This window comes from Coffea arabica, chromosome 5c (genome assembly GCF_036785885.1).
Source record: "Coffea arabica cultivar ET-39 chromosome 5c, Coffea Arabica ET-39 HiFi, whole genome shotgun sequence".
NCBI classification, from domain to species: Eukaryota; Viridiplantae; Streptophyta; class Magnoliopsida; order Gentianales; family Rubiaceae; genus Coffea; species Coffea arabica.
The window spans coordinates 43,353,089-43,423,408 of NC_092319.1; the positions used below are offsets into that span (position 1 = coordinate 43,353,089).

Here is a 70,320-nt window from a genome sequence, read left to right on the forward strand (position 1 = left end):
CATTTTTCATAATTCTTGGTTGGCTATTGTGCAAACTTCTTCTTCAACAGACGTGATGACAAAATCAAGATTGTATCGAGCACAAAGCACAACAGCTGGAAAAAAAAGAGAAATTTTTACCAAGAATTAGTTTACTCCTCAACAGATATATTCATGTTTTAAAAACATAACGAGTTATAACTGGAGAATATAACTAAATTTGGTTCATAGGGCAACATAGTGATTATGATCTTTATTGAATTATTCTTTTTCTCTTAAATTCTCTTATCTAGCACTTTATTATTCCCGTTCATTTAAGGATAAATAAAAGTATGTGTCAATGTCACCAAAAAAAAAACCTATAAGTATTTCTTTATTAGTTTGGGAACACATGATTTTGTTAATTAAATTCCTCAAAAATTGCTTATTTTTCGAACTAATTCGAGCACTTATTCTAGCATATAAAATTTTTGGTATTTGCTTGTACAATTTAAGCATGCTAGGCACCTAAGAGGTGACCAATATTTATATTAAGACATAAACAATACACCCCAAATATTTGTTTTTGTGAAGTTAAACTCCAAAAAAAAAAAAAAAAAAAAAGGATCCGCCTTGGAGGGGTTAAGTTGAAAAACCACATATCTTCAAAGGGCCAAATTAAAGTTAACCAAGAAATGATAACAAGGAAAAGATCGATTTTTGTTGGTTTTTTGTTGGGTAATTAGCTCTCCGTTTATTGACTTCGTGGGCTATATAAACAATGGCCAAAGTCCATTTCCAAGTCTAATGGGTGCAAGTCTTCTGATCAGTCTTCTCATCATTTCCCTCTTTCACTTGGCCTATTCCTCTGCTTCTCCTCTACCATTGGGAGCTCATCCTCTAGGTCCTCATTCTCGCTTCTTCAACCTCTTGCATAATTTCTGTTGTTCATTTTGTTGATATCTTATCATTATTTTTAAGCTGAAGTCAAATTCCAAAATAAACACTTTTTAAAGTTTTTAACATGTTGGATATTTTACAGATGAGAAGTTTTATCAATCAGAGGTGATCAAATGCAAAGACGGGTCCAAATCCTTCACTAAAGACCAAATTAACGATAATTTCTGTGACTGCCCAGATGGCACTGATGAGCCAGGTACTCGTAATTTTTGTTTTCCAGCAATCCCTTTTGAGTTCTTTAAAGACTTTAATTTTTACTTGCAGTAAATGCTCGGAGCTAATTGATTATGGGGGTTTTTTGTAATGTTTGTTTGTTTGTTTTTTCCGTCGTTTTGACAAGTTTTGTACTTTTTGGCTAAACTCGTAATTTGGCAATATGATATTGGTCTTTATTGTGGTATTTGGCAATATGGATGTTGGATATGTGAAGATGCATCTATGAAGTTAAACATTTGATCACAAATGATTTTGGAGTAAGCCCTGCATTCCAAGTTTAATGCTTTATCATATCTTTCAATCTCAACATTGTTTTTCTTTTAAGATTCTATTATATCAAAACATGATTGACGAAAAAGATGGCGATTTTATGATTTTTTTGGGTGAAGGGGGGAGGGGACTAATGCGTGTGAAGGATTTAATGTTTTACTGAAACAAAATTTTTTCCTTGTCTGGTCTCGATAGTGAGCAACTTATTATAATGCTATCCTCTATTTTCAGTGGCTTGGCTCTTGACAAAAGCTGAAAGTGACGATTTCATGGCATTTCCAAATTAAGCGAATTAGTTCCTGGCAGTTACTAGAAAAAGATTCACAAAACTCTGTTGGATCCAAATCCAGACACTAGGACAAATATTAATGCTGCAGTACTCTTTGGCATTTTCTGGCTCTAGCTTGTGTTATCAATTATTAGGATAATTTGACGACACTAAAATTTCTTCTTCTTCCCTTTCTCTCCTCTTATTCTTACTCCTAGTGGAGATGACCTCAAGAAATCAGTTTTTCCTCTTCTTATACAGAGCAAGCATGTAATTTCATTTCAAGCCATATAAGTTGCTGTTTTTAATGTTTAGTTTACCATCCATTAGCTGTATAATAAGAGTACTTTAGTATTCTGTCCTTGTACTTAAGTCATTGAGCTTCTTCATTTACTGTGCAGGAACCTCAGCATGTCCTGCTGGAAAATTTTATTGCAAGAATGTAGGAAGCACGCCCAAGTTTTTGTTTCCTTCTCGGATAAATGATCAAATTTGTGGTACATACTTCAAGTAATTGTAGAATATTTTTAATTTGGCTGCTTACATCATCCAAGTGAGGGTTTTTTGTTATTTATGTTGTGTTTGCTTAACTTCTTATCTACTGTTTGAGAAACAATTTATTCTTGTTCCTTTTTTTTTTTCAAATATAGTTTGGGTAGAAGGGAAAAGTGATGAATGTGTCTGATAACTACTGTTGACCTTTATGGAATGACAATTTGGTAAAAAACTCCAGTTTCTTGACCAGAATAATTTTGATGGTGCTGTTTCTAGAATTTCTAAGGCACACTCCGTACTATGGTTTAATGCCATTTGGTTCTCGGATCCCAATGAGCAGCCAGTGATTTTAATACATGAAAGTCACCTAAATTTTCATCTCAAATACATCATTGTAATGATTAACATGGGCATGGCCAGTACATGAAAATTATTGTTTTCTTTCTCTGCCTGTGCATATTCAGTGTGTATCCATAATTACCAATACATTATTACCAACCCAATTAGTGCTTCTTTCACCACCAAGTCAAACATAAGGATTTTGAAAAATCTCTCGATGAAATCTGTGCTATTTTTGGTGCAAGAAAAAGTAGGAAGAGACCTACTTCCTTGAGGAAAAATTGGACAAATGATTATTTTAAGATCCTTTTTCAATGCAATGCAGTTGAACCGTTGGAAGATTATGTTAATAGGACATTCAAGTAGTTTGCTTTCCCATTCAAAGTAATATCTTGATGGATGCAGTATCCAATGTGATGAAAATAACATAATTCCTTGTCATTTAAGATTAGCTTTAGACAAGCATGCTTGTCAACATGATTGACCTGCAATGATGCTCCCCCTTCCAGCCTAATGCAGGGGCAACCCTCATGGGTGGCTTCCTTCTTAAAGATTCTATTTGTGTACTGATTTTTTGGAGTTTGCCTTTTGCTGGTTAAACCACCTCTAGATTGCTGTGACGGAAGTGACGAAAATGATGGAACTGTCATATGTCTCAATACTTGCATTATGGGTGGGACTGTTGCTTATGACTCGCTAAATTATCGCTCAACAATCAGGCACCAGAGTTCAGCTGGTGCAAGAAGGACGAAAGTCAACATAAATTCTGAAGACTCACTTGGGAAACTTAAAGGTATTTCACTTTGTTTGTTAGAGCAGTCTTACAATAAGTGGCAACCTGCTATGATAATAATTCCATTGGTGATTTCAGGTCTGAAGACATTAGCAACTCTACAGGTTGCTCTTATTATAATTGTTGTGGCAATTAGGAAGTTTCCTCGGCGTGTTAGGGCCAGAAGAAGGCATCCTCGTTGAACGATTCTCTCAAGCTCATGTTGCTGACGGTAGTACAATTGCCATAAGTGTTATTTGTTTTAGCTTTTTATTTTTTCTGAAAAAGTCAAAACTCCTAGTTGGTGCTTATCTCTTTCTCTGTCACCCATGATTGTACCAATAGATTAGCAGAGCCATCTATACTTATTTAACCAAGGTAGCAATTAGCTTATGTAAAGTCCATCCATTGCTTTATATCGATGATAACAATACAATATACTTGTTTAACTCTCATAGCAATTAACCTTGTAAAAGTTGTATAACTTAATAATCTGCTCCTAAAGAAGCTGCTATAGGATTGTTTGTGTAGAGCAATTGGTTTGCAAGAAATGGAAGTCCAAGCTACTAGCCTACTGGAGATGGATTTTTAGCGATGATGGCAATGACTGGATTTGACACTTTCACTTTTAACACTAATAAAATTGACACAAAAGATATCCAATAAGATATTTCCTTTGGCTCTTTGTTGGGTTTCTGGCTGGTTGATGTCTGATAAGACATAAGCTTAGTGTACATCGTGAGAGTAGAAATGAGATATAATGTCTGACATTTAGAACAATGTAAAGGGTGAATTGGACTTAAATTCTCGCAATTTAAACTCACAGCAAGACCTAGATAACTACCAAGCAACCTTGGTTTGTTGCCTTTGGTTTTCAGTATCCTTTTTTGTTTCTTTTTTTGGATTATGATACTTTCATAGGTATAGTTAAATAATGAATAGGTGATGTTGGAGAAATTGATTATCACTCACTTGTTCATAGTGACTGTAGCAACATAGATTTTCAGTTATTTTTGGTCAACATTATTTTCATCTCTTTTTTTTAATTGATCTAGAATGATTTAAGGCTCTACTGTCATTTGTTTTGGGTCTTGAAAGAAGAGAATTTTGACCTCAAATAGGATTCCAATGTGCAGCTAGATTTCGATAATATCGTACTGTAGTTCATGTTTGACTTTTAATGGAACCTTATGGTTAAGACATCTTGTAATTCCATTTCCGAGTCAGACTTATTTGAGTTCTTGTGGTAGAACTTTAGTACTTGGGCTAAATTAGCCAACCATGTTGAACAATATCTCTTGGTTTTACTTTAAAATGAGCTCCACTTAGATGGATCTTTTGTGGGGGCATTTTTAAACAAAATTTTACTGTAGCGACTTTATTGAAAAGAGCATATTTGAGATAAAAGGTGGTTGGACAATGTGTAAAAGTTTGTTAGAAATAATGCTTACAAACAGGTCCTAGATTTTGATTGTGAATTGAATTATGACTCTGCCTCTTTGTGCTTCTGCTTTTGCATTAGGAAATTCTAGGACTCCAAGAGACCCAGTGCTGACTAGCATTCTTGTGGTCCATCTTTTGGCAATGGACTCTGAAAATTTGGGATTTTACCCGCTGTGTGATTGAGGTGTTCTGCAGTGAAAGTAGAGTCATTATTCAATTAAAGAGTAAAGAAAAAAAAATGAACATCAGTTTCGTCTTTCTTTGTTTTCTTCGTGTGGGTGGATTTAGTCAGTTCTTGGCCTTATCAATTTGTGCTGAAGAATGTTGAATCTGGACCATATATGAATGGATGGTGTATACGACTAACAAGATGCATAAATTACTAGTATTAATATTTTAGTGTTTTCCAGTTGCAACTCATAGACAAGAAGAAGTGGAATATTCTTTGGTATTTGGAAAAGATCATTTGTTGTCTGGTACAGACACATGGTCTCTACTTGATTGATGTGATGCATATTCTCTGCCTAGTTAGTTTTCATCTATCTTTCCATTGGCTTAAATTTTGCCAAGCCTGTATGCACATCTCCTGCTCTACAAAAGCAATGTGTTAGAGCTTTCTGGTTTTGATTAGGCTTTTAGTTTTTACTAAAGTTCAGGGTTCCCTTACTTATGTACTACTGCTCCTTGATTTATAAATACAAATTGGTAAAAGACTTTGCTCAATTGTGCAGGATTTGTATTGTTTTGCGCTTGCTTGTCCATTCAAAATTGGTTTCTGAAGTGGCAGATATGGTAACAGTAGCAACAAGACTTTATTCATCTCCAAATCTGATTCGTCATTCTTTGCTAAGATTTTCCTCAGTTTCCAAGTTTTCTCCTCCAAATTATCTTGAGGAATCAATTAAAGCTGCAATTGAAGCCAAAAATTATGGAGAAATTCCCAACATTCTTGCTGCTTCAAAAGGATCTTGCCAGAATGCTAATCCCTTTTCATTCCTCTCTGCCTTTCCTGTAAAAACAAGAACAAATATTGTTGACGAAATTTTGCAATCTTTTAGTTCCCTTAGACCTCGTTCTCGTCCTGGGTTTGCATATTCTTGTCTCCTTTCCTACACTCTCCAAAGTCCGAATCCCCTGCCACTTGCCCTTGCTGTACTCCAACGCACACTTCGTTCTGGTTGTCTTCCTGTTCCCCAAACTCATGTCCTACTTTCTACTGCATGGCTTGAAAGCTGCTGCCATGCTAAGTTGGTCTCAAACATACTGTTGGAGATGCAGTCCATTGGGTATAATCCTGATTGTGGTATATGCAATTACCTTATTTTATCACTATGTAAGGTTGATCAGTTAAAAGAGGCAATCAAAGTTTTGAAAGGTATGAGTGGTGCTGGTTGCTTTCCAGATTTGGATAGTTATGGAACTATAATATGTGAAATGAGTGAGCTTGGAAGGACTGCTGATGCTGTTGGAATGATGAAGGAGATGGTGGCAACCTTCAACTTGAGCCCAAGGAAAGAAATATTGGTAAAGATTGCAGCAGCATTTCGAGCAAATAAAGAGACCTTGAGAGCTGTGGAGATGATTGAGTTTTTAGAAAGGAAAAATGTGGATGTTGGGTTTGATGTATATGATTTGGTGCTTGAGGGGTGCTTGGAGTGTCGACAATTTGTCCTGGCAGGAAAAGTTGTCATGAGAATGACTGGGAAGGGTTTCATACCATACATCAGTGTGAGGCAAAGGGTGGTTGCAGGCCTGGCCAGTGTTGATGAGTGGGAACTTGCTTCAGCTGTGAGACAGAGATTTTCAGACATGAATTCCTAGCTACTTTAACTGAAAATACTTGGTAGTGATGTCATTTTGTATGTAGGAAAGGAGCATGCCCTTCTGCAATTAATTGAACAGGATCACCTCAATAAAATAATCTACTAGGAATTTGTTGAAATCCTCTCGAGGTGCTGTATCACAATACTTCATCAACTGTGTTGTCAAATATCTATGGTGCTTGGTGTCCAATTCTGAAAAAGCTGAATTTTTAGCACTTATTATGTTTGATGATGTTATGAACTTCAAAAGAGGTGAAAAAGTGCATTCCATTTTCAACTTTTCAAATCCTCAAAAAGCGTCATCAAGTGCCTTTGCTTGATTAAGACTGTTTGGATGAGGATCCCCTCCTGAAAATACATTGCTGGTGAAAGCACTATGTCTTTAGTTAATTAGCGTATCAGGAAGCAATCCTTTGGTCGGATGCCAATGAGAATTGAATTTTTTGAAGTGTTTGTATTGGCTATATTCGTTTAAGTACCTAGGTTTGCTGCTAAAATTTCAATTAACAAGGTCCTTCTTGGGGCTCGAGAAGAGATATGCACGCACATACGTTCTGGGCTGGGGGCCGGGAGGTTCTTCTCGTGCAATGGACTCGTGACCATTGATAAAGTGATGCAATCATAGAATTACTCAACAGTTGAGTATGATGATATGTTTCTTCAGTTTGATGAGACTGGAGGAGTACCTTTTACTTGTTTGGATTTAGTTTGGCGATGCATGGACTTAAATTGCTGATAGACTTAAAAGGGCCTCACCAAGAGCTAAAATTATACCTGCATCTAACTGAAAGGAAAGAAACCAGGAGACTTGACACCCCACTGTAGGAAAAATAATCATGATTATTCGATAGATTTGAGTTTGAGTAGTTGGTTCTTTGTTTCTTCAAATGGCATTTGTGACTAGAATCCCTGTAAGGCAAAGCTTGCCCATTTATAACTAGAAGGATGTTAGTCAATCATTTAATACTAATACCTGCAGAAAATGACATTCAACTTTGCAACAAAGATATAGGTTTGTTCCTCGGTCGTGTGCATCAGGTCCTAGTTATACTGGTTCTATTCTTAATATGTCTCTTTCTTCTTTGGTTGTTATAACTTGAAATCAGAGATTGTTTTATGTTACAAAGCTGCAGGACCTGATTTTTATTGTAGAATTTCCTCAAGATTGCTTAACAGGGTAGCTAGCTTCCAAATTAATGCCACATAGACCATCCTTGTCTTTGGTTCCACGCTCCATCTTGATGTAACCAGCTTCACCCCATTCAGTGCCCCATGAATTCTTCACAAGCCAGTACTTTTTGCCACCTTCTTCTCCATAGCCAACTACAGCTACTCCGTGATTAAGGTTCTTGTCACAATAGCCAGAGTAGACTCCTTTAGAGTACAGTTGAAAGTTAAAGCCGCTAGCATCAATTGCAACTGATACTGGTTGCTTGGCAGCTGCAGTTTGAAGGGCAAGCTCATTACTTTTGGGTATTTTCCCATAGCCGGTGATTGTGACTGCATGATCTTTTTCTTTGGCTCTGTTGCATTTGTCCCTTTTTCCTTTATAAGGATAGTCACTTTCGGTAGTAATTCCACCATTTGTTTTAATGAACTCAAAAGCTTTATCCATGAACCCACCATTACAACCTTCATTATTCCTGTTGTAATCACAGTCCACAAGCTCCTGTTCTGACAGAGACACCAACTTTCCAGTTTTGATCTTGTTGATTCCTTCCACAGCAGCAATTGCAGAGAATGCCCAACAACTTCCTGGAGTGAAGAAATTTATGGTAACACGAGATTCTATTCTTCGACACAACCTTCAATTCTAAACAAGCTAAGTGGTTCAAAGTTGTACTAGTTGCTTTCTTGAGCTAATGTTCTGTTTTACTTTGGCCTGAGTGTTAATGCTGGGGTCTATGGTCAAACCAGCTTAGACAAACTTGGGTCAAATCAGCTTAGACAAACTTGGACATATTGACTTGTATGCTGATACTTTTCTTTGTTGTTTGTAATATTAGCCTTATAAGAATGAGAAATAGCAGAATAGAAATCGATGCACCATTCATTGAATAGTTTGCTCAAGAATAGTTTCAAAATGAAAAAAAAAATGCAGGTTTTGCCTACCACAAGCGCCTTGATCCTTGACTGGAGTCACAGCGCCCTGCTTTCTCCAGTCGACAGTGGCTGGTAACTTAACTGGGTCAGACGTAAAATTCTGTCCATCCCTTTGAAGACTGCGAGTTTTATAACCCAAGTAGGTAGATATGAACTCCTCATTGGTCATGTCTGCATATTGATTGTCAGTGAGTTGATAAGAAAGGTTCCGAGAATTGATATAGTCAATATATTGGACATTGGATTGGTATATCCCAAATCGCATCTCCCATTCATCTCCATTAGCGTAGGTTCGTCCATACTTTTTTAGCCACTCTTCGTACCTCTTAAACACAGGTCCCCGGTCATAAAGCTTCCTGCCTTCCCCAAAACTTGCACTTGGACACAAGAATAAAATGCAGAGAAGCACAAATGTCGTAGTTGTAGTAGTAGTAGTAGTGCTAGTGGTAGTGCAAGCATTTCTCAATGCAGAAAGCTTATTCATGTTACCTTCAGATGCATATGAAGAATGGGTTCGTGATATTTAAATCTTTCTGAACCAAGGTGTGCAAGAAAGCACGTTTCTACACTTTGCTTCTAGGGCTATAGTCTTCTTGTGTTCTTGGTATCTTCATTTTGCTGTCCATTTTAGCGTGTTGTAACCTTTTGCAATTCAGTTGGGATCATGCAATTTGTTCATGTTCTAAGCTCTAGTCTTTGAATGGGGCAAGACAGTTATGTAGTTGGGTAAAATTCACTTTTTGTTCCTAAACTTTGAGTTAGGTATACAGTTCATCCCCAAACTTTTAGACGTATTATCACATTTAGTATATGAATTAATTATTTTTTGCCACATTTAGTCCAAAAAGGGTAAATTACTTAATTTGGATGGAGAAAGTCACGTGTTTGGCACGTGGCCGTTAAATAAAAATAATTTCTTAGTCAAAATCAATGGTCACGTCAGCCTTCTCTGTCTAAATTAAATATTTTACTATTTTTGGACTAAACGTGGTTCAAAATAATTAATTCATGTACTAAATGTGGTGCGTCTAAAAGTTTGGAACGAAATGTTTCCTTAACTCAAAGCTTAAGGACGAAAAGTGAATTTTACCCTCATGTAGTTTGCTTTTAGTGTTTGCATGCAAGTGAAAACAGGATGCAGCAAGACAATGGACTAGATTGGAGTTAAGGTTGGTTTTGGTCACTGCAATGTTGCTGGTTTTTAGGACTTACAGTAGTTTGGGCTTGATGGTTTTCTCCAAGTGATAATAGATAAAACTAGGTGAAGGTGCCAAGGTTGCTAGGGCCATTTTTCCCATCTCCAGTCTTCTGTTGAGAACGAAATTAAGGCAGGCCGAATGGAAAAGGTGAACAGAGCGTTTCACAGATAAAGAAAACAGGAAGAAATTTCTCAAGGGAGACTTGTCGATCTTTCAATATTTAATAGATCCATGTGATGAAACAAAAGCAATTGATCAAGTCATATGAACTTGTCCATCCATCAAAACTTGTCAGCGAATTCATGGACGTTGTACTAAAAAGGGTTCCATTCTTTAAACTTGTTGAAAAGATATTCACTCATACAAGTGAATTTGCCAATGAAGAATTGAGTAGCTTACGATAAATGATAAATGCTTGAAGAAAATTACAGTGAAATGCATTGAACTCAAGTCACATGCAAGCATCTACGTTGGGTTACCATATTCTAAAACATTGCTTTAAAAGCTATTCCATCATTATAAAACTGTTCCCAGCAGCTACAGCTAGCAATTATGTCCTGTGGAAACTGGAAAGAATTAGGATCACATGCCATTCTCCACATGTTCATTTTGCCTGCCATTGCTGTGGAAATACTTTGGAACAGTGAATTAAAGGTTGGTGGTGGTGGTGGACACAGCAAAATAAATTCTGCTGTTCCTTTATGTGCTAGTATCAAGTTGTAGAACAGGGTCGGTGATCAGGAAAAGTTTTCAAAGGTAGAATATGTGGTTCAAGTTGGTAGAGAATTCAGAATCACGTATAGAACAACAATGGTCAGGGATTTCTTCTTTTTTTTTTTCAATCTTTTTGCAAGAATGAGGGTTTTCATGTTTTCTTTTAGGAATATTGAAACTATATATTTCTTTGAGCATATGCCACATTTCTGCATAATTTTGCTAAGCAAACCCAAAATTTTCTTGACAAACCATATATTTGTCAACAAGGCTAAATTACAGCATCCACAAGGATCAAAACCTAGTATATATTTGCCTGAAAGTTTATCATGATCATTAAGCTTTGATTTGCCAATGTATTGTTCCTTAACAGGTGAGAACTTGGTTTTTTGTGTTGGTAAGCTCTTAGCTTTGAAATGGTGTGAGCTTCCTATCCTAAACTATTTGCTTACCAACTAAAAATTAAGTTTTGAGTCTTCGACTATCCAATTTTACATGAAAAATTTCTTCCCCCAATTTCTACAAAAGCAGTAAATATCGAATTAGTTCGAACTAGTAAAAACAAGAATAGCCAAAAAAAAAAAAGTAATGTGTAATAAAAGTTGAGGCCTTCATCTTTTTATTTTAAAATTTCCCTTTTTTTAAAATTTTTCATCAGCAGCTGAGATAAAATATTGATGAACAAATCCAAGATGTTGGGCACACAATCATATCAAACTTATAATTGGTGGTTGATTTTGATGAATTGTGGTACAGTGACACATGCAAACTGTAACTTGGACACTGACATAGATACAGACATCCATTGATGATCAGTATCATCTTAATAATTGATCCAAAATTGGTGACTCTCATGTGCTCGATTGGGAAGGTAAATATAGCAGTGATCATATACAGATCAAAAGGTTGGACAAAAATATCCTGTTGGGATCGATGCATGTATCAATTGAGATTGTTTTTTTTTTTCCCCAGATTTTATGGTCCCAGAAGGCAAAATCGTATCTTGTTTCACAATTTGATTGAAATATACCCTTTTCATTGAAACATCTTGTGTGATGTAACTTCGACCTCTGCAACCAAAAGCTTCAGTCAAACATGTGAAATAGTTTGAATCATTTCTGCTAACTGAAGAATGATGGGAACATGTGGATGGAAAAAGAAAAAAAAAATTTTGGGGTGCTCTCACGGGATTTAGAGTAAAATGGGAACTTAATTGGATGGATAATAAACCTGTTATAAAACTAATAAAATAAACTATTATAATAGGAATTGAAATATTAGAGAAGGAAATAGAGAAGTAGAGAATGATATTCTTATTGTTCCAACTAATCAAAAGTATACTCAAGAGATGCTAAGGTACCTCTATACATAGGTACTACAAAATTAAAGGTACGTCAATTCTATTAAATTCTCATTACTACAAGAACATGAATAGCCATATGAAATGGTTCATCCAATACATGAATAGCTCTTATGGATTGAAACTGTTCATCCAATGTAATTCCTTTACATAATGTATAATGAATTATGAATTAATCCTCTTGAGAATACAAATGGACATTCACACTTTTAGTTATTTCATAACAAAACCTAATTTATCAGCAAATATTTGAACTCATTTTCTTCCCCTGCTGGTCCACATTAATCTCATCTTCTCATTCTATTCCCTACAAATATGCATCAAGACAAAAGAAATTTATTATGTGCGCATGTGGACTATGGAGCACATTTATGGGAAACAGTAAATTCGTAAAACTGATGTATCTTCTCAAGTGTACCACTATTGAAAGTTATCTCTAATTCTCATTTATGTCTTCTTCTGCATTGTTTTCACCAGTGAAGTGTTAGTCTAGCAGCAAAGAAAAGCCTAGAATTAAAATTTTAAGGTGCAATAAAATGTCTTGGGGGGTTAAAAAATCACTAAGATAAGAACTGTAATTGAGCTTTAAAGTTAGTTCATGTCTTTAGACAAAGGTTGCTTTTTTCCATCAAAAAAAAAAAAGGAGAAAGCCATCGATCTTATTCTCAATCAAGAAAGGACCTATCTGGCCTTACTTCTTAGCACTTTCTTAATCACATATTAACTTTGGAAATGAGTCAGTGACATGTTCCACGTAGCGGACTTTCCTCTAATCATAATCAATTAGTGCCTACCCGACAGTTAATTCCATTACTAAGATCCATAGTTATATTGCAAATTGTGTGGTTTTCGATGTAAGCTACATAGAAAAATATGAGCAAGAAAGAAAAGGGTCCTTGTGCATGCCCTAGAGGCTACATGTGGGCATAGTTTGGAGACAAAGTAAAGAAGCTTAGGGCGTGCAAACAATTCACATGGCACGACATTATCCCTCCCAAGCTTCCTCACTTTCCACAGCTCATCCTCCAAAATCCCACAACTCTAACAACGTATTATTCTCTTTTATCCTCCTGCCATTATAGCATTCCGAAATAGAATACACAGGCAACCTCCTCAAGTACCATTGTAGTACAGCACAAGGATTACATACCCATGGTCATGACTCTCAATTTTTATTTTTTTTTTGTTGATAAGGGAACCCGCAACCGCTATCTAAGAGTGTGTATTAGATAAACCCCACTCTGTCTAATAACTCGCCAATCACACAGAGAGATATAACGCACTAGGCAAGACCTGTGTGACGAACAGATATTCCAGAAGAGGTTCGAATGCGAATTGACAAGAAAACATGACACCAATTCTACCATTTCAACCAACTCAAGGTACATGATTCTCAAATTTATTTGGCAACACAAGTGACACTATTCAGCAGCAAAGGAAAAGCTACTCTCATTAAGCTTATGTGGACCATTATGGTCATCCCTACTCATATATTTTTGCCTTTCATGTTACAAGAATCGTGCGCTAAATAAGTTCAATGAAACTCGTAAAGTTGATATGGAAGAAAAAAATTCCATTATTATCTGCAATCTTTCAATGTATGATTATATTTTTGTTGTTCACTTTGCAAGAATCATGCACTAAATACATTCAACAAAATTCGTAAACTTGACATGAAAGAAATTCCATTATTACGCGGTTATATCTCTCTCTCGATGCATTATTAATACTACTTCAAGAACGAATTATGCCCACCAACTGATTTTTATCCGTGCAGATGAGTCAAAAATTGAATGCCACATTGATGAGGTTGCACATTACACACTTATTTGCTAGGTTCTTGATCACTGGCACAGCTCATGGGATCCATCAAGTGATCCAATTTGATCGAAGTTGTTTGATTAAGGCCACTTGATGAATCTAACGGTAGTAAGCATTGCATGCAAGACGACATCCATGAAGACAGACTACAGAGGAATGTTCTCTGGACGTAAATTATGAGACTATTATAAGCTTGGAGCTGAAGGGGATGGTCACAAGGGCACGTGGTTTCTGATTCCTCTTAATTATTAAACTACTGCTACTTTCCAGTAATACCGTTGGGGCTCAACCTCCCAACCAGCTGTAGATAGCTGTCCCAATCTCCCCATGTGACCCCACCATGCCACCATCGGAGAAAAGATTGCTAATTTTTAATCACTTCTTGATCAAAGTTTAGTAGAGCAGATTGTGATGATGATGATGTTGGACCTGTTCTTTTGGCTATGCTCTTTTCTAAGTCTGCATCAACTAGCATAAGTATATATAACACCAATTGCTGCATAGTTCCCAAGTTTTTGTTTGGTTTTCTCCTACTAGGATATAGTTATATATAGTCACTAGTGGCCATAATTCTTTGGATCATAGTTTTCAATATGGCACAATTGCCTCCAAAAGCACCAAATATGGCACCAAATTGGCCTGACTTTTCTCACCAAAAAATTCACACGCTGGATAACTTAGGAGGAGCAAATGCTGCTACTAACCATAACCCTTTGTGGGTTGATGAATTTCTCGACTTCTCGTCGGCAAAACGGGGTTTTCACCGGCGATCTATAAGCGACTCGATTGCGTTTCTTGAAGTCCCAATGGTGGAAGAGTGCAGAAGATCAACAATTATTCCTGGCTCTGGGGCTGCTAGTGAATTTGAGAAGTTTGATGATGAGCAGCTCATGTCTATGTTTACTGATGATATTCCAACTTCTATTGACCCCAAAATGTCCTGCTCGAATCCCTCGTCGCCTTCTGATCATAACAGCATTAATGAAGATAAGCTGAATCCTTCTGATCTGCAGCTGCAGCAGCTAAAGAGTGAGCCTGAGGAAGTGCAAAGCTCATGTAAATCTGATGGACAGTTGGCTGCTAATAATGAAACTATGGACAATTCCAGTGACAAAATTGTTGATCCAAAACGGATCAAAAGGTAAGAAAAAGCACCTTCACGCTTTTCCAATAATAATACTCATGAATTACACACATATTCTTGCATGAAGAACCCGCATTGCATTGTTATTCATTTTAGAGTTGGAAACAACTTCATTTTTTTGCATGAAACATGCAAAAGTTTTCCTAATTCAACCATGAATTTGTTTTTTAGAATCCATCTTATCATTTTATTACAAACTGATTTCATTGTAAAGATCTTAGCCATCAAAAAAAAAAAAAAAAAAATGCATGCATTATCCTAGATACAAGGACTTTTGTATCTAAATAATCATCTCAACGGAGAATCATTTAGTATCGCATTACATGATGTTTTTTTTTTAAATTTTGTGTTGATTAATATCAAAATAATTGATCAAGAATACAATTTTTTTTTTTGGTTTTTATAGAATCTTGGCCAACAGACAATCAGCTCAAAGATCTCGAGTGAGGAAACTGCAGTACATATCAGAGCTAGAAAGAAGTGTAACTTCCCTTCAGGTACATTATTGGTTTATTGAACTTGTTGCAGATTAATAAATGAAATTCTTTTTTTTGTTTAACTACTGCAGCTGGCAATTGAATTCTCACATGGGATCGTCTTCTTGTTCTTGTTTGTTTGGTTAATATTGTTAAGGCTGAAGTTTCAGTATTGTCGCCAAGGGTAGCTTTTCTGGACCACCAACGTTTGGTTCTGAATGTTGACAACAGTGTTCTCAAACAAAGAATCGCAGCTCTTGCCCAAGATAAGATTTTTAAAGATGGTAAGTCTCAAATGCTACTTCACAAAATTATAAACTTTCGGGCAACTTTACATTTTATTTGATGAACTTTATTTAGTTGCCATTTCATAATGTGCCGTGCCAGAAGATACAAGAATTGTTTATTCGGCAAGTGGATACAACGTTTAACATAATTTTGCGACATAAATGAAAGCAATAATTGTGCATTATAGGTTATGATCAAATGAATGACTAACATATATGGGAATAATCAGCTTTTGGCCTTGGATTGTATGTCCTAAACTGTCTCCTTAAACCTGTCACATCACAATTTAAGGTCATCCCACATGATATCGGTTGTACCTATTCAATCATTAAAAGGATTAGATGGTTCACTTATATCATCATCTTTAGGGGTAAAAGACTTGAGATGATACTTGCTAAGATGAGTTTTAACTTTCTAAGAAAAAGTGAAGTTCAGTAACAAATTAAGTATTTAGGCATAGGTGTCAATAAATGTAGGTGTCTAAAATTAAATGATAGTTTAGGTACAAATTATGTATCTCATTGAGTACTAATGAAGCATCGATTAGAAAAACCAATTCTTAAAGCAAATGCTAGAACCGTAGGCTACTAGTTCCTCAGGTGAATCTCTTAATTATGTCCTATAATCTTCATGGACCTCACAAAATCAATATGGCAACCAAGAAAGCAAGCTGGGTCATTTTCTAAATTTAGCTGGCATTCGAAACTTCTTTCTTGCGTAATTGCTTAGTGTTGACCCATTCAGACATCATGGCAGCATAGCACTAATTTGTGCCTTCTACCTCGATCCCACATGTCCAGCTTTATAGCTATCGTTTGAAGATTGATTTTCATTTAAGAGACAACGTAGTTAATTAATGCGAAACAAAACTAGGCACCAAGAAAGAGTGGCATTGATTTTTTATTCTTTCGACGCGTCCAGTAATTTATTTAGAACCATGACATTTCTTAGACTTAGGTCTATGACACTGTGGTTTATTCATCCTACTCAATTTGCTTGTTACCCAAAGAAAAATGATCTTGTTTTTATGTTTATCAGCTATATTTTCACCGATCTACATTGTCAAACCAAGCCCTAGCTACAAAACAATAACTGCTAAGTTCAGAATTCGAACTCTGAATTTGGCAGTAGAAAGAACTCTAAGACCCCTCTCATAATCATTAAATGTTTAGAATCTCACGTTTTGAGATTATTGTAAATATTCTAATTTGTTGTAGCTGTTGTCCTCTTTTTTTTATTCTTGAAAAGTTTCACGGTCCAGTTAATTTTGTTTTCTAATGAAATTGCAGCTCATCAAGAAGCCTTGAAAAGGGAAATTGAGAGGCTAAGGCAAGTCTTTTACCAGCAAAACTTGAAGAAGATGGAAAATGCTACACCACCAGAGCCAAAAAGACAACCTGCTACTGCTGGTAATGCCTCCGCAGAGAAGGAGCAACTTGTTAATTGAAGCGCGTTTCTCTTAATACGTGGAACATTGTTTTTCAGGTATGCTAATAACTTTAGATACTTGATAAAGACTTATACGATGTTTAAACAAAATATAAATGACATGAAATTAAGGGTCAATGAACCAATAGGTGCTTTGTGAGGGGAAATTAATTTGAGCTCTCCAAACCAATTTTTTAGATCGCTTGTTTTGAAAGTTAATGCGTATTAGACTCAGTTATTATACCTTAGTTTGAGTATTGATAATTTGTATTCAGTTTTTCAATGCCTTGCCAAAGAAGGAACTGAGAACGATCGACATGCATGCTTGAGAACCCCCAAACGCAAAAGGTTATACCAACGAGAAAAAGGAATTCAATTGATCAACAGGAATTTTCAAGTTAAAGATCTTTTTTTTTTTTTTTTGGCTGGTATAACTGTATAAGTTGAATAGATTTTCTTGAATGGTTATTAACTTCCCTTAATTACCATGCAGGAAAAAAATTCAGTGGATGGTAGTGTTGATGGACATTCACATGCTGTCTTGAACATGAAAATAGGGTCCACGGAAACTTCAATGTTGCAGAGGACAAGATGAGGCCAACTTGCATATCTTTGCAATGTAGGCCAAAGAATCAATATCATAATCAATTTGTTTCTTTTCTGCTCCCCAGGCATGGGTGTGGTTAGTTTCTGGTTAGCCAATCATCAATTTGATGATTTTTTTTTTCTCTGTAACATGGGGATGGGTGTGGTTAGATTTTTGTTAACCAATCATCAAATTTCTTTCTGTTTTTCATTCTTTTAACTTTTTCAATCTTTTTTTTATTTTGGAAAAAAAAAAGTTGTGTTTAGGCAAGTGTGTTTTAGTGTTAGTGGGATTTGTATTGGGATGTATGAAAGTAAAGAAGGGGATTGTCGGGTAGTTGTTTTGATGTCAGGCTGTGGCATCTTTTTTTTCCAATGTTTCTCTCGAATTTATTGCCTGGTGGCATTCTTTATTTGTAGTTCTTATTATCATCAATAAAAAAAAAATTGTAAATATCGTTATTTATCTTGGGTGTAAAGAATGAGTAGTGATGAATGAATGAGATTGCAATCTTGATTAATTTCTTTGACTAATTTGACTTAAAAGTAACAGAGCACAAGACTTCTAAATTACAGATTTGATGTCTAGGGTTCCTCCCAACCCTCTAATGGTCAGAGCAAGAAAGTTTCAGTTGGGAAGATGTCATGTTTTATTCAAGAAATAAAAACTTTAGTGCAAATATGTGGGAAGGATATAGTACAAATAAGCATTTATTTGAAGAAATCACATCAAGCAAGGTATGGGGTGGGGGGGGGGGGGGGTGGAGAAACCAATACAGCCAACAGGTAAAAAAAAATGGCTATTGGGAATCAATCCTTTTCCTTATTCACATGTGCATTGGCAGGGAACAAGTCTTTTTCCCCTACAAGGTGACAGCTTTGATCATATTCATATGTGATAATTTAAGTTTATTAGCACCAACTTTTACTTGCCAGTTGCACAAACCCCTTCTAATAATCACTAATCCCTTTTGAAAAATATTTATTATTAGCCCGGTCACATGCTCCGCAGTATCTGCATCAGTACTCAGCTCTCTTTCTCCCACTTTTGGTTTAGGGAATTAAACGTTCAACAGTCTACCTAACATTCATTCAATAGATCTGAGTCACTTGCCTGTTGGCTCAGTTAGATGTGTACTCAAGTCGAGTTAAGTTTGAGTATTAGACTACTTGAGCTCAGTTGATTTGAGGCAAAATAACTGAGCTCAACCTTGTCAAGCTTTTAGAAGTGAAGCTCTAACTCGAGCTTGAGTTCAACTTTAGTTTACCGTACTTAAAGTCGAGTTTAATTAAATCTAATCGAATCTAATCAAGTTTAATAAAGCTTATTCGAGTCTAATTGAACTTAATCAAACCTATTTGAGCCTAATCGATCTCACCTAATAAAAAATTAATATTTTACATATGATTTAAAATAAAGGATATAATTGGCATTTCACAATAATAAATATAAAAAATTTAAAATATATATTATAAAAAGCTAGATTAGACTCGTCAAGCTTTTGCATACGAGAATTTGGAGCTCGAACTCGACCCATGAACTCAAACACGTAGCTCAAACTCGACCTTGACCTTGATCAAAACGAAGTTGAGTTGAACTATTGATTGAGTAGCTTGCGAGTTAGAGTCGAATTACTTGGTTCAGTATCACCCCAACATTCAGCCATTTGTTGTGATTTGAGGAATCTATAATAATCGTAGGTGGAATTGCAAAGGCCGCTTATTTGATTTGATTTAAACATGTTTAAATTCATTTTGAAAGAAAATGAAAAAATAAAAATTGAAATTTATGTTTTAATCGAGCGAAGTCACTAATCCGATTTGAACTTGAAACTAAAGACAACCTCATTCCCATTCATTAGGAATATCTGGATTATTGCATGGAGCGGGTTGAATACCTAAGAATGTTGGAAACAACTTGAACACGTAGAGAAAGGAGAGTTGGGTTTGATACTAAAAAAAAGGGATTGTAAATAGAAAAGGATAGATTCACGATCTCTCACTTACGTAAAACAAAAAGTGACACAAATTGAAATCTACAATGCGAAATGTTACTGAAGCCAGGACACGAACAGCCAAGTTGATTAGAACTGAACTTAAAAGTTCAACAACGTTGATACCCAAGAAAAAAAAAAATTTCAAGCAATCCAGCACTAATTTCATAACTAGTACACTTCAGCTTGATAGGGGGAGGGATGGGTCGGACAGTACGGGGAAGAGAGTGTAAGCATGAGATCTTGGATTCGAGCCTTCTTTCTTACACTGTTAAAAAAAAGAAAAAAAAAAACTTGAGAAACCAATATTTCAGGCCTCTAAGGGAAACCATGAGGCCCTCTCAAGCATGAAGATGGAAAACTCTAATACGAAAGAACTCCAACTTGGGCCAGGAGCATAAAGCAGCTGAACAAGGGTTCAAAAGCTCTCATAGGCTCGTAAGGGCCTAATGAGGTTGTTCTCCCAAAAATGCACAGAAGCCTCTCACCTCTCAGCCCAGAATACGAGATAAGTTTGAGAAAGGAAAGGAAAGGAAAGGAAAGATGCACCAAGTTTGTTTCTAGACAGTTTTGCTGTTCTTCACAAAATTCTACAAGAAAATTTAGAAGGGCGAAAGCAGATCCCTATTAGTTGTATAATCGACTTCAACCATGAGTCATTTTGAAGCTCAAGCCCATATTCTTCTAGCAAAATTTTATTGAAGATTTGGAAGGCAATCATGAGTGGCTTATCCAACAGCCCCATTCAGGCAAAAGAGTAGACAATAAATCAGACAGATAAAAGGAGAAAGAACACAGCAAAAACAGGAGCAGCTTCATTTGTGTGAACTCCATCCGGACAAATCTAAACTACATTTGAACTAGGAATAAGCAAGTTTTACAACTCTCATCCTATATCTGATATACAGTCTGAAGAGGCCACATACCAAGTAAGCAAACATTTAGTCAACTATGCACAGATTCATGATAAGTCATAACTCAAGTTCATATGAATCAGGATCCAGATATGTCGCCAGCACGGGGCTAGAGTTGGCGGATACGATTACGATAAGTGCAAACAAATATATTTCAAAACAGTCAAATCCTTTGAGCAGAAACCCTGGAAACTCCACCAGCAATTAGTTTCTTCATAGTGAAGTCCAACATTCTGCAAAATATAAAAAAGCAACAGATTATGTCAACCGAATTAATACAATTTTTCGGCAACAAAATGCAAATGATAAAGAATTTTCGAAGTTTTAGTTAGCATATGAATTTGAGAATCTGGTGCAGAGAAAATCTCCTCGGAGGACTCTTAACAACAGCCTAACATCTAAGTCTACCTCAGGCACGTTGCAGTGCATGATTTTAGCGATTGCTTAAACTACAAAACCTCATTCCAAACTTCCAGAAAAGCAATCCTTGCAACTTACGCCAAAAATTATTTAGCACCCTCAATTCCAGAAATCACGACCAATTTTACAGCTCAAGACACAGAGTAGAGCAAGTAATGACAGAAATTTTTAATCATTTAGGTCAGAGCTGTTGTCAATAATCATGCAGCTATAATTGTGATAGAAAGTGCTGGTTACACACCTCATGAGTTGATTCATGGTTAAATGTGCCACTATTTGCTCAGATAGAGAAAATTGCCATAAACTAAACAATAGCGTCATAGGCCAAAGAAATAATCCACTCTCCAAATGAATACTTGATGATGAGTACTTGATGGCAAATTTGCATGCTGAAAAAATAAATAAATAAATAAATAACCATTTTGGCAATGAAATGCGAAGTAGCTTCATAAAATGGCTGCAACATCAGGGATAGCTGTAGATAAAACATAAACATGTGTCTCCTTGCTTTCCTTTTGCATGGGATCTTACATGGAAGAATTCAAAAACATAAATATAGAAAATAAAGCAGTAATATATCCTATTCTCACTTTCTAAAAGAAATGAGGAAGCTAGTTGTTGCATGATGAGAAAGAACAATATCCCAAAAGTTTAACAGATCACTCTTATACTGAGAAAGACAGCTCACAAAGACAGAGTATCATCAAAAAATCCTTCTCTCTTTTTCACATCTATTCCTTTTTTCCAGAGTAAAGAAAAACGATACATTGACCTAACATCAGGTAGTAACAAAACAAGAGTAATCAGAAAGATGGAAGAAGAATCCAAAAATTTTCTTACTTTTACTAGATAAGCAAACAGAAAGTACATCAATCCTAGCAAACCTCAGCTAACTATTCAAATCTTGGTAATTATGAGTAGATGAATCCTCAATATCTCTCACCAATGACAAATAAATGTGCTCAACAGAATTCGCAATATCTAGAGGACAAGAAATTCAAAGAAGAATACTGATAAAAGCAGAAACAAAGACATGAAAGAAATCGAGGATTTCTAAATCACACTGATAGCCACAAATGAACTAGAAATAAATTGATTTGGCATGCCAGCAACTACAGCACTAAAGTTTGGTATCCTAAAGCTAATTACTGACCAGGTCTTGCTCAGTAATTTAAACGCAACAATCACACAAAAAAAAATGCTCAGAGCACTAGTCAACCAGAGAAACAGAAAGTGAAAAAGGGACGTGGTATTTAATGCAAATGATAACAGCTTAAACCCTGCAAATAGAACAGTAAATGACTGGTCTATCTTTTTCTATCGGGGGAGCTGAGCAGACACAAAGAACCATGACAACAATCACTTCATAGGGTAAACAAAAGTATTCAGTCTAAGGGCATCATACAACTGTAGATTGAGTTTTAAGTGATAGATTTCACCTTCACTTCAGCCAAACAAAAGTAAATATATTGGGACAGCACTTCATCCACTTGGAGGACATTCTGAAGTTTTCACAACTTTCTCTTCAGTTTCCATTTCTGAAGTTTCCACAGCTTTCTCTTCGGTTTCCATTTCTGCTTCGGTTTCCATTTCTGAAGTTTCCACAGCTTTCTCTTCGGTTTCCATTTCTGAAGTTTCCACAACTTTCTCTTCAGTTTCAATTTGCAAATTTTCCACAACTTTCTCTTCAGTTTCAGTTTCTGAAGTTTCCACAACTTTCTCTACATCGCATTCTGAAACTTCCACAATTTTCTGGTCAGTTTCAAATGCTGAAGTTACAACGACCTTCTGTTCAGTTTCAAATTCTGAATTTTCACCAGCTTTCTGTTCAGTTTCTGAAACCTTGGCCTTTGAATGATAATCTCTAAGCTCTTCCACACCCTTCTCAAGGTCTGCCAACCTCTTATCCAGCCAAACAACCTTGTTTAGGTATTCCCCAAATTGGAATGCATATCCTTCCTCAGCTGCCTTAGCCTTCTGCTCCAAAATTAAGCAAGCCAATCTATATTCTTCTTCTTCTTTCAGACGTTGCTTCTCTATTTCTGCAGTGGTCAATACAACCCCTCCCGGACCAGCATCTTTGTAGATTGATTCTTCAGGAAGCTGACATTTCTGCCTATATTCAGCAAATGCTTTGTTGGTTTGCTTTAAGGCCTTTCTGTAGTCTTCCAAAATATTTCCCATTAGATACAGCTCACGTTGTAGACGAAAGATCTCTGCATCTCTTTTCTGTATTTCTTCACACTTGCTCTTATGCAAATGCTCGATCATACTGTCCCTTTTCTGCACCTCATTAAGTAATACCTGCTGATTAAAGCTTGCTTGTTCCTGAGCCTGCACCTTCTCCTGGTACATCAGCCTAGCGCGGCCCATAAGTTGTTGCATTTGGTCCATGCAGGTCCCAAAATCCAATGGTTTGTTATCCCATGGACCGTCAATCCTTAATCTCTTATTGCTACCATTAAGAGGATGATGAGAGACATCATGCTCATGGTCAAGCTCTCTCTTACCTGTGTTACCATAGAATGATGGGCCACCTGCAGCCATATGCTGCAAGTCATTCCTATCAGCAACAAGATCAACTGAAGAATCATCATGAAGATGTCCTTGTGAACCATATGTAATCTGTGTTGTCTCCAAAGCTTGAAGAAAATTGCCCGTTAGTCCATCCCCTTCAAGAGTATCATCATGTGGTCCAACATCAAATCCATCCTCTTCCTCTTCTTCTCCATCCTCCTCCTCCTCCTCCCTCTCCCCCTCCAGCTCATCCCCTTCCTCTTGCCTCTCCTCAAGACTATCAAATCCACTGGCATCTTCCATATTACAAGGTTGCATGAAATGCTCACCTACATTGTTTCTTCCATGCAAAAGCCACTGTCTGTGCTCCTGCTCCTTCTCCTGCTGCTCCTCATCCTCCCTGCGCTCCTCAACATCCATCACGTCAGCAACTTTCACGTCTTCCTTTTCACCACCATCTTGCCCAAGAGTCAACTCAATATTCGGCCCTACCAATACATCATTTTCCTGTTCCGGAACTATACTCAAACCACCCTTTGTCATATCACCAACGTCATTACCACCATCCCCTTCCTCTTTTACCCCAGGATTCAACTCCACCATGTCCTGCTCTGCCATCAAAACCACCTTCTCCACGTCCAACTCCACTCTATCCTGCTCCTTTGCTACCACGTCCTCCTTCCCATCCAATTCCACTTTATCCTGCTCCTCCCTCACTAACACCTCCTCCTCCTCCTCCGCATCCAAGTCCACCATATCCTGCCCCTCCCTTGGCTCCCTCACCATCACCTCCTCCCGCTGCGACTTGATCAAATACTGCAAATGCGACGCATAATAGCAATCAACCAACTGTTCCCCTTTCAACAACTCCTTCTCAACCATGAACCAAAACAGCCCTGCCCAATCCACCTTTTCAGGATGGCCGTCTTTGATTGCCTTGGTCCAATTCAACACCTCATTCGGCATCATCCAAGTATCCTCGTGCAAAAGCACCCAATTAGAAACAAAACCCTCAATGAAGCTAATGGATTCCTCGGACAATGCCTCGAAATCCAAGTCCACCCCCTCAGCAGCCACCAAGTTCCCACTTTTCTCTTTCTTAACAGGCAACTTAAACGCCCTCGCTAAGTCTGCCCGATTAACGGCAATCCTAAACTCATTAACATAACTACACCTTAGTTTAGGATCATAGGTAGCAATCAACTGAGCAATCAAGTCAGACCTTATATTCCTATCAAATTCAATATGGAAAAAATCCCACAACCCCAGTCTCTTGAGCAACTTCTCATGCTTCGTAAAATCAAGAATCTTAGAGGGTATAAAAGGAACAGGGTTCAAATTCTCCAAAAGGGTATGCAATTTCTTCTGAATGGTCAGCTGTTTCTTAAGACTCCCTTTACCCTTCTTCCTTTTATTAAGCCTTTTTGGAGGGTTCAGTGACGGCATCCTGACGTCAGCCACAACAACATCAATGGAAGAAGGGGGAGGAGGAAAAGCAGACAGAATTATACCTGGGTTTTCTTGGTCCTCCTGATCTTCCTCCTCTTCTTCCTGTTCCGGGTCGTTTTGCTGTTGCAGGCGATCAAGATTGGATTTTTCCTGATGTGGGTTCTCTTGATCCGGTTCGGGTTGATTGATGGGGTTTATGGGCTCTAGGGTTTGGGGAGATTCATTGGCTTGATTTTCTTCTTGGTGGGGCTGTTGAAGGTGAGAGGGACTACTACACATTGGGGTTTGGGAGGCAGAGGAGGAGGAGGTGGTGGTGGTGGATAAAGAGTAGAATTGGTGATGTCCCTCCGTATTTTTGCGCCTCTTGAAGTGAAGTGTAAACTTCATGCGACGGAGCCACGGAGGAGAAAACACAGAACTCTGACTTCAGCGTAGTACTATAGTAGTCCAAGTACCACTGACGAGTAAAGCAGTATATTAGCATTCTTATGTAGTGACCTTTTTCCTCGGGCAATAGCAATGAGCATTATCTTTTTGGATTAATTACACTTGCACCCTCGAAGTTAAGTCCTTGTAAGTTGTAACACTTCACCTCTAGTAGTCAATTTTTTGCCGGCATTAAGATGAAGTTATATATTTTATGATCAAAATATTCATATCTAATTCTTAAACACACCTAATAATTATAACATAATAAATACCTATTTTTTTAATAGTTGTAAAATGCATCTAAACACAATTATATTATGCATTTCGAGCTTTTAGCACTAAAATAAATTAGATAATTCACAAAAAGGAAGTCTAAGCAACTTCATGTATTTATCTCAATGTCTATAGCAATATTTATTTTAAATGAAATAAAATTAATTAATGCATTCAAAATGAGAATTATTTGCTTTTATTTTTTATTGTAACACTTTTTAATGTGTTTTATACGAGGAGAAAGATTAAAAATAAAATTGTATGGAAAAATATATTCAGAGAATTTTTTGTTTTTTTAATGTAGAATTCAAACAATATACAAAGCATGGTATGAATATGGAATGAGATAGTGAGGAGGTGTTGAGGAGGTGTTGGAGGGTTTTCAAGTCACGGTTACAGATCAGATTAATGCTAATCTAACTAGGCATGTGAAGGAGAATGAGATAAAGGTAGCAATTTTTTCTATGAATCCCAATAAGGCTCCAAGGCCTGATGGGATGACACCCCTCTTCTTCCAAAAATTCTGGTCAACTATTAAGGAAGATGTGGTGAAAGCAATCAAAGCCTTTTTCCAGTCAGGCCGTATGCTCAAATCTCTGAATTATTCCATTATTTCTCTCATTCCTAAGGTTGAACTGCCAACTGATTTGAAACAATACAAGCCTATCAATCTATGTAATGTACTTTATAAAGTTATCTCCAAAATTCTAGCCAATAGATTGAAACCTGTCTTAGAACTCTGTATTAGCAAAAATCAATCAGCCTTCATCCCAAACAGACAGATTCTGGATAATATAATCATCTCCCATGAATGCCTTCATTTTCTTAAAAACAAGAGACAGGGTAAGGAAACTGAACATGTCTAAAGCCTATGATAGAGTTGAGTGGGGTTACCTGCAAGCTGTGATGGAAAAGATGGGATTTAACTAGGTATGGGTAGAATGGATTATGAAGTGTATCAGTTCAGTCTCCTATTCCTTTAATGTAAATGGAGAGACCAAGGAATATGTGATCCCAGCTAGAGGCATCAGGCAAGGTGATCCTCTATCACCTTATCTGTTCCTATTGTGTTCTGAAGGCCTCTCAAGTATGTTAAGGAATGCAACAAGACAGGGATCTATAAGTGGGTTAAGGATCAACAAACAAAGACCAGCAATTACACATCTATTCTTTGCTGATGACACGTTGATCTTCTGTAAAACTGTGAGGGCAGAAACAAGGAAACTAAGAGAAATTCTGGACCAGTATGAAAGAGGGTCTGGCCAAGTGATCAACTTGGATAAGTCTTCTATCTGTTTCAGTAAGAATACTAAGGAAAGGGACATGGAGGAATCTTGTGAGCCATTAGCTGGTGTAAGGACAGTGAACCAAGGCAAATACCCGGGCCTTCCATTGGTGATAACAAGGACTAAAGGTCAGGTTTTTGCTTACATAAAAGACAGTATTAAGGCTAGACTTAACAGTTGGAAAAACAAGTTCCCAAGTGCAGCAGGGAAGAAGGTGATGTTAAAAGCAGTGACTATGACCATGCCAAATTATGTTATGTCCTGCTTCAAACTACCTGTTACACTATGCAAAGAGATCACGGGATTGATGGCCAAATACTGGTGGGGTGAAACAGAAAGGAGAAGCAAGGTATATTAGTGCTCGTGAGATAGAATGATGTAGGCTAAACTGGATGGAGGATTGAGATTCAGGAACTTACTATGCTTCAATAAAGCATTGCTGGGAAAACAGATTTGGAGGATGATCAAATTCCTAAACCTCCTGGTTAGCAGGATATTAAAGGCTAAGTACTATTCCAAGGAGTCCATTCTGAATTGTGAGATCCCCAAAAACTCATCTTGGTTCTGGCAAAGTGTTATGTCAGCAAGAGAGGTAGTAAAGGGTGGTATACTGAAAAGAGTTGGCGCAGGGAAGAGTATAAGGATCTGGAAAATCAATGGATCCCAAACAATCCAAGTGGAAGGCCAACAACAATAATGCCAGAAAAGGGGGAGGAACAGAAAGTGAAAGATTTGATTTCAAACTTCAGTTGGAATAGGAATGAGGTGTATAGAAGGTTTACTAGAGAGGATGCTGAGAATATCTTGAACTATTAGTTTGTCAAGGAAGAAAAATAAGTGATGAAAAACTTGTCCATATGTTTTAGGAATTTTAAATTCTTTTTTTCTTCCACAATACAATTTTTCAATTCTTTGGTATTATGTCATCTTTTATTTTTTTTTAATATTTTGAATCATGTGACTTTCTGTTTTTTCTAATAAGATGTGTCACATTCCGACTAAAAGCATAGAATTATTCTAAAACTATTATGTAAGGGTATTAATGTTATTTGATAAAATTTTGGATGAAGAATTCATCATTAACATTTGACTAGTCGACAAAGGAGACAAAGTGCATATATTTATAATTTAGGAGGGTAACGTGTTATAAAGGATCAAATTCAAGGGGACAAATTGTAATTTATCCTATTCGTTTTTCATTGGGTAAGAGGAAGGGTGTGCAAAAAAGCACAAGGGGCTCTATAATGACAGGATGGACTATGGATGGTGAGGTGGTGTTAATGGATTGGATGATTATGCAACTATATAAAAGTAATTACATAGTGCAATTAGCTGTTGAGAGGTGCTCAGTATGAATTTAGACAGATGAGATTGGTTCTGCAACGCAATTTATTATGAATGGTACAATTTGTCTGTTATTGCCCTATATATGTAATGTGCTGCGAGAATATTTACATTCGCTGTGTTAGTACAAATATATAAAGTGTAATTAAAATTGATAATTGTAGAAATTTAGAAATTTACAATTAGTCTGTTATTGCCCTATATATAGCTTAACTTTCTCACCAACACTAATGAAACGCCACGAAAATGTCAGAAGAAGAGACTTCTATTATGAAGTTAGAAGTGACTCCTATACCATAAGGTCGGGAATGTCCAAACAAAATTATCATATTCAAGATTAATGATGACTATACGTTAAGAATTTTTTTTACACATTACATAAAACCAACTTTATTGTTTTAAAATGAATCTTTTTTTTCTTTGGCTTTTTCTTCCTCCATCTATTGGGAATCATGTTATGCTGAAGTGATAACACGTCTAGTCTTTGTAGAAAAATATATGGTTAGCTACTCATCTTCTCCAAAAAATATTTTGAAAATTTTTCTAACTTAGATGGACTTTAGAATCTGCTGATAACTATTGATCCAGATCCAGGCTCATAAAATTGCTAGTTTGCTGTGCTTTTGAATTCATGTGGCCTGCTTCATAGAATCATAATAAGCAGATCCCTAGCTCTTTAATTGGAAGTCGCAAATTTTCTCAGCACAAAGTACTATACTGATTGAGGTCAAGAAATCAGGATAAAAGACAGAAAATATGCATGCAATTTTAGATTATATAAAAGACATAGACAAAGTTAAGGGAAATTAATGAAGCATTATGAATCATCATGACAAATGATAATGTTATGGACCAGTTCTTTCTTAACCATGAATATTTTCTTTCCCTATAATCTTTGCCTAATTATGGGGTTCACTTATTTGACAAGGCATATAAAAAAAACCCTTTGCCACTACAAAATGGATTTTTCCTAACGCCTCGAATCCTCTTTTTCAAAATGATAATCAGTTTACTTGAGCTATCAATCAATTTGCTTTAGTTATTAATGCATCAGTACACATGGCAACTGATACTGAACAAAAAATAATTTCGAGATAGAAGATTCCAAGTGCTTTTTTAACGGGTGTTTAGTGGGCACTTGTTAATAAACCTAAATTATACTTAATTTATCATGTTAATACACACAGTCACAATTAATGCACATCTTATTTAGATACTTTTTCGAATTAACTACACTTTTCTGTAAAACTAACTCTTAAAATATTTTCAACGAACGTCTATTGGACACCCTGTTAGCCAAACTAATGCGTATATAAGCTCAAATGATCATTTATTCAATTATTGATTATGATTGCCCTTTTGAGTGCACTGTCTTGAGAACTAACACTGTAATCCTATTTCCCACGCAGAATGAAATTTTCTTTCTGAAGCAAGAATCTTCTTTTTTTTTTTGGAAATTAAGCAAGAATCTTTTCTTTGCCGCAATTCTTTTCGCCTAATTATTGGATGCAGTTGCTTTCGAAATGAGAGAAAAAAAAAACTTACTAATAAACAACACTAAAAAGTTCGACTCATAGGATTTGACGAGTACTCATCGAATGTTAGTATATCCGCCATCATAGGATGATCAATTTCTTTCTTAGACAAGAAGATTTTTTCCTTCCATTATTCCTTTGCCAAATCATGGGATTGATTTACTTTCCAAGATGAACAAAAACTTTGCAATATATAAACTCTCTTACAATCCACAAATCCAAGCATACAACCAGAGCAGCGAAGATCAACAATGGCTGACATCAAAACTTCTTTTCTTATTGCCCTTTTTGCAACACTTCTCCCCTTTGGCCAACCTCAGTTCACCACTTATCAGCAGATCTGTCAAAGAACTACTAATAGTAAACTTTGCATTCAAATCATCGATGCATCCACTTCATCTAGGTTGAAGGCAAATGTCAATGGATGGTTGCAGATACTGAGTGATCAAGCCAAGAGAATTTCTCTGTTTACCCTTACAAAAATTGATGATGCTGCAAAGAACAATCCAAGCCCTCGTTTATCACGAAGCCTTGATGAATGCAGAGTCGAATATAATGAAATTATTCGGGGTCTAGAACAATTAGAATGGCGTAACCTTGATAGAGGCAACTATGCAGATTTCAACAAGGCTCTTGGTTACGATGAGTTGTCAGTGAGTGCTTGCACAAACGACTTCAGTCAAGATCCTCCAATCCAATCTCCAGTCATCATCTATACACAAAGTACCAAGGACGTCCTTGATCTCACTTTAGAAGTCTTGAATCTTAACCAATGTAACAAAATTACAGCTTGTACTTGAAGTGGTCATTTAAGGCTGCAATGTAACAAAATTATAGCTTGTACTTGAAGTGGTCATTAAGGCTACGTCTTTATAGTACTAATAATATATGAGAAGCTTTTTTGTTTAATTGTGTGTGTGTGTATGTGCGTTTTTTTTTTTTTTTTGCCTCTACTTATTGAACTATACTTGAACCCCAAAATCATGGATCAAATAGTTTTTTTTTGTATGAAAAAAGTTTGAGCGAGTTTGGTTTCGATCACCACCATAAGTCAGGGACTATAGGTCGCTTCCAGAGGAAGAATCAGATTGTTGGAATTTAACCCTTTATTTGTTGAATTGATTGTGTCATTCCAAATCGCTCCTAAGTTCAAATGGTTCCGAGAAAATCTATAAATTGGAACTTGTATTTGCAACCTTGTGGGCTCAGAATACAAATACTAATGTATCTATTTACAAACGAAATCCGATCCCTTTATAATTATCAGTGTCTACTTCATATGGTTTCAGATTTATGTAAAACGATGTACGAGCAATATTTCTCCTATTTTTTTTTATTTAGTTGGCTTGCAACATAGTAAGAGAATTCACGATTGAACAGTCTATAATGTCATTCCAACTTGAACGTTAGGTTATGTTTCAAATTGCAGTTCCAATCGCCATATATGTCACGACTTACAAACATTGATTTTTCATGGCTTAATCGCAAATTGCCCCCCAATTATAAAAGAACGAATTACTCACAAACAGTCAATCGCGGGGGTTAGAGTTTGTGCATATGAGGTGTGGAATGATAGCTTGAAAAAAAAAAAAAAAAGGTGTGGAATGATAGTCATGTCCTTGGATGCTATAATAAAAAAACGAATTACTCACAAACCAATCGAGGTTTTCTAATTGGTGCCTATTGTGTGCTCGTTTAACATATCTAAAGCACATTTAATCTATCACGTGAATGTACACATTACCAATTATTATCCATCTTTATATTTATATATATTTTTTAATCAATTTTATATTTTTCAAAATTTAATATTTGAATTACATCTTAACAAGTGTCTAGTTAAGTATTGAGAGAACATGTATGAATTTAATAAAATGGGAGATAATACAATCCCCATCTCAGAATAAGCCAGTTCTTTGATCTTAAGCAAGAATATTATGGGTCCTATTTCTTGTCAAGGGATATAACAATACCTTTCCTTATGTATATAGCGCCCCAAAAGTTGAAACAATTAGATTGGTGTTTTCATTAACTAGATTTTGAGTGCCCTTGTTAGTGCACGTATATAAATTTCTTTGGGGATAATTTCAAAAACCTCATCTGAGACTTCTTCTAGTTTTACCTGGCACTCTCATACTTTAAAAAAACTTACTTATCTTCCTTACTTTTGATTTTTTGTATCATTTACAACTCATTTTAAAATATAATATTAAAAATTCATTTTGGGAGAGAGTACAAATTCAATTTCAAAGTTGACCCTTTGTTGTCTTACTTTTTATTACCAAAACAGCAGGGATATTAATAACAAATGAAAAACAAAAAGCATGAAATTTTATTCTAACTGGACAAACTATAGTGTGGCTTTTTAAATATCAAAAGTTAATATTTGAAACTTCATTGAAGTTTTTGCAAGTTATAAAGATAATATTTTCTTTATTAGTAAAGTGTTTTGAGTTACTTTAAGAAGTTTTATAAATCCATTACATATTTTAAATCTTCTATTTTTTTCAAACTGATTGCTTGAAAAGTAAAAAGATACAGCATACTAAAAATTATATAAACTTGTTTGGATTGTTTTTAAGCCAGTACAAAAATGTTTTCTCATGGTTGTAAATGATTGCAAGTTATTCTTAAGAGTATTATAAATCATTCATAATTTTAGGTAATTTAATATTTCTTGTTGGAGGTAAAGATGAGTTGGATGGTAGGACGGGAAGGAGAGCAAGTGAGAGATGCCAAACTTCTCACCCACCCTTATAAAACATTTATTGTTTGAACCAAAGACACAACAACTATTAAAGAGTTTTTAAATCTTGTTATCAACTTTTAAATTTTCATTAAAGAAATATATTGATCAATTAACAAAAATTAAGAAATAAATTTAGTACGTTATGATAATTAAGAAATCACACGCAGATTGCAAATTTGGAATGAAATTGTATTTTCTATCTCAAAATGAGTTTTTTAATATTATATTTTGAAATGGATTTCAAATGTTACAAAAGGAGTCAAGTGAGACTTTTTAAACTTTGAAGGTACCAAATGAAACTATTAGAAACCTCAAGGGAGATTTTTGAAATTATCCCATTTGTTCGGCTTGGGAGCTATAACGTCCCCCATCATAGGATGAACCGTTTCTAAGGCAAGAAGATGAATTTCTTTCCAAGAGAAACCAAAAAACACTAGACGACTACTCATCAAATGTTAATACATCCGCCACAATATGTAGGATCATCAATTTCTTTCTAAGACAAGAAGATTTTCTCTTCCCTCATTCATTGACAAAATAATGGGATTGATTTACTTTCCAAGACAAAGCCAAAATTTTGCTATACATGAACTGTTTTGCAATTCGCATGCCCAAGCACACCACAGCTGCAAGAACAATGGCTGATATCAAAATTTCCTTTCTTCTTGTCTTTTTCGCTACACTTTTCTCCTTTGGCCAACCCCAGTTCACCACTTACCAGCAAATCTGTCAGAAAACAACTGATCGAAATACCTGCATTCAAATCATCGATGCATCCACTTCAGCAAAATTGAAGGCAAATGCAAATGGCTGGCTGCAGATACTAAGTGATCAAGCCAAGACAATTGCTAATCTTACCGTCACAAAAATTGGTGATGCTTTAAAGAACCCTCCTAGCCGTCCTGTCGCAAAAGGTCTTCTTGATTGCCAATTCATTTATAATTTTACAATCATCCCTGATATAGAAAATATAGAGTGGGCTAATCTTAATAGAAGCAACTATCCTGATTATAATAGGGCTCTATCATTAACTGAATTGGGAGTGAATAATTGCGAAGATGAATTCATTGATCTCCCCACTCCATCTCCAATAGATGTATTTAACCAGAATGTTAAGCATATCGTTGATATTACGTTAGAGGTCTTGAACCTCAACCAGTGTAACCAAATAACTGCTTGTACTTGAAGTGGCTAGCGAGAAGCTTTTTGTGTCACTATGTTTTTTTTTTCTTTTGTTACTGAAGTATTTTATGACCTCCAAATCAAGAATTCATTGTAGATATTAATCCTTTTATGTCTCCAAGTGAATTTCCCTATTCCATATCACTATGATGTTTCAATTCCATCGTTGGAAAATTATATTGCGCCCAATCGATTTCGAGTTTGGTATTTGCAGGAAAGTGTATGGTTATCTGCTTATATTCTGAAAAAGATATTTAATTGATTACTCATATATGCAACTCAAAAAGACCGTAAAAATTGTGGGTAACAATTGATCCGGAGTAATGAAACCGCCAACTTTAGTACTGTTAAAGAAAATTTCATCTCCTCAAATAGTTTTGATTTCCAATATTACAACCACAAGGCTGTTTTGTAGTGTTTTGTTCTTTTATTTTTTTAAAAAACTAAGATTACATGTAACCACAATCATGGATGAAAATTAGCTCCAAAAGTTCAATGGATATCTTCTCCAGCATGATGAGTGTCCCTGTCGAGTACATGTTCAGAATGATCCATTTTCTTTCTTAGACGAGAAGATTTTCTCTTGTTCTTTCCTTAATTCTTTCCAAATATTGTAGAATTCATATAATTTCCAAGATAAACAAAATGTTTTCTCTGGCTCCTGCATCGATGCTGAACATATGAAGCTTAATTCTGAAGAGTTTTGATTGGGATGCTTCAGTTGGAAAAGCTCCAAGAATGGGGCTCAATTCAGAGATTTCAAGATTTGATTCACATTGATTGATCTAAGGTTGGTGGATGATCTAATGTAATGGGGCTTCTTTGACGCCAAACAGGCAAAAAAAAAAGGGGGGGGGGGGGGGGGAAGAAAAAGGTAAGCAAAAAAGGGTTGCACAAGTTTACACATTTTGACCAATAATTTGGTGTTAGAAGACATTTCAGTGAGAGATGCAATTGAATTCCAAGTATGCAGCCCGTGTCTTCATGTAGAAAAGAGCAAATGGAATAAAGTGTAAAGATCTGCCATTCTTGTAGTGCTCTACTACTACTATCAAAGTTGCAATACTGCTTGTTAACCTATTGGCCATGCCCTCCTATTTGCCTTGGAAGAATTGAAATCTGTTTGGTCTAGTACTATTAAATTGTTAAGACCGAGTTAAAGTCTTGTTGGTTCGTCGACAGAAAGAAAGAGGAAGAAAATGGTGGAAATGGCAAGAAGCTACATTGAATTCACACATAAAAAAAAAGAAATTATATATTGCTATGAAACAAGAAATTTTGGTTTACATGCCAAAGCTGTCATTATAATCCTGGATGACAAGTAGGATTAGTCTACATTTTAAGGGCACAAGTGAAACTAGAAACGAATCAACGATTTGTACACTGATGAGATCTGAGAGCCAAAATGGCAAAATCTGGGGTTCCATTTTCGTGAAAACACAAAAGATGAGAAACAAGATATAAAATCCAATCCTGCTCAATTCTCCACCTAAGTAATGAATCATCATTTTTTAAGCAAATGAATCCGGAAAAAGAAAAATCACCGACTTATGGGCTTGTGACCGAGTGGGAGTTCAATGTTTCAAATCTTGCTTCTCACCAATTGTCACAATAAGTGACTATTCTAAAAAATTCATACAGTGCGTAGTGCATCTGAGTTCGGTGGTTCAGTCTCCACCAATCTCTCGCAAGTCCAGTTGGACCTACCCCTAAATAAATTAAGATAAAGTAGGATACAAATAAAGCGATAATGACAACAAAAAAAAAAAGAATCCTAAAAAAGAAAAAACCCTTTCCTAGTGCAAATATTTACTACCTAGAAAGCAAAGAAAATAAAAGGAAGAAGAAGAAGAAGAATCTTGATTCTTTTGATTGAAGAAAGACGAAAATAAAAAGGAGAAAATAAAAAAATGAAAAGCAATATACACCATTTCCAATTGAAATGAAGAACCATAACGTATACAAAATCACTTAGTACCATAACACACAAAAACAGAATTAGAAAATTCCACATTGGACTGCACTACCCCACTTTTACTCGTTTTTACTGCTTTCTAGTGAATCAACTGTACAGCCATACATGTTTGACAAAAAAAAAAAAAAAAAAAAAAAACTGTACAGCCATACATAAATTTCTATCACTTTCATTTCCTAGATCTTTGCTAAATGTTTTTTTTTTTTAAATTTTTTGTCCTTTTCCCATTTTCTGTACAAGAAACCTCTGCTAGATACCACACCAGCAGCAGTTCTGCTCTTCCTCTCCCCAGTCGTCACACCTCCAACACTACAAACCAAATCTAACGGTCACATTTCCGGTCCTCACTCCTCAGTCCCGACACTGAACCATCAAGCTGCCATCAAACCTACATAACTCCCACCAACCAAACATTAAACTTCCCAAAATCTGTTAGTACTGCTAAGTCATTTACAGAAAACCGTTTCCTTATAACGGCTCCTGAGTTTTCTCTTCCACTTCTTCCATTAAATCTACAACTGATTTTCTTCACCTTTTCTGTAGTACCAAATAACAAAAGACTATGGCTCTTGCTCTTGAATTGCTCTACATTGCTGCTCTCAGTTTTATCACCTCCGCCACCATTTGTGCCGCCCAGAATGGTGGCGATTCGTCCAGTGGGGCAGCTGTGGAACTGTGGTGTGTTGCCAAGAATAACGCGGAGGATGCCGCCCTTCAGAACGCGCTAGATTGGGCATGTGGGCAAGGTGGGGCAGACTGTTCCGCGATCCAGCAAGGAGGGCCCTGCTATGATTCCTCAGATATTCAGAAAACAGCCTCTTTTGCCTTCAATGATTATTTTCTCAAGCATGGCTTAACTCAAGATAGCTGTAATTTTGATAATACTGCTGCTCTAACTTCTCTCAACCCCAGTAAGATTTCTTCCTTACTTTTTTCTTCTTCTCTTTTATATGATGTTGGGTTCTTGATGGATTTTAAGTGTATTGTATTGATTTTACTAATTTGTTTTTGCCTTTTTTTTTCAGGTCATGGTAGTTGCAAATTTCCATCCAGGTAATTAGTGATCTAAATGATGCGACATAAACTTATTACTAGTTATTTTTTAATCGTCTTGTTTGATATTGTTTAAACATGTGGTACTGTACTATCATTTAGCATTAAGATTTGATTCAGTTGTATGATTAGAAGACAGAGGTATGGTAAGATTGAGTGATTAATGTTAAAGTAGAAATTGGAAAGTTTGTTGGCCTATTTTCCCCTTCAAAAGTTGCGACATTAAGTTATGATTTTTAGTCTTTAAGTTGATGATTTGTGCTTCTGGTGAGAAATTATGCCCTGAAAGTACCTGAAACTCTATATGTAATGATCAAGTGGAAGCTTTGTCGGCCGAATTTTCACTTCCAAAGTTACTATACTAAATGATGAGTACTTAATTTTTTGGTACTAGATTATTTATGTTTATGGTGGAAAAAAATTGCAATGAAGTTAAGCTCTGTGTTCACTGCAAAAACACATTTGTGTATCTTTCCTGAAAAGGGAGTTATCATGACTTGTAACCATAGCTACAAGATGGATGAATCACATTACCTTTAGGCAAATCATTTGTTTCATATTTGATGACATAATTGCAATATAAACTACTCCTGGAGTCCTTTTCTTTGTATACTTTTCCTCCAAATTGGTGTGTATACAAGTAGTTTGATCAAAATTCTTGTTTGTAATGTGGTTATTGATATTGCCGTTCAAGACTTCTCATGATATTGCAAAGTTAAAAGGCTTGTATGTGCTGTTGAAACAGCAAAACTGCTGGAAGTGAAAACTTTACAGGATCAGTTACTGGAGGACTAGGACCCTCTGCTGCAGATATCAGTAGCAGCAACTCTTTTCTAGAGAGAGGATGGATTTGGAGTTTGGTCATCATTCATTTGGTATACGCAATCATGCGGTTTCTATGAGGGTAAATGCTGATTCTGCACTTCTGCAGATATGAGTAGTGGCAAGTTTCTTGCAGAGAGATGGAAATTGTTAAATCAGTCCTTGCAACTACACTAGTTTTTGAGAGGGTGTATTGTTTATTCTGTTATTTAAACATGCAGTCTAGAAGTGCAACAAGAAAGCTAGTTTTTGTTTAGAATGGCGTTATGATCTTGATCTCTGATCAAGAGTGCTTCCATTATGTTAAATATGATGGAATCGCTGCAATCACAAGTGTAAAATCTTTCCATGTTCCTCTTGGTTCAATCATTTTGATTCATTTTGCTGGACTAAATGTTTATCTGAACTGAACTTTCAAGTGCAATGCCCGAGTTTGTCATTGCCGCGGATCTGAATTCACTGCTCATTACACATCACAGAACCTTTTCAAGTTTTATCTGTGGTGCTGCATAAACTCCTGTGTTCCTCTTATAGCAATATATGCACAGGTTAACAAAATTAGACAAGCTGATCAGCAAAGGATAATGTCAAAAGCTTCATGTACTATTGATGTCAACATAAATATGGTGATCCCATGGGAGAATAGCCTGATCTATAAGTTGATTGTTATGCAGCTGGTGCTCTTCTCCTTCCACATGCCTGTTTATAATTGATGTTCGTTTATGTCCTCCTTTTGTCATATCAGTTTCAAAATGCGAGAATTTGAGGATTGTGGGCAGAGATAAATTAAAGATATTAATTGGAGGATCAACTTTATAGTGCATATTAACATTTTTCTTCTTGCACTGTAGCTTCAGTGATAGCTGATATATATGGTGGGAGATTTTGGTTTGATTTGTAGTAAGTTATACTGAAATGTTTATTTTTATGAGGGAATAGGTATACAGATATGACCCATCTCTCATAAACGAACAAAGATGGGCTGCAACAAATAAAGGTTTTGGACCATTGTACATGTGATTCAACAATGTGCACGTTTAGAAGCTTACCAAGCTGGGTTACCCAGGACAGTAATGGGCCAGATTATTCTCGGCCCATAATTTTAAACATGAAAAACCCAATATCATATTGATCTCGGCCCATAATCCTAAACGGTGGACTTCACTCATAGGTAGCACTGCAAAAGAATTGAGTTGAGTTTTGATCTAATCGAATCGAAATTGACTCAATTTTATTAGACTTGAACTCGAATTCGAGCTCCACGAGCTTTTAATGTAAAGCTTAAGTTCGATCTCGAGTTGGACTTCAAATTTGAGCTGAATTGAGTTTAAGTTCAAGATTTAAAAAAATAAAAGGTAATTATTTTATTTTTTTTAAAAAATGAATAAAATAGTAATTTTTTCTTATCAAATAATAAACAATTAGGGATATATATGTAATTTTACTATATATAACTAGTTGAGTTATTCTATCAAGCTCGAATTCGATATTGACCAAGATTGAATCAGATTTTGACTGTTCTAACTCACAAACGCTTTTAAGTTGTTTGATTCGTTTACAATCCTAGTCATAGGAGTTTGATCGTTTTTAAATGTCAATTTAGTTGGTAAGGACACTAACTGCATAATCGTCATAGTGAAGTTCTCTTTCTAATCTCACATTGACCCCAAAAAAAAAAAAAAAAGTCTCTCCTACCTAACATGGTTCATGACTTCATGTGCTGAAGTAGCCTTAACGAAACTAGTATGATAGATGAAATATTAGCACAAAGTCCATAAAAAGCTCTTCACAGCTTTAGTTGGCAAGGATACCAACCACATACTCGTAGTCGTGACTCGTGAGGTCCTCCTTTTAATCTCCCCTTGATTAAAAAAAAAAAAAAAAAAAAAGGCCTAGTCTACCTGGATTGGTTCATCTGCTGAAGTAGCCTTAACGAAACTTGTATGGCAGATCAAATATTCCAAAGTCCATAAAAACTCTTCATAGCTTTTGTACCTTCCGTCACCAAAACCCTTCCCAAAAAAAAATGAGCAAAAGCTCTTAATATAATATGCAATATTATCCTAATTAGGGGTGTTTATAAGTCGAATCGAATTGGATTTCGACCTAATCGAATCGAATCTTAACATAATTGTACGAAACTCGAACTACAGCTCGAACTCGACGATCTTAAAATGTCAAGTTCGACTTCGAGTTTGACTCAAATTCAAGCTTAAAAAAATTTTAAAAAATAATTATTTTATTTTTAAAAAATGCATAAAATAATACTTTTTCTTAACAAATAATAAAATACTAAAAATATATATGTAATTTTACTATTAAAAAATATTTAAAAAATATGTTTATATATTTAATCGAACTCGAATCGACTCGCTAGCTAACGAGTCTAGTATTCTTAAACTCGAGTTCGACCACCAGTTCTACTTAGTCGGCTTGATCTCGACTTGAACTCGATATTAACCGAACTCGAGTCGAGTTCGGACTCGCATCATTCGCAATCGACTCTATTCGTTTGCAGCCCTAATCCTAATTAAACGCCATTACTAGCGTACTAGTATTTCACTAGAAAGTCCAGACCAATAAGGTCCACCTCTTGTGCCCAAACGGATGAAAGTCCAAGACATGGCGTTTCAATGCCAGCTCTGATTAACTCTATATCTTATTAGTTAGCGTATTAGGTGTTTGACAAACTTCTTTCTACAGTAATAGGCTAATAATAGCTATTTATTTGCAGCGCCAGGAATGTGATTACGGTAGACTATGACACCTTTTGATTTTGGAAGTCTCTAATTGCATGCCCCTTCGATGCTAGAAAGATCCTTATTTTATTCCTTTTTCTTTCTCTAACACTAACAATTTATATCACTCCTATACTATTAGGGGAAGGGAACCTATCTAAACTTATACGGGACTGAAGGATAAATTTTAAATCAAACAAGCAAACAAGTACCCGACTGTACGACCCTCCTCGAGGATAGCTGACCTGGTGGTGTAGCATCCATCAGAGTTCGATCTCTGTCACAAAAATGAGCGAAAATCTAACAATTCAAATAAGGGTTGGAGTTTGAAGTGGGTTCAGGTCCCTTTTCCGAAAAAAAAAAAAAAAAGAGTACCCGACTATGCTTTTCGAATTTTCTTCAATTACGTATGACTTCGTTTATTTAGCTACTATCAGCTTTCTTTGTTGACTTTTGACAAGATGGAAAAGACAAGGAAGTTTCTTAGTATAATCTTGTGGGCGGTGGTTTAAGACTTTCTCTAAACCAATAAATAGTACGAATCCTTACCCCATTCTAACAACATGAGCTAAATGACACAAAGTCGTGGGCAAGCAACAATAGTTTCTCCGACCAAAATGCTAAACAATATTGGAATCTGGACATGGTGAAAGATTATTTTTTTAAAAAAAATTTAAGTTAATTTATCCGACCAAAAGAACAAGTTGTGAGGCAGGTCAATTCTTGCGACTATTGAAGCCGAAAAATAAAATATGCTATAGCTAATTCTAGTTCACATGCGCCTGACTTGCCCAATTATAGGATTCCCCTTAGTTTGCTCGCAGCTGTCAAAATATTCATCTTAGGTGACCAAATACCAGAATCATTTCCATGATCCAAGCAATTGATTAAACTCAATTCTGCTTACCAAATACAAAATCATTTTTTAAATTAAATTAGTTAACTACCAAATCCCACTTGTAATTGCTCATTACTCCAATCAGTTTTGTACCCCTAAAAAAAAAAAAATTCATTCCGCAAAACAGAATCATGATATCCTACTGGTCATGTCATGTGACTTCTCTATGGAGAAGAGAACGCAACCAATAGATCGAGGAAGCCTTTCAATAGTATTCACCTATTTTCTCATCTGTAAACGTGTGTAGGTTTGTAATTACAAGATATAAACCAAAACTTCTGCAGATAGACGTACAAGAATGAAGAAAATGAGGCAAATAAGGGGGGTTTTGTGTATAGCAAAACTTGATTATATACCTACAGTGTTATTCACTGTCTTTCAAGATCTTCAGAATAGTCTGTTTCTTGCGTAGAAGGTTGGATTCGCCGCGGCGATCTATCCATACTAAGAATCCTCCTTAAAGAACTGAACCTTGAACTTGGAGACGATTCCTTCACAAGTTTGGCTGATGATTGCCCACCAGATGATGTCCCTTCCATACTTGTAAAATTTGCATAATCTGAAACTGGAGGTGTGGGTGGAATTGCAACAGAAGCACCAATGATCATACCTTCTCTGGGCTCAGGCTCTGGTACAAGAACTTGTACCCTTGGCTCAGCCTCGGTGCGACAAATCGGGCAATTGGAATGTGAACTAAACCACTTATCAATGCACTCGGCATGAAAAACATGCTTGCAATTCGGCAATGTCCTAGCCATTTCACCCTCTTCTAAGCTGCTTAGACAAACTGAACATTCGATGGATGACCCCTCCGCCATGTCCTCATTACTAGCGGTATACTTGAAGACGAAAACTGGCAGTTTAGCAATCACAGATGGATCGAGCCCTCGTTTAGGTTGCACGACGGAGTGAGTTTGAGCACTTGCAATGATCCCTAGCTGGCGAAAGGCGGCTCGCCTGCGTGCTTGGCGACGAAGGATGATCCTAGCATAAATGTGAAGTATTGCCACCAGGAAAACAACTAGTGACAGCGAAATTATGGCCGCGAGCATGATCTTGCTGTTGAGATCATACTTGTTCTTGCGAGGGAAGAGTGTGGGATCATTGTTGGGAAAAAAATTTCCGGGATCATGTGAACTCATGGCGGAACTTTGGATGCCAAAAAAGTTCTTGTGACTGTTGGATTGATTAAGGGAATATTAGTAGCTTTCTTGAGTCTTGAATCTTGACATATATATGAATTTGAGAAGATTGCAGAGTGGTTTAAGGGTAAGTTTGCTTTGTCTAGATTTTCGTATATATGCATCTGTTATGAAAAGCGTGGGCTGTTGGGATTCCATGGCAAAGAAAATGGAGAAAGATCAAAGAGAAATTTGTTAGGAAACTCTCTGTGGTTTTAAGAGGGTTGACGGTTGAATGTTGACTCGTGACTTTCGGGGGAAATTTTTGCTCCGTTTGGATTAGCTATTTTTTGGGATGTTTTTGAAAAATTTTGTTGTAGCAGAGTTTTTAGAGTATATTTTGAAATAGTTTTAGAAAATATTTTGAAATATTTAAGAATAGAACAATTTCTAGAATATATTTTGAGATATTTTTTTAAAATTTAACTAATTTTTAGATTACCTTTTAAAGTATTTTTAAAAAAATTTTATTATATTTGAAAATTTAATTTTTAAAAAACACTCGAAAAACAGGGGAATTTTTATTTCTGCATATCGAGTTCATTTTCTAGTTGGGAAAATCGCCAATTTAGTCCTCAAACTATTTTACTAAAGCCGATTTGATCCCTAAAAGTTTTATCGCACCAATTAAGTCCCTTAACTAAAATTATTGTGCCAATTGAGGACTTATACGGCGTCGCCACCCAAAACTCATGTATCTGTACATAAAACAACGGCCAGGCAGGGGCCTTTTTGGAAGTTCGCATCCTAATTTCTACGGGAAGCAAGACCATCGCCATTTTGCATCCGAATTGGGTGAAATTAGGGGTTTTCCAAGACAGAAACCCATTTTGCATGCAAATAGCGGAAGAAATTGGGGGTTTGAAACCGATTCAAAATTCCACACCAGAGGGAGATAAGATGATGAAAACAGAGCGGAATTCCCAAATTGGTTCGCGGGCAACAGAGCAGAGCAAGGAAAAGCTGGAGGATGAATATTCCGACGGGATGGCAGCGAGGATTTCCGGTAAGTCTTGGCCTGCATGTGCGATGTTTGAAGTTAATTTTTTTGCTAATGAGTTGAAGGTCGAATCTGATAGACGTTGTTGGTTGTTGAAATACAGTTGGTAGATTTACCCTTTTCTAATTTAAATGATAGGATGTTGGTAGATATAAGATGTGGCGTATGTGTAGTGGATTCTGTTGTTATTTTAGTTTCGGTGGTCCCTTTGCTGTGAAAAATGCACTATGTTGTTGTTGTCATGCTACCTAATTGGGTTACAGGATTGTGACCGAGCATGTGGATGCCTAATTAAAAAAATTTTTGTCTTTTATGCCCAAAAAAATCACAGGACATGAGTTGGACTGCTTTACACTAAAACTATATTACGGTGGGGTATATTTTGGACCACCACAAGAAAAGTATGTGGGGGGGAGTATGGAATCATTTGAAGGTGTTATTGCAAATACAGTTAACATGTCACATCTCCATGGCTTTTGCACTCTTGTCGGATATGAAGAAAATGTGAAACTGCTTTATAGAGTCCCTAGTGGAGATTGTAGTCTCAAACTTCGGAATATAGAAAGTGAGGATGATGTTATAGACATGGCCTGTATTGGGAAACAAACTGGCATGGTTGAGGTGTACTCGGTGCAGGAATTCCATATTAGAAGTATTGATAGTAAAGTAGGCAACTCTAATGTGGATATTGGAGAGGCTGGTATATCAAACGAAGATGCTTTTTATGTTGACATCACGTTTGAGGAGTCTACTACATTTGAAGAAACCACGGTGCCAATTGAATTAATGGAGGAAAAAATGACATTGGGGTTGAAGAAGATGCACAATCAGAGTCTACTGAAAATGAAAGCTTGGTCGATAGTGAATATGACTTTAGGGATGATGAAGATGATGTGATTTTCAAGAATTCTGTTGTCGATGCTGATAAAGAGCTTGGAAAAGCAAAAATTGAGATTCCAACAGAAACAGTTGTTGATAAGAGCAACAATGAAGGCAGAAAAAATTTCCAAAAAAAGCCTGTTATTGGAGGAGCATTTAGGCAGCAAAATAGGAATGATACAACTGGTGACTTCAACTTGTACGATGGAGAAAATATTCAAGTGCATGAAGAATCAGAGTCAATGAATTCTGAAGAGTTAAATAGCAATAATGAAGCCTCGGATGAAGATAGTTGTAAGAGGAGAAAGCCAAGATACGTGAGGTTTAGACCTAAACTTGATATGGCCGATCCAAAATTCTTTGCTGGGCTGTTGTTTGATGATAAACGGATATTTAAACGAGCTGTTGACTATTATGGAGTGAAATGGGGTAAACATTTTAGGTGGGGTAAAAATGACACGTCTAGAATGCGGGCTAAATGCAATACTGCAAATTGTAGCTGGTTTATTTATACTTCAAAAGAGGTTGATAGTGACGCTTTTGTTATTAGAACCATGGGACCATCTTGCAATTGTGGTAAGACTTTTCATCACAAGCGTGCCAATTCAGGTTTCATAAGTAGACACTATATGGACTTTTTTAGATTAAATAAGAGGGTGAGTGTCACAGAATTTAAGGAGAAGGTGCACTTAGAGCTAAATGTGAATATCACAAGAGACCAAGTGAGTAAGACGTTCATGAAGGCAAAGCTTTTGATCTATGGCAGTTACAAACAGCAATACTCAAAGCTGTGGGACTATTGCGAAGAGTTGTTAAATTGTATTCCTGGCTCAACGGTACATATGGAGACAACTGTTGATGATATAAGTGGTATGGAGAGATTTCAAAGGATATACATATGCTTTGAAGCATTGAAAAAAGGCTTCAAGGCTGGTTGTCGACAATTGATTGGCTTAGATGGTTGCCACTTGAGGGGACCACATCCAGGAGTATTGTTGACTGCTGTTGGAATTGATGCCAACGACTGCATCTACCCCATTGCATACACAGTAGTTGAAATTGAGAATAAGAGCTCATGGAAGTGGTTCATGGAGTTCTTGAAACATGACTTGAGCATTCATGAACAAAAAGCATGGACTATCATCAGTGATAGACAAAAGGTAATCACAATCTTTTGTTTTTTGGATTACCTAGATTGGTTGCTATTAATGAAAATATAATACGTATTTTTTTAAAAAGAAATTGATGGTTAAACTCTTAACAGGGATTGGGGTCTGCCATTCATGAAGTCACTCCGGGTGTGGAGCATCGGCATTGCGTAAGGCATTTACATAATAACATGAAGAAATCGCATCCAGGTGAATCAATAAAAGCCAGATTTTGGGCTTGTGCAAGGTCATCATACATGCACAAATTTGAGAGTGAGATGGATGCTTTAAAAGAGTATGACGACAATGCTCATAAGTGGTTGATGGACAATACAAATCCAAGACAATGGTCAAGATCACATTTTAGAGAGACAACTAAGTGCGATATTCTTCTGAATAACCTTTGTGAGAGTTTCAATGCTGTGATCTTGGAAGCTAGAGAGAAACCAATCCTGAGTATGTTGGAGACCCTTAGAATTTATCTCATGGATAGGATGCGGATAAAAAGGGAATGGATGAAGAAGAGGACTGATTTAATATGTCCAAAGATAAAAAAAAAAACTTGAAAAGGCAAAAATTGATGCTGCCGCCAATATTGCTAGACATTCAGACGACAGAAGATTCGAAGTGCAGCATATCTACGGTGGAACCTATGTGGTTGATGTTGATAGACGCACATGCACATGTAGAAAGTGGGAGCTCACAGGATTGCCCTGTTGCCATGCAGTTTGCTGTATTCCACTAATAAATGCCACACCGGAAGACTACGTGCACAACTGCTACTTGAGATAGGCATATTTGGCCGCGTACAAGCCAGCTATTGCTCCATTACCGGGACCTAATGCTTGGAGGGATTCTGGTAAGATCTCGATCCTACCACCAAAGAAGTTGAGACTTCCTGGTAGGCCAAAGAAAGCAAGGAGGAGGGAACCGGATGAACCTCGAAAAATGGATAATGGAGTGACTAAACTATCAAGAGCTGGAGGTACTCTAAGCTGCTCAAAATGTCGAGGGAAGGGACATACGATAAGGAAATGTCCGTTGGTTATACCAGCTGAGCATTTAGTTAGCCAATGCACTGGAAGGGGGCCTTCTCTCAGCAGTAACAAATGCAGCAAATGTCAACGGTATGGTCACAATCGAAGAAGATGTCCAACTAGTCATCCCGAAGGCGACTCTGATGTTGTAGGGACTGACATAGACCATAGCCAGACTGGTATACGTGCTCTTTTACATACTTTTCAACAGTACCATTCTTCTAAAGCATTGAATTTACTTTTGCTATTTTCTCTAACGTTTTAAATTTTTTTCATATCAACAAGCACAATCAATGGATGAACAACCTGTAGCTGGCGAACAACAACCTGGTGAAGGCTGCCAAGTGGACATACAAGCTGTTGTTCATGAAGAACATGGTAAATAAATTTGATGGCATGTGGTTAATCTGCGAATTTGAGGACATACTTAAGTTGAATAATTTTTTCATTTCTTGCTTTGTAGTTTCAAGTGCACATTCCACTGAAGTTGTTGAACCAAAGAAGCAAATCAAATGCTCTTTCTGTCGAGTTCCAGGGCATAACAGAAAGACATGTCCAACTATACAAGCACAAGGCTGGAGGCTAAGGAAGGAGAAAATGGATACTTATGGTCCATACGTTGAATCGGTTGGAAAAAAACGATGGAGAAAGCAGAAAGTAGGCTTTTTAGAATCAATATGAACTTAAACTATTTTGTTTGCTCCTTAAGTCATTGCATTGACCTGTACCTATTGATTATACGCAGGCTCATAGACTCTTAGATGAACCGGATGATGCCAGTCAACCGGGAATAACACAACTTGACTAGCCATGCATGTGTGATGAAGGCATTATACTTAGACCATGACTGAATTAAAAAATTGGTTCTGTTGTTCTTTGGATCAAGTGAATTTTGTATAGCTTTTGTTAATTTTGTGCTGTGGGTCAACCCATATCAGATGATAGGACATGACTGAAATTTGTGGGGCTGTAGTCATGCGATTCCTGATCACATTTTGTATAGCTTTTGTTATTATGGGTTGAACCCATAATTGTGTTTTAGCTTTTGTTCAGCTACAATAGATTTCTTTAGTGAGCGAATGCTTTTGTCAAAATGGTTGTGTATGTATTAAAATGGTTGGTTGTTTGGTAGGTGAGATTGTTCATTTTTAAGACAAAACTCTGTCCAAATTTTTTCAAATTTTAGCACAATGTATTTTTATGATATCCAGCAACTAAGGGGCCAAGATCAAAGATGGCAATGATACGGGGCCAAGATCAAATTTTTAGTCTCCCAAAATAAATTTTTAGCCTCCCAGAAATTTTAGCTTCTTTTTCTTATCTGGAGCTTGAAGGATATGCAGGCAGGAGTATTTCGGCTACACAAAGTCAATAACAATTCATTTTGAATAAGAGGTGATATATTCACCTCTCAATTCCCTTAAGTATTTCCTTGAAGGCATTATTATTTATTAAGTGAACTGGAATGCAGCAAGCTAAAACCAAAATATGAATAGTAATTTCCTTTTGAATCGTTTTGATAAACAAAATAGGGGTGGCTATGGAGATAAGCATATGAGATAAGCATTTGTTTTAAAAATTTTTACAAGACTCGAAGGCATCGGCTTTTGCAAGTGCTGGTGAGCCCAATTCCAATGAAGAAGCAAACAAGCAGAATAGATCATATGTGATAAATTTCTCCATCTCAACAACAAGAATAAACAAAGATAGGATTCTACAAACAACAACATTACATTGCATACCAACTTGGCCTTGCAACTACACTATTTATAATGCAACATTTTGAGTCCTACATCCGCCTGCTTCCTTCTTCCAGTGTGAACCCATATTGCCATTAATAAGATGCAACCTCCTACCAGTGCCAACATCAACATCTGGACTTTTTTCCTCAACCTTTGAATTTCTATCCTCATTTCCTTGTTGTCTCCTTCAGCTTTCCTTAGTTCCCTTAACAATTTAGAAATCGTGTTCTTTGTATACTCCGGCAAGGGCGGATCGTACCATAAAAAAAATTTGCAACAATGAGCAGTCTGCGGTCAAAATTATTAGGGAAAATCATTAGCAATAAAACTTAGATAAATACACTATAACCATTACGAAGAATATTAAAATTTATGCATTTGCTTGGTCTCATTACACCGTAATTTCGACATCCATGGAACCTTCTTGACGGATTTGCTTGAGTCCAAGAAGACACTATTCTGCAGGATTCTTGGCAATGACACTTCACGATTTCCTCTCCGTTGTAGTATTCACTTTTTCCTGGGCTAGATCCTCTGAAATGTGAACTTCTATAGGCCTCCTCCTTCCTTGAAGATCGATTTGTAGCTGAGTTGGACGATCCCGCATCCAAATTTCTCCATCTGTTATGCACTTGAAAAGATGAACTTGAAGACATTTTAGATGTAAACTTGCTGGAATTTTGAATCGGTTTCAAACCCCCAATTTCTTCCGCTATTTGCATGCAAAATGGGTTTCTGTCTTGGAAAACCCCTAATTTCACCCAATTCGGATGCAAAATGGCGATGGTCTTGCTTCCCGTAGAAATTAGGATGCGAACTTCCAAAAAGGCCCCTGCCTGGCCGTTGTTTTATGTACAGATACATGAGTTTTGGGTGGCGACGCCGTATAAGTCCTCAATTGGCACAATAATTTTAGTTAAGGGACTTAATTGGTGCGATAAAACTTTTAGGGACCAAATCGACTTTAGTAAAATAGTTTGAGGATTAAATTGGCGATTTTCCCTTTCTAGTTTCCACCTAAGGTTCACTTTCGACTACTTTTCCATACATAACGAAGTCTTCCTTTTATATTGTTGTTTCCACTTTCCAAAGCAGCTTAGGTTGTATTATAACACCGGTAATTTGTAAATGAAGGAAAATGGCATAGTGAATGAAAACTTATTTCTACGTATTTCTTTTGTTTCGAAATAAACCATTTTCTAAAATTGCAACTGAATTTTCTACCCATGAATTTTTTTTTCCCCTCTAAATTATTCGTATTTTTTGGGCGGGGGATTTCACTGAGTTGTGGGGGATCTCTAAGACATAATGGTAATTATTAGATAATAAAGAACGAAAGTAAAGAAGTCAATGATGGAAATCAGGGAAGACAATAACAGCTATTATTTGCCTGCCGCACCCACTATAGTGCTAAGCGTGTTTGATTTGTTCAACTAGAAAAAAAAAAAAAAGAATAATTCTTGGGCAATCTGTCTGTTTATAAATTACTAAATACAATATGATACTACATGTATTGAATTATGCTACAACATTTGTTAAAAAAAAGATTGCGAATGTTATTGAGAAAGTGTTACGAAATAGCATTCAAAATTTCAAATAAATAAATCAAACTCTTTGTTCTTGCGATGGACAATTTTTATTTATTTAGTTAATTAGAAAACAAAAAAGAAACTTATTTCCACTCTTCAACTTTAATTTGTCATTTTGGGTTTAACCATTTTCTTTTGGACTAACAAATTTGGTATCGTTTCTTTTTTTTTTTTTTTAATTGCAATTTCTCATCCTTTCTAATTGAGCCCATCTTTTATTAATGTAAAGGAGGTTATTTGAAATAATTACTGTATCACTTTTATATGATGTAATATATGTGAAATAATAAAAAAGTAGTTGAAAATTATGTGTATGATGTAAGCAAAATAAAATCTGAATTTTTTTTTGCGTAGAATCATGATCACCAACTACTAAAATCAACAAAAGAGAAAAAAAAAATTCCATTCAAGTTTCAGAGGCAAGGTCGTCATATGCAGTTGTTGAGCCAAATAAGAAAGGAGGATGAAACTTAGGAGTTCAAAGCATCCAAAATAATACTTCCAACTTCCAAATGTAAAATCAACATGAAAAAACCTCTAAGTGTGTAAAGTGGAATAAACCCTTCTTAGAAATTAGATTCATTTCTGAACTATGTAATTTTTGTCCCTATTAAGATCCCAATATCATAAGTGACTACGTAAACATAATTCGATAGGAGGTTATTTAAAATAATTACTGTATCACTTTTGTGAAGTAATAATACATGTGAAATAAAAAATGTGTGTATGATGTAAGCAAAATAAAATCTGAAATTTTTTTTTTTTTCTTGTGAAATTCTTGATGTCCAAGCAAGCCCAATAATTCCAGCCCCATTGGCAGAGGTGCTTCCAGGAAAATTCTGGGATGACCTACAAGATTTGAACTTATATTTAATAGTAATACTGAGAACGAGACATTTGAAAAAACCTTCAATAAGCTTTTGTTCAGACGAGTTTTCTACACATTGGACTGACATAACCAACTTATGGCGTGCAAATTGGGAAACCATTTCGACCCGTCTTTCCCATAGAAAACGTTCTAATTTCATTTTGACCCAAAGACACATGGATTGACAAATGATGGCTACAAGTTCAAGCAGCAGACTCTCTGCCTCCAAGAGACTTTTTTTACCGTTCGTTCACATCTTCTTACAACTCAAATCACATATATATATATATATATATATATATATATATATATATATATATATATATATATATATATATATATATATATCTGTGGCCTATAGGCCAAGTCTGTTTTACTGGTTTTAGTTAAAATTTTTTGGATTTTTTAGGCAATATGCACTTTACCGCTTTTTTCAACAACTTTTTTTTTTCTTCTGTGCATCCCATCCCAAAATGTATTACGGTCTTGTTTTTGTTCTTAATTTGCTTCCGAAAATACAATCCAATATAATATCCACTACAAAAAGGTACCAAATCCTGGCCATGCTAACACACTATTTAGGGGGTAAAGATATTAAGGTGTTAGTCCCTAAAATTTTGGTCTCGAACAGAGTTCCATCAGTTTCTAGATTTCATTTTAATTGAATATGGGTATTTGCCAAGAAAACCATTGATAAAAAGTAAAGAAACGTGGACGGACTAAGACTAGGCAGAATTGAACTAGCAATAATTGTTGTTCTAGATACTTGAAGTCGGACGTCTTGTTGTCAAGAATGTTTTGGATAGATGATTATTTGAAATATTATTTATAATACTTTTTGTAATGTGATGTATATGAGATAAAAATGTGTGTTGAAAATTTTGTTTGTGATGCAAATAAATAATTTCTGACTAAATAATTGTTATGGGAAAATGGGAGAACTGAGTACAAGGCAACATAACTTGGGATTCTTACTTCATAGTTCGCATGCAAGGAAATAGAGAAGATGTAGTGATAAATGGGACCCAAAGGAAAAGGCTTGAATGTGAAATTCAAAGAAGAGAGAAATGGAAAGAATAAAATGAAAAGAACTTTAAAGCTTGTCTCTAAAATAGTATTGGTTAGGGTATATTCGAGTCGAATCGAGATTGAGTATCGCTATACTCGATCTCAAACTTGATGTTTTCTCGAGACACTTGACCTCGAGCTCGGGCAAGCATTCGAGGCGAAGTTCGAGCTTGACTCGACAAAAAGGTGGCTCAACTTGAATTCGACTCGAAGTTTCATATAAGCCTAAATGAGTTCAAATACTTGATGTCGAGCTCGAGCTCAGAAGCTCGAACTCAAAATTCTTGAATTTTCAAATTTTCTTATTTTAAAATTTCATTGTTTTAAAGATCTTAAATTTAGGAGTTTACCCTTTTGCCATCACAAATTTCTTAAGTAAACTAAGTTTCACGTAAATTTGCTAAAACATAAACCCAAATTAATAATTTCATAATTGATAAAATATAATTTTTTATATATACATACTACTTGATTAGACTTATCGAGCACTCGAGTAATATATTTAGTGCTTGAGCTTAACTCGTCACTCTAGTCGAGTAGCTTGAATTCTAGTTCGAATTCGGTCAAACACGCGAGTGTTTTAGGCATGATTTCAAATTGCAATCAAGTGCTTGAGTCGAATTCATAGTGAACACTAGAAACTGCGGCAACAGGATGTTACGCAGATCTTGATTATTTGGGCTTAGATAACTGGTGAAATTCAAATTCATGAAGACTATTGTTTTGGTCCAGCCCAGTTCGCTTTCATCAGGATCGAGCAGATTAACACTAACGCCCAATTACTAGACATGCAAATTTCCCGGGGTTGACGAGTTCCTTCTTTCAATAGGAGTTTCAAACAAAGCCCATGCAATCAAGTTAATCAAACTTTCATCTTCCAGACTGCAAATTTAGGAAAAGCCCATTAAGCTTGCAACATGAACTGGATCAAATAAAAGCCCATTTTCTCTTTCTTATGTTTTCATGTTTTATGCGGTCAACAACTCAGCTGCAATATTAATCAGGGGTGCATCGATTCGAATCTACATCGCACTCGCATTCGAACTCAAACTCGAACTCGACTTTGATATAGCAATGTTTCAGATGAAGTTTGACTTGATTGACCATGAATCTCTATGATTGAGTTTGATATGCTAATTTTTATGAGGTGCTCGAGATCGACTCATTTGGAATTGAACAAATTCGAGTGAATGTAATTATATGTAATTTACACTATATACTAATATGTACGCACATGCATATACACAATATGTATTGCACGATAAGGCTTGTCAAACTCTCGAGTGTAAGATACCAACATTCGCTACTTGACTCATTTGACTAATCAAGCAGTTCGAGATCGACTCGAACTCTGTCAATGCCGAGTCGAGTCGATCTTTTGATTGAAATGCTTGTAAGTTATTTGATTTGTTTGTAACCCTAATCTTAACGGGACCTAGATGAAAATATGAATCTTTTTTTTTTCCTTGCCCTTTTTGACCTAGAAGTAGAATACTTGTACACATTTTTCATACTTTTTGATACGAGTATGACTAGCAATGTGAATTTTGGAACGAACACCTCCAGTGTCTTGATCAAACGTCTTTACCAAGTCAATTAAGATGGCTGGACAAGCACTTGCTATTTGCCACAAATTTGTTGAAACTGGTGGAATTGAGTATACATGTTGCTTTCTATTCAATTCTTGTGGAGGTTGAGAAATGTGTGAGTATCATGTTGGTAAATGCTCTACGGTAAAGACATGTGCACTTGTGCGGTTTCTTGGGCATTATCTACCGTATAATTAGTTCCAATCCAATGTTTTTCATTTGCATATTTAGCTTCCAAATTTATTAGCTTCGTCAGTTTCTCTGGCCCATCTACAGAGTACAGTAAAGTTACGTTGAAGGCATATAAATGCAAGAGTTGTGAGTAGGGCTGCAAACGAGTCGAGTCGAGTTTTGGATTAATCGAGTGGAGCCTCGACTAAATTTTACCACTCGAACTCGAGCTCTAGCTCGACGAGCCGGCAATTTAAAATTCGATCTCGAAAAAAAAAATAAAAAATTTATTTTATTTTTTAAAAAATAAATAAAATAATATTTTTTTCTTAATAAATAATAAAATATTAAGGATATATATGTAATTTTACTATTAAAATAAGAAAATAAAAAATATATATATACTTAAAATAAATATATATACTTAAAATAAAAAAATAAAAAATATTATATATATATATATATATATATATATTCGAGCTCGCGACGAACTTAATATTTTGATCTCGAGTTCGAGTTCGATTTCGACTCAAACCAGCTCGAGCTCGACTCGACCTTGACTCGAGCCGCTCGCGAGTGGTTCGATTTGTTTGCAGCCCTAGTTGTGAGTCCTCAACAGGATTGCACAATTTTGTGAGGGTGCAAAATAAGTGAAAATCTTACTCTAATTAACATACAACTTTTACAGTAGACATAAATTAGAAGATAGACCACCCGCAACGGATCTTCTGTCTCACACCCTGTGCCACTCTTTATCCCACTTTTTATTATATTGATATTTCTCCTACATAAACATCATGTTTTAATTTTTTTTTGTTTTCTTAAGATTCAATAACTATTAATTGAGTTATACACAAAATTTAACAAACTCAAAAAATCAAAATGCATAAAAAATGAGACAGCAATATAATAAAAAGTGGGACAGAGAGTGGCACAGGGTGTGGGACAGAAAATCCGTTGCGTAGACCACCTCTTGATTTTTAGGAGTTATCATATTTGCGTCTGTTTTTAAAATCCTTTTTTTTTGGATGAATTCTAAAAGAAATTTATTGTTTAGATGATTGTCCAGGGTTTGTTTCCTTTCTATTTGATAAAATGAATTTGAATATAAAGAAAGGAGAAATTACAGAAAGAGAAAAGAAAAAACTGCATATATATAGACAGGACCAGATGAGATGGCATAGTTATCTTGGCACAAAATCCTTCCCTTGCTGAAAATGATGGTAGAGAAAATTTTGCTTTCCATGCCGCTCTTCCTCCACTTGTGCTGTCATAATCACTGGTAAACAATTGTACGAGCGGCCCACAAGAAGCTTCATAAAGCTGTTCACATCCTACACAACCCCCCCCCCCCCCCCAAAAAAAAAAAAAAAGTGTTCATACTTCACATCTGAGACCCTCGTGCATGTCATTGTTTGTTGGAGAAACACTTAAAAAAGATTTTCAGCCTTTTTTGTGCTAATGCATTTTTAACCAATTTGATCATGGAGCGTTCTCGACGTGTATGTAAACCGACCGACGAGAAAACCATCATCTTATTGAATAAAACTAATTAGCTAGCCGGTGGTATCTTTCTTTCTTTCCTTCCTCTTTTTTTTTTTTTTTTTTGAGTAAATGAAGATAATACGATAAGTTAGTTTTTGTTTCTTGAATAAAGGATAGAAGAATGCAAGAAGGCTTGTGAATTAAAGTTTTCCGTCATTTGACTCAAAAAAAATTTATTTTTTTTGTATTTTTGTAATCTTTTGTTATTCTTAAACAGAGTGAAAAATCCAGTTCTCAAAAGATGAGACCTGAAATTCTCTTCTTCTTTTTTTCAATTTTATATCACTTTTCAAAAAAAAAAAAGTTTTTTTAACATCTTGCGGACTGATGGTTGCCTCCTCCAATAATCCATTCATATTTTTACTAACCATTAACAAGCAAAACTTCTGTTCTAGATTCATGACAATCCAAGCTATGGTGTTCTTACATGATAGTTCAACTGAGAATAATCAAATGGGTAAATTCCTAAGATTGGGCTGCACATCTACTTATAGATCATGTGATATATTCAAGAGATATATAATCGTGATGATTTATAACAATGTCAAGAAAATGATAGCCAATGATATAGATCATATGGTGTATTCAAGAGATATATAGTCATGGTGATTTATGATAATGTAAAGAAAATAATAGCAAGTGATACAGCATCATACAAGAAACTTTAGGTGACTCTAAATTAAATGGTATACAAATGACTCTATTTCCTCTGCCTGCACAAGTATTCTCTAGACTCTACACTCAACAATGTTTTGAAAACTGGACTAGACTGGCCGGTTCGAACCGCGAACTGATCATGCTTCCGATCTGGTTCAATTAAAAACTCAAAAAATTAATTAAATCGATCAAAATCGGTTAAGAACCGGTTGAACCGGTAAAAATCGATAAAAATTGAGAGGTTCAACCGATTTTTATTAAGTATTTATTTTCTAAAATAAATATTTTTTTATTCAAAATTCTTAATACTAAAATAAATAAAAATTATTAAACTTTTGAATTGAGGTCGAACCAATTGAACCGTAAATCGGAAGGTTTTCCGATTCATTTTTCGGTCCGGATTTAAAAACATTGGTTACAATGAGGAAGAGTTTCATAATTACCAAGATGAAAAATTCAACAATAAAAGAATCTGCTGTCCATGAACTATTAACACGTCAATGGACTAACATTCATACAAACGTGAGGTTTAAAACCGTCCTCTTTTGTACTATATGAAAAACCTTCGAGTGTAGAGTAGTCTAGAGGTCCTAGATCTCTGGCTTTGATATATAGACTGAGATCTCGAATTGAATAGACTACTTAATTGATGAGTGACAATTATGATACTAGTAATAATTAGATAGATTGATTAGTTTAGCAGTTATATATGCAAGTGATGTTGCTTTCATTCTCTGCGCAGCACAGCAAAAAAAAATACTACTGCCTCGAGTTGCCCTAAGCTGGTGCGTGACTGTGTGCAAGTTGTAAGAAGGACAGCGACTTCTTGGCATTTCTCTATGGCAGTCTCGGTCATAAATTGCATTCAAACAATTCCGCTTTTAATCAGAATTTCAAAAGTCGTCAGTAGGACATGGATCATCTTCTTGGATCACGCGCTTATCTTCTTCAGCCTCACGTTTTTCATAAATGTGGTTATTACTGAATACTGCTGATGCTTGCTTTTCAATCTCTGCATATACAAAGGTCTGCTTCCACACTGTATATCTTCTCTTACACGACTCATAAATAAATTCGCTTTGGCAGCGCCGTTTTGCATGGCCCTGCCAAGGGTTTGGACTTTGAGGGATTTCTTTAATTAATGATTGTGGTTGAATCTCATACTATCAATTACGCTTACAATAAATGCTAAGTTGTCACTTAGTTATTAATCTTTTCGCCCTTAACGTGGTCCCTTTTCTTAGTACGGAGATAAAATTAATGCTTCAAAAAGTTTGGCTTGGAGCTAGCTTAATCCCATATGTAACCTAGAAAGAATGTTAAAACAACTTGAAATTGTGTGTCTCGTTGAATTGTGCTCGTGTTTCAGATTATAGGTGAAAAAAAGATGTTTGTAAATAGTTCACGCGTTTTTCTCGAATCTTAGACAATTTCAATTAGAAAAATAGTTTGTCGGCAGACAATTTTTCAATTTGAAAAATAGTTCGATGGCCCTATTTAAAAGCTTTTAAAATGAAATGTGAGATAATTATTTTGCCTTTGTGGAAGGGGGAGGTGTATATACAAGGGGAAGGGTTTTCTAGGTCGAGCTTAATACAGTAATTAAGGCTGGTTGCCATCGCTAGGGGTGCAAACGAATCGAGGCTCGCGAGCGGCTCGATTCGAGCTCGATCAATATCGAGCTCGAGTCGAGCTCGAGCTGCTCGAGCCAGAGTCGAGCTCGAGCTCGAGCTCAAAACATTAAGCTCGGCTCGCGAGCTCGAGTATATATATATTTATTTTTTTTATTTTTATTTTTAATAGTAAAATTACATAAATATCCTTAATATTTTATTATTTATTAAGAAAAAATATTATTTTATTAATTTTTTTAAAAATAAAATAATTATTTTTTATTTTTTTCGAGCTCGAGCTTGAAAATTACCAGCTCGTCGAGCTCGAGCTCGAGTTCGAGTTCGATGAAATTAAGTTAAGGCTCGACTCGATAAGGCTAAAACTCGACTCGGCTCGGCTCGTTTGCACCCCTAGCCATCGCTGTCCTTTTTGTCTAGTATAATAACTTTGTTTGTCTTTTCATTTTCCTTGAGGGCAAGTAAATTAGTCATTCTTTAAGGCACCTTTGAATATTTAGGCATCCAATAATGAAGGATCGAGAAACACATTTTTTTTTTTTTTTACCTTTGAAAAATCAAAAGAATCGTGTTTAGCTTTTGTATATTTGAGCACCATTTTCTGCTACCCTGCGTGCCTTGCAACAAAGACATGGGCGTTGTGGTCATCATGCAAAGAAGAAGGGAGGAAGGAAAGCACGAGAAATGGGTCATTTATGGTTTACTCAAATAATAACGAAAAAGACATTTCCCCAAAGAAAAATAAAATTAAAGTTGAAAAAGAAAGCAGTCATTGTCTAATGTCAAGAAAGTAATGGTGGGAATAACTTTTCCTAACGCACTCCTTGTCCTTTGGAGCTTTGGAGCAAAAAACCACTCATTTGCCACCTTTATTGAAGCAACTTGAGGTTGCTTATCAATATTGTAATTATTTTATCGCAGTGAGATAAATAAAAAAGTTTCTTTACTTCAATTTGGCCAATTAACTTTTAAAAAGCCCTCTTTTAATTATTGGATGGTTAGGAACTCACAAATTTGTCTTCCATCTAGAATCAATAATGGCATTTTTATGAAAGAAAGGAGCGTTCACAATCATCAATGCGTTTTTGCCTCAAAATCTCCCCGTTGTATTTGTCTAGATCGAGCACCTGGCAGTATTACTACTTAGCCAGAACAAGTAATGTGAGGACTTGAACAAGAAGTTGAAGTCTATTCTTCTTTCATGTGCCCTTTTCTTTTTAGGCCACTTTTGTAGCTTAGGTATTGGTCTCTAGCAAAATAGACTAGGTTGGAAGCCAGACAGTACAGGGACCCCAAATTCATATGTTCATAGCCTAAATATACAAAGCACTGAAACATGAACAAAACTACTTGCTTAATTTTCAAACTGATGTTGGACTGATAAGAGATCATTCGAATTTGGTTCATCAACTGGTCAAACCAAATTTAAACAGCATTTTATGTTTGATAACTCACAAATTCGATTGAAAAAAACTCGTTCAAATTCAGTTTGACAAATAAATAAGTCAAACTTGAATGACAACACTGAGGTGCTTGATTTGATTAGATTCGTTTGCACGCCAAAATATACACTAGTTTATGATTTCAAATGTACTTGATTTTCCAATCATCTCCATGACAAAAGAAATTTGATTGGTTTCTTGAGTGAATTGGGTTTGGGTTGGACTTCAAATTACAATCTGTAGTAAGTAAAATTTCTTCATGTCACGCTTATAATTCCAAGTAAATTTCAATTTTTTCAAGAAACCACATACAACCTTTGTACAATAGAATGCCATTTGCAAATGTAGCAATTCACAAACTATAACATGATCCTGGTTTTTTCAGCATGATCCTTGGAGCGGAACCCTAGTTCATGGCTCAAAAGATACAAGCATCAAACATTTTCACAGTTTCATCAGCATAGTTGAAACCCTAACAAGTAAGGTCTCCATCTTCTAGTACCATACTATCATGGACCCTTGCAACAATTTTCTCCCAAAATATCCCTCTTCCTTTTTCCTTCGAGCTCGTACAAGACCAACATTTTCCATGATACATTTCCACGTGTTTGACTCAGAAGTCAAGGACGGTGTTATTACGTTGTCAAAAAAACAAGGGTTGAGTGGTCAAGACCAATACTAACATAATGCAGAATGTCCTTATCGGAAAATAGTGGCAATCATATTTTATGGTTCACGCCCCATAACTTTTAGCGCACTCTTCTTCTTCTTTGGCCTTATGGGCAAAGCTAACCAATCATCTTTCCATGCCATATACCTTCCTTAGTGCCAAACTTTTCTGCCTCTTGAAGGGGAGCCCATGGTTACATATGCTACCTAATCTGCCCACCCAATCATGTATAATCCTCATTATAAAATCAATTACTTGCGCATTATCCTTTTGCAGCTGAAAGATCTTCAAGTTTTGATAACTTTATAGTAGTTAATATTCACATGTTGAGTACATGATTGATTCTTAATCACTACACATGCAATGTATATGCAAGTGACTATCTCATTCATTAGATTAATGACTATAGATCGGCTAGTTTAATCAGTTGATAATTCATTCATGGCACCAACCTAACTCGTTGCCGAAGGATTCTTGAAAATAGCAGCTACTAGCATTAGAGCAGATTTAATGTTGCCAGAACTTTCACCTCTACTAGCTAATTGACATCTAATACAGAAAAAATGCTTTTGCATTATTCTGTTTCATCTTTTCAACACCATCCAGCTACGTACCAAAACTCGAAAGTGTATCAGGATCTCACCCTACTGCTCATTAATGCAGTTGCTACACATTGAATTGCCAGCTTGTGCAACATAATATTGACATACATCCATTGTTATTGCAAATTGGGTCCTCAAAATTAAATATATCCATGTTAGCTAACTTTATTTGGGGATATTTCTTTTTAGTTGTGTCCTGTACATAGTACAATAAAAAAGACAACCATGAATTGGATCTTTCACATCTTGTGGCTAGCTAGCTAGCTAGTTTTTGCTGAAAGTTATAAAGGGCAAATGGCACCAATATGCATATCTATTTTTTGAATTGATTTCCATTAGATTTATAGTTGATTTATGGAATATCAACGATGCAAAATACACATGACTTAGAAAATACAATTAAAGAGAAAACCATTAATTCCATCTTTATTTCACATCATACATATTCCATTTTTTTTTTTTTTTTGCATTTGAAGTAATTAATCAATTATTCAACTATGTGCATTACACGACCCATACAGAGGAAAATCTGCTAATTAAATGGAGATCTTTCTCTCCTTTCTTTTTCCATTCTATCTTCTTTACGTTTCTTTGTTCTTTTCATTTTCCTTATCCTAGAACCTTAGTTACGGTATTGCCTATTATCCCTGGAATTTGTATCAAAAGGAAGTAGGCTAGGGCTGTTTTCTTCTGGTTCATAATCTTTTTGTAAACTTGACGAGGGAATAGCCACTGTTTCGTTGAGTTTGTGTTAGGGGGAAAAAAAGAACGAACGAACAAAGAAAGTGATGTTGGTCTTGTTATTATTGAAAGTTTGTTACTATATAGCAAAACTACCGCAGGAGAGATACCAAATAAACGAGCTAGGAAAGCTGTTAAAGATCACTTTCAAAGCTTCAATGAGTGGGTGTGAACTTGGGACACTTCAATCATGTATTGAATCAATACCGGCTTGTATAGCTTCCCGTTTTCGCATAACCATACACCTTCTAATTATTGAAAAAAAAAAAAGAGAGACTTCTAAATAACTATTCCTTTCGTTTAATTGAAAGTATCATACTTTTTATTTTGGAATGTTTCAAAAGTTTATTATCTTACCAAATCAAAATTACTTTTGCTCTTTTTTTTAATGTTATCCAACCTTTATCTATATTTCATATTAAATTTAAATTTAAAATTTGAATTTTTGGGGGTAACTTTGGAAACAAATCTACAAACATCATTGTCAAACCACTATTTTTAAAAAATTAGAATTAAACAATTTGGGACAGAAAGTGTATAAGAAAATCAACCCAACCATCAAAAAGGAAAAAGGAAATTTTAAGTGGTAGGGATTACTTACACCAAAAATGTACTAGAATAATTTGGTTGTACTGACATAATTTAGTCTTCTTATGGGCCCATGTTACAAAACTATCCTTGGTTTTCTTCGTGGGCAAAAGCTATCTCTAAAGCATGAAACTGATGAAAGGCTTCTGACAGGCAAGGCCAAGCCAAGGTACTATCTCTCATAAATCTACTGTTACATTCATCTTTGCTCTCCACTTCCCTCCTTCCCCACCATTTTTTCTACCGTTCTCATCAAGTACAGAGCTTAGGTTGCATCTACAACAAGATTTTGCGGCTTAGTAAATGTTTTTGTAGTGAACATTTTAGGACAAATCTTAATTCTGAAGCCAAAGTTGGAAGCCTAGCTTTTGTGACTTGGAGCAAATTTTTAGTTCAACATCTTATGTTTTGCTAAAAAAAAAAAAAAAGAAGTCCTTAACCTGGATTTTATATGTACTATATGCATCTATTCTTGGAAAACTGCAATCTTGTTTGTCTCTATGTTCAGCTCTGATTTTGGATAGAGAAGTGTCGGTTGGTTTTGTGGGATCTACAGATTACATCAGAAGGAGTTTTTGGTATCATCATCATCAGCTGTGGCAGTCTCTTCTGATAAGCCCTCTTGTAATTTCTTGATAAAGTAAGAAAGGAAGGAGCAAAATATAAGTTTATAAGAAGTCTTTGTGCTGAAAGGAGAAAGGGTTAGATTAGAGGTGATAAACAATAAAAGGGTTCGAGGAAAAAGAACATTTGGATCTGGATATCCAGTGGAATTATCAGCAAGAAGTGGAAAATAGTACAAAATTTTCATCACAAGAAGAGGAAATTCAAAGGAGCATATTTAATCATCAATACCAGCATCTGCAACTTCTTCAGCAACAGCATGAACAAGCCTTAAAGTTAGCCCACCAGACGAAGACAGCGCCTGAACATGCAAAGGCTGGACCACGAACTGGAATGAAGCGAGCTGGGGGAGGAGGAGATGGGCAAGGGGAGATAATACAAGTCCAAGGAGGCCACATTCTCCGAGCTACTGGCCGGAAAGACCGGCACAGCAAGGTCTATACTTCAAAAGGTCCAAGAGATAGGAGGGTTAGGCTGTCTGCCCACACTGCTATCCAGTTCTATGATGTGCAGGACCGATTAGGCTACGACAGGCCTAGCAAAGCTGTAGATTGGCTCATCAAGAAGGCGAAAAATGCTATCGACAAGCTGGCTGAGCTACCCCATAATCATCCAAATGAAATTAGCTTAATGGCTGCTCCAAGTACTGATTCCAACCCTGGTTCAGCAAGCGGCTGCCAGGGATTTGAACAGCGATCGGAATCATCTTCTCTTTATGCAATTCAAAGGCATCAGCTGCATGATAATCCAAATGGGAATTCAGGAGTTATTCCACCAGAAGTTGATACACAATCCATTGCAGATACCATGAAAACATTCTTTCCAGTGAGTCCGGGGAATTCTTTGATGAATATGCAAAGCTATCAGCATGATAGAATGTCGAGACAGCCCTCAATCCAGACAGAAGATCTTGGCCTTTCCCTCCATTCTTTGCAAGATCAGAATTTGAACCACAGGTCTTACACTGAGCAAATGCTTTTTTCAGGGTCAAATTCAACCATGTTTCCTGGGACAAATTATCAACAAAAGACCGAGTCTTGGAGTGGAGCTGGAGAAGGAGAGAATAGGAACATTGGATTTATATTCAACCCACATTCAATGCCAGTGCCACAACAGCTAATCTTCAGCCAAAACTCAGCATTTTCTCAGAGGGAACCCCTTCAGTCCAATTATTCACACCTCTTTCATGCCTGGAATGAACGACAGATGCCCTCTGTGGATCATCACAATGCTCAGGCAATCAGTCAATCTTCAATGTATAACATCCATTTCGGCTCAGATTTTCAGGTTCCAGCTCGAATTCGCGGGGATGAGGAGCCTGGGGTGGTATCCCTCCAGCCATCCTCAGTCTCTCCAAGTTCACAACATTAATGTCAAGGAGCCATAGCTTTCATATCCATCAGGTATATATTCAACCCAAAACCCTCGATCTCTTAGCTAAAGTCAGCTTTATTTTTTCCCATGATTTTTCCCTTTCTAACATTGGTTTACTCGTACTGCTACATTATGATCATTTTAGGACAAATAATGAACGTGATTCTACTCAAGCACTGGAGCTTTTTTGGTCAGCTCAATCAATTGATTTTCATTGAAGACAACTGAGAAGATTGAGTTCAGTACTTTTCTTTAGATTAATTTTGCTTGTCTTCTAAATTTTGTTGAAGCATTCTTGTCTGGTTCATAATTTATCTCCGCTCAACTTTGGGTACGTACTATTGTTAAAGTTCTTGTGGTCCTCGTCGGTTATATTCTTAAGTGTAGTCATTTTGTCTTCAAACTGATGATGGTCAGACATAAGATCCTTGTTGACCTCGTTCTCTTTCTCTATTAATTAAACATGATTCTGATTGAGTTTATGATCGATTTGGTGGTTAGCATTTCAATTCTCGTTCGAGGGCATTTTGTCTCTCTAGCTATTTTCTTGGCATATTGGATTTAAAGGAGTATTAGATGCACAAACTGTTAAGATTTGGTGGAACTAAATCCGTACGACAAGAAATTAATAATGCATTTCAAACATAAAGTCTTTGTTAATCTTTCAAGTGCAATATATGTGCTTAATTAAATTGATTCATCCTAAGTATCTTTTTTTGCCCCGATGCTTTTAATATAAGGCGACATGATATAGGGAGAGACATTTATGTACATTTGCAGATAGTACAAGTTGAGTGGTAGGGGAACTAACCCTTTGATAGTATTAAGAATTGCATGTGACTACAGAAACTAAAGAATGCAATACGAACTTTTACATGATACTTAGGAGTTAGGAGTATGTCTATAACAAGCATTCTGTGACTAATTTCACTCTATTATTTGGATAGTGGTTACTAAGATCTGTGACTTCTGGGGGAAAAAGTTAAGTGCCTAAGTTTTGCCTCGGATAGTTTTACAATCAAGAACTGTGATTTCTACGGGTGAGAAAGTAAGTGCATAGGTTTTGCCTTGGACAATTTTTAGAATCAACATATACTGTGATACATTTATTTTGGAGTATTGCATGCATGGAATTTGTCAAGAGTACTGCAAAATTAAGAATAATACATTAAGATACAATAGATATTCACATTTATGTGCATCTTCTCGTTTCTCCCTTCAGAAAAGTTCTGATTGAAAAACAAAAATACTATTGAATTTTAACGTAGCATCATCTAATTCAAAAATTTACACATATTATACATGTGACAAAATAGAATATAATGTCCTACATTTTATACAAATTCTTAGAGTGATTTAAAGAAAATTAAAGAGAACTTGTGATCCTTTTTCTTTCCTTTTGGTGCCCAAAAAAAAAAAAATTGGCGAGGTTTTAACATTTTTGCTTGAACCAACAATTAAGATAGGCTGGTTAAATGACTTATGGCAGCTTGGGCTACAGGCTTCCCCAGAAAATGAGGAGTCCAAGATTAGATTGGGCTTTACGATCCACCCTACCCCTAAAATCCTGCCACTTGAAAAACATCAACTCTACATAATCAAGTAAATTGGCAACAAGACCAAATCCACTTCTTGCACAGAGGAATTAACCATTTGGTTTGGATGAACTTTGGCCCAACATATGAAGACCAATTCATGCATGTCCAACCCACTACACACTGACAAAATGCAATTCTTTTCATACCACCCTGTCTCACTATTGACCAGGAGGGAAGGTAATTCGTGTGCTGATATTCTAACCAAGTTAAGTAGAATCCATGGTTAGCGGCTAATTCCTTTGATTATTGTCCGAAAAAAAAAATACAATAACGCTCTTACAGAGTTCTGGTAAGAGAGAATTTTTTTTCTTTTTTGTAAATGTTTCTGGGAAATCTGCAAAAAAGTGTCGGGCTGTCAACCCGACAGCCTGCAGCTTTTTTTTTTTTTTTTTTTCAAAAAAACTTCAAGGCTAACGAGTTTAGTAAGCGCAGTAGCCATGATAAATTCCCAAAAAGTTTGGCTTGCTGCAGTTTTTTTTTTTTTTAACTTCAAGTTAGCCCACCAACCTTTTTTTGAGTGGAATTTTCCTCATCAGTACTAGTAGTAGCAGCAGCTTTGAAATGGTAAGAAAGAAAAAAAAAATGAGTGATGAGAGAAAAAGATAAGGGTGTTGAGAGACATGTGAGGAATAAGAGAAGATACATTATTACTGGTCTACTCCTATACCAATATACTCATTTCCCTTCTTTTGTTCAACATAATTTCCTTATATCTCTCTTTCCACTTTTGTCTTTACCTTTTTTCCCCCACCTCCAACCTCCTCCTGGTCCTCCTCCTCGTCTCCTCACACTCACACATGCACTCACCTTCCTCTCTACTTCTGTCCCACTGTATTTTCACCTGTTGTTATAATTATTGAGAAAAATAATAAGAGAAGTAAAGGACAAAAGTTTATTTATTTGTAAAACTTACTTAACTCATAATATGAAATTGTTCTATTGATAGAGTTCAAAACAACTCCACAAACTATCCAACTAACTATCCCAATAACTCCACTAACTTTACTAGTTATTCCATTAATTTCACTAACTCCACTAATTAGGTAGAACAAAATAAACAAATATGATTAACTAACAACAGTAAATAATTTTTAACAATCTCTCCCTTAAACTGAAAGTTTTTCAAACATTCAGTATAATAGGACTTATCAATTGCACAAACTCCAAGCATTTTCTTTAATTTCTTAAACGTGGATAACTTCAATGGCTTGGTCATTATGTCAGCAATTTGATCTTCACTTTTGCAATAAAGAAAATCAATTATTTCATCCCTTGTGAACTTTCTTAGAAAATGAAACCTCTCATCTATGTGCTTGATTTTTTCATGTAGAACTGGATTTTTAGAGAGTTTGATAGCAGAATTATTGCTACAATAAATTGTAGTAGCTGCTTTTTGCTGAAAATGCAACTTTTCAAGAATATTTCTTTACCAAATTGCTTGACAGGCACAAGTTGTTATAGCTACATACTCTGTTTCAGTTGTTGATAAAGTAACAATTGGTTGTTTTTTTTAACACCATGAAATAACTGCTGAATCCATCATGAATACATAGCCAGATGTACTTTTTTATCATCAGAATCACCTGTCTAGTTACTGTCAGTAAAACTAAACAGATATGATTTTTCACCATTCTTGTAGAACAACCCTTATTCAATGGTTCCCTACAAGCATCAAAAAATTCTCTTGACAGCTAGAAGATGTGTCTTTTTTGAACTTTCCATGTATCTACTAATAAGACTTATAATATGCATAATATCAGGCCTAGTTGCCGTTAAATACATCAGACTTCCCATAATTTGATTGTAAAGGATACTATCAACTCTCTTTCCTTCAGATTTTCTGATGAGTTTTAAACCCATTTCAACTGACGTACTAACAGAATTACAATTTTTCATTTAAAACCTGTTCAGAATTTGTTGCACATATTTTCTTTAAGAGACAAAATTTTTGGCAGCAGATTGCACCACTTTAATGCTCAAAAAATAATGCATCTTTTCAATATTAGACATATCAAATTCAATCATAATAGATTTCTTGAATTTCTCAAAAATGACATTATCATTTTTAGTAAAAATAAAATCGTCAACATATAAGCAAATAATGAGCAATTTACCTCCATCTCCAATTTTTATAAAAAAATGTATATTCATATGGACATTTTTTAAATCTCTCATTAGAAAAATAAACATTTATACGACTATACCAACATGTGAGGTTTGTTTTAACCTGTATAATACTTTCTTGAGTTTGTACACCTTATATTCACTTCCAACATTCACATAACCAAAAGATTGATCAATAAATACTTGTTTCTGTAGATCATCATATAAAAATGCTGATTTCATACTCAACTGGAAGATAAGCCATAAATTTTGTACTGCCAATGCAATTACTATCCTAATCGTGTCATGCCTTGCGAATGGAGCAAAGATTTCTCCATAATCCACCCCAAACTCTTGCTTATAGCCTTTAGAGACCAAATGTGCCTTGTACTTGTCAACTTCTACATTCTCCTTTAATTTCGTATTTTACATCGACTTGACACCTATAGATTTTTGTCCTTCTGGAAGATTGGTTAACTCCCATGTATTATTTCGTTCAATAGCTGCAATTTCTTCATCTATTACTTTCTGCCACTTTAAATCTTTGATAGTCTCTTCAAAAACTGTAAAATTACAATCGAAAAATAGAGCAAAATATGTAAGTGAGTTCTCAGATTGATCAATTCCAGTTACCTCATAATCAATTATCTATGCAGGTCTTTTTCTAATACGTTGAGGCTGTTCTTCATCTTCTGCTATTGTTTGAAAATTTGGTATATCATCTGGACCATTTGGTGGAATTTGTTCTGTCAACTACTGCCTGTTTTCTTCAATTTCATCTAAATCAGCAGGTATTCGTTATTTAATAACATTGCTGCTCCATGGTCAACAATTTTTCTTATAAAAAATTGCATCCCGACTAATGACAATTTTCTTAGAAATAGAATTATAATCCTTATAGGCTTTTGACTAATCACTAACACCAAGAAAAATACATTTCTCTCCCTTATTATCTAACTTTGTCCTCTTTTGCTCTGAAATATGAGCAAAGGTAATGCATCCAAAAATTTTGAAGTGATCAACTGTTAGTTTTCGTCCGCTCCATACTTTCTCATCTCATACGTTATATTTGAAACAGCAAGTGTGGGACTTCTGTTCAATATATGAATGCTACAGTTAACAGCTTGAGATAAAAAACTTTTTGGAATACTACTTTTTGTCAAAAGACTCCTCGCTATGTTCAATATTGTACGATTCTTCCTCTCCGAAACACCATTATGTTATGGCGTATAAGCTGCTGTAAGTTGCTTCTGAATTTCATGTTCCTCACAAAAAATTATAAATTCTTGTGAGTTATATTCTCCATCACGATCGCTGTGTAAAAATTTTATGGACGTGCTTCCTTTTTGACAAAGGTCATGAAATTTTTGAAAGTTGAAAATGTTTCAGATTTTTTGGAAATTGATCAGTTTCATCATTTACATTTCACAAAAATATTCTTTTCATCCCTCATTTTTAAAACGAAGTAATTTCGTTCATGACATTTAAAAACTGAAGTTCTTACATCCCTGAACCCAAATTTCAATCTGAATCAAACCACCAATCAACTTAATTAGAAATTTTAGGGGTGTAATTGGTAGATTATTTGGTTAATTGAACATGATATTCATGTAAAATTAAATGAACCCAAAAATTAAAAATAAAAAATTATAACATATAAAAAAGAAAGATTAATCTTCCCTACATTATCATTATATACACTGACGATTTTATGTACCGCCATATCATTGTATATACTGACGGTTTTATGTACCGCCATATCATTTCAATTTAAATTTAAATACTAAATTTTATATTTATGATACACGTCTAGATTCGCAAGCGGATATACTAACGGTGTATGAAAAAATTTACCTAAAAAAAACTCCACTATTCCAAGACAAAGAATGGCCTTTTATGTTATAATTTATATTTTTTTGGATTAATAATTGTCATGTGAATATGATGAAATTGACCAAATGATCTATCAATTCTATTTTTGAAATTTATTACTGGGTTATTGAACGGTTTGATTCAGATTGAAAATTAGGTTTAGGGATATAATAGCTTTAATTTTTAAATGTCAGGGACGAATTTGCTTTATTTTAAAAGTGAGGGACGAAAAGAATATTTTTGCGAAACGTGAAGGATGAAACATGTCATTTTTCCCAGATTTTTTCTATAAAAAATAGATTCAAAATTTTCAAATATAATCATCAATAAACATCATAAAATAACATTTTTTACCATTAGATGATAGATTTATGAGTTCGCATAAATCAGAGTGAACCAGTTTCAAAACATTCTTTGCTCTCTACGATTTTCTTTTTGAAAAGCTATCCCGATATTGTTTGACAACGATACACTCTTCACAAACTTATGAAGGAATTGTGATTTAAGATAGACTAGCCACCATATTTTTCTGCTGCAAAGTTTTTAATCCACCAAAATTTAGGTATCCATAACGAATATATCATGACCATACCACATCTTTCGATTTTGTTGAGAAACATAAATGAGTTGAGTTCTATAAATAGAGTGGGAACATACGATTTGTCATCATCTTAATTTGAGCAATTAAACCTAACTTTGCATCTCAAACTCGACATACACCATATTTAATAAAAATTTCATACTTTTTTTCTAGCAACTAACTCACACTAAACAAATTTGTCTTTAAATCTGGAACAAAAGGACGCCAGTGATAGTATGAATAGAGGTATTTTCTTTAGTTTAGATAGTTACCTTTCCTTTTCCCATAACGGAAATTATAAAGTTACCATCAAATTTAACAGTATTATGAAATGACTCGTCCAACTCAGAAAATGTCTTTTTATCCCCACACATGTGATTGCTACAACTGGTGTCCCCACACATATTTTGTTGAGTTTCTTCACTTATGTGACACACTATCAAAAGAGATACTTCTTCTTCTTTTTCTGCAAAATTAGCCCTTTTTCATTTTGCCTATTCAAATTAGTTCGACGTTTAGACCGATAATGACCATACCTATGACATTTGTAGCATTCAATATTGGACTTGTTTGTTGACTTTGGTCTTTGAGTCGTTGATAGATGACCTCCTTGTCTTCTTCTTCTTCTTCCTTAAACTTGATTTTCTTGGTTTTGGTATTATTGTTGTGGGTTGCTACGATCATTGTTTTCTCAACCTCTACCTCTGCCTCCTTTCCATGTTGAGTGATTTTCTGTTGAAACCTTCAATGCTTGCTCCTCTTTCTCTTGCAGGTTAATTAT

General features: G+C 35.6%; 8 protein-coding genes across 13 annotated transcripts; 5 read left to right on the top strand and 3 right to left on the bottom strand.

Moving 5' to 3' along the window:
• Positions 1-657: 657 nt before the first annotated feature.
• Positions 658-6,759, top strand: LOC113691120 (pentatricopeptide repeat-containing protein At1g06270). 2 transcript variants are annotated; one of them, XM_027209331.2, is made up of 6 exons: positions 658-862; positions 1,001-1,114; positions 2,074-2,169; positions 3,117-3,299; positions 3,378-3,510; positions 5,453-6,759. In XM_027209331.2, the coding sequence occupies exons 1-5, from the start codon at positions 766-768 to the stop codon at positions 3,479-3,481; spliced, it is 594 nt and encodes a 197-aa protein (XP_027065132.1). In that variant the 5' UTR covers positions 658-765; the 3' UTR covers positions 3,482-3,510; positions 5,453-6,759. The 2 variants fall into 2 exon arrangements, with proteins under 2 accessions (XP_027065132.1, XP_027065131.1); XM_027209330.2 differs by lacking the exons at positions 658-862; positions 1,001-1,114; positions 2,074-2,169; positions 3,117-3,299.
• An 839-nt stretch (positions 6,760-7,598) lies between these two features.
• On the bottom strand, positions 7,599-9,146 carry LOC113688774 (cysteine proteinase COT44). The gene is made up of 2 exons (XM_027206569.2): positions 8,657-9,146; positions 7,599-8,299 (listed from the first exon to the last, which is right to left on the bottom strand). The coding sequence occupies exons 1-2, from the start codon at positions 9,129-9,131 to the stop codon at positions 7,704-7,706; spliced, it is 1,071 nt and encodes a 356-aa protein (XP_027062370.2). The 5' UTR covers positions 9,132-9,146; the 3' UTR covers positions 7,599-7,703.
• Positions 9,147-14,058: 4,912 nt separating this feature from the next.
• On the top strand, positions 14,059-18,128 carry LOC113689000 (basic leucine zipper 34). Its single transcript, XM_027206829.2, has 5 exons — positions 14,059-14,882; positions 15,292-15,382; positions 15,519-15,645; positions 16,939-17,134; positions 17,571-18,128. Exons 1-4 carry the CDS (start codon positions 14,335-14,337, stop codon positions 17,094-17,096), a joined length of 924 nt encoding a protein of 307 aa, XP_027062630.1. The 5' UTR covers positions 14,059-14,334; the 3' UTR covers positions 17,097-17,134; positions 17,571-18,128.
• A 2,318-nt stretch (positions 18,129-20,446) lies between these two features.
• LOC113690200 (uncharacterized) lies at positions 20,447-25,431 on the bottom strand. Of its 2 annotated transcripts, XR_003448343.2 has the most exons (3): positions 22,430-25,431; positions 21,232-21,379; positions 20,447-20,803 (listed from the first exon to the last, which is right to left on the bottom strand). XR_003448343.2 is itself a non-coding variant. In XM_027208026.2 (2 exons), exon 1 carries the CDS (start codon positions 25,341-25,343, stop codon positions 22,473-22,475), a length of 2,871 nt encoding a protein of 956 aa, XP_027063827.1. In that variant the 5' UTR covers positions 25,344-25,431; the 3' UTR covers positions 20,447-20,803; positions 22,430-22,472. The 2 variants fall into 2 exon arrangements, 1 of the variants encoding a protein (XP_027063827.1); XM_027208026.2 differs by lacking the exon at positions 21,232-21,379.
• A 10,571-nt stretch (positions 25,432-36,002) lies between these two features.
• On the top strand, positions 36,003-37,957 carry LOC113690042 (PLASMODESMATA CALLOSE-BINDING PROTEIN 5-like). Its single transcript, XM_027207862.2, has 3 exons — positions 36,003-36,640; positions 36,755-36,782; positions 37,528-37,957. Exons 1-3 carry the CDS (start codon positions 36,292-36,294, stop codon positions 37,682-37,684), a joined length of 534 nt encoding a protein of 177 aa, XP_027063663.2. The 5' UTR covers positions 36,003-36,291; the 3' UTR covers positions 37,685-37,957.
• Positions 37,958-41,440: 3,483 nt separating this feature from the next.
• LOC113691117 (E3 ubiquitin-protein ligase ATL41-like) lies at positions 41,441-42,572 on the bottom strand. Its single transcript, XM_027209324.2, has one exon. It carries the CDS (start codon positions 42,380-42,382, stop codon positions 41,609-41,611), a length of 774 nt encoding a protein of 257 aa, XP_027065125.1. The 5' UTR covers positions 42,383-42,572; the 3' UTR covers positions 41,441-41,608.
• Positions 42,573-43,181: 609 nt separating this feature from the next.
• On the top strand, positions 43,182-47,616 carry LOC140007774 (uncharacterized). 3 transcript variants are annotated; one of them, XM_072051031.1, is made up of 6 exons: positions 43,182-43,427; positions 43,753-45,460; positions 45,565-46,664; positions 46,771-46,863; positions 46,949-47,142; positions 47,231-47,616. In XM_072051031.1, the coding sequence occupies exons 3-6, from the start codon at positions 46,397-46,399 to the stop codon at positions 47,291-47,293; spliced, it is 618 nt and encodes a 205-aa protein (XP_071907132.1). In that variant the 5' UTR covers positions 43,182-43,427; positions 43,753-45,460; positions 45,565-46,396; the 3' UTR covers positions 47,294-47,616. The 3 variants fall into 2 exon arrangements, 1 of the variants encoding a protein (XP_071907132.1); XR_011815185.1 differs by having other exon boundaries at positions 45,565-46,863.
• Positions 47,617-61,441: 13,825 nt separating this feature from the next.
• LOC113689818 (transcription factor TCP4) lies at positions 61,442-63,873 on the top strand. Of its 2 annotated transcripts, XM_027207609.2 has the most exons (3): positions 61,442-61,557; positions 61,897-63,415; positions 63,532-63,873. In XM_027207609.2, the coding sequence occupies exon 2, from the start codon at positions 62,346-62,348 to the stop codon at positions 63,381-63,383; it is 1,038 nt and encodes a 345-aa protein (XP_027063410.1). In that variant the 5' UTR covers positions 61,442-61,557; positions 61,897-62,345; the 3' UTR covers positions 63,384-63,415; positions 63,532-63,873. The 2 variants fall into 2 exon arrangements, with proteins under 2 accessions (XP_027063410.1, XP_027063409.1); XM_027207608.2 differs by having other exon boundaries at positions 61,499-63,415.
• Positions 63,874-70,320: the final 6,447 nt, after the last annotated feature.

Coding starts and splice junctions, on each gene's coding strand:
- LOC113691120 (XM_027209330.2), top strand. CDS start 5,511: ATGGTAACAGTAGCAACAAGACTTTATTCATCTCCAAATCTGATTCGT.
- LOC113688774 (XM_027206569.2), bottom strand. CDS start 9,131: ATGAATAAGCTTTCTGCATTGAGAAATGCTTGCACTACCACTAGCACT. Junction 8,300..8,656: donor CAAGGATCAAGGCGCTTGTG/GTAGGCAAAACC, acceptor TCTTCACTCCAG/GAAGTTGTTGGGCATTCTCT.
- LOC113689000 (XM_027206829.2), top strand. CDS start 14,335: ATGGCACAATTGCCTCCAAAAGCACCAAATATGGCACCAAATTGGCCT. Junction 14,883..15,291: donor GATCCAAAACGGATCAAAAG/GTAAGAAAAAGC, acceptor TGGTTTTTATAG/AATCTTGGCCAACAGACAAT. Junction 15,646..16,938: donor AGATAAGATTTTTAAAGATG/GTAAGTCTCAAA, acceptor ATGAAATTGCAG/CTCATCAAGAAGCCTTGAAA.
- LOC113690200 (XM_027208026.2), bottom strand. CDS start 25,343: ATGAAGTTTACACTTCACTTCAAGAGGCGCAAAAATACGGAGGGACAT.
- LOC113690042 (XM_027207862.2), top strand. CDS start 36,292: ATGGCTCTTGCTCTTGAATTGCTCTACATTGCTGCTCTCAGTTTTATC. Junction 36,641..36,754: donor TCTAACTTCTCTCAACCCCA/GTAAGATTTCTT, acceptor TTTTTTTTTCAG/GTCATGGTAGTTGCAAATTT. Junction 36,783..37,527: donor AGTTGCAAATTTCCATCCAG/GTAATTAGTGAT, acceptor CTGTTGAAACAG/CAAAACTGCTGGAAGTGAAA.
- LOC113691117 (XM_027209324.2), bottom strand. CDS start 42,382: ATGAGTTCACATGATCCCGGAAATTTTTTTCCCAACAATGATCCCACA.
- LOC140007774 (XM_072051031.1), top strand. CDS start 46,397: ATGGATAATGGAGTGACTAAACTATCAAGAGCTGGAGGTACTCTAAGC. Junction 46,665..46,770: donor CATAGACCATAGCCAGACTG/GTATACGTGCTC, acceptor CATATCAACAAG/CACAATCAATGGATGAACAA. Junction 47,143..47,230: donor AACGATGGAGAAAGCAGAAA/GTAGGCTTTTTA, acceptor GATTATACGCAG/GCTCATAGACTCTTAGATGA.
- LOC113689818 (XM_027207609.2), top strand. CDS start 62,346: ATGAAGCGAGCTGGGGGAGGAGGAGATGGGCAAGGGGAGATAATACAA.